This window comes from Castanea sativa, chromosome 6 (assembly GCF_040712315.1).
Source record: "Castanea sativa cultivar Marrone di Chiusa Pesio chromosome 6, ASM4071231v1".
NCBI lineage: Eukaryota > Viridiplantae > Streptophyta > Magnoliopsida > Fagales > Fagaceae > Castanea > Castanea sativa.
In genome coordinates, this window is record NC_134018.1 from 6,360,222 (window position 1) to 6,432,310 (window position 72,089).

Below are 72,089 nucleotides of genomic sequence, written 5' to 3' on the forward strand. Positions count from 1 at the left end.
TAATGCTGCAGTTAGAGTCAAGACCAACACTGAGTGGTAAGTAGGTAAAAAATTGGGGATTTGTGTTTTGTGATTTTAGATTAGTGGTTGTTTTGTGTCTTTTTTGTTTAGATTGGATTGTTGCTTAATTTGTTGATAATTTTGTTTGTTTAAAGGTTATTCTTGTTATTTTTTGGGACAATTGGGTTTGTTTAGATTGGAAATGTGATATGTTTTGTGGGTATTTTTGGTTAGGTCCAAAGGTTTTTCTTGTAATTATTGGGACAACAAGGGTTGGTCAATTTGTAAATTTCGATAGAGGAGGGGGGCCAATAATATATATTTAGGGAAAATTTTCAATTTTCTGTGTGTGTATATATATGATAAGAAATTTAAAAAAATAATAATAATAATTGGGGGAGGGGGGGCCATGGCCCCACTCAGTCCTAACTTAGTTCGTTATTGATCACCATCCAATGTAGACAGCAGACCCATCTCACTTGCAAATTTTAAAGCTTGATAAACAGCCCGAGCCACAATCTGCAGATATTGTTGCCACCTGAAGGGATTATAGTACAAAGTGCAGTGCTTCCCCTTACACGGTGATCGCATATGAAGGGGCCTAAGCCACCTCTGCTAGTTGCTGTGTGGTACTTCCCAGTCAGATCTATAGCAATCCCTTAGAATGTAGCCAGTTTTGCATGCCATGTTCCTGTACCGCCTCTTATAGTCTCTCATTTCTTGCATTCCATGATTCCCAGGCATTGGTGAACATGATTTCTGTATTTGGTGAATCTAGCTCTTGTATATGGTCCGCAACACGCCAACACCAGATCAGAAAAAAGGCAAAAGAGAAAGAAGAAAAGTAAAAGAAATTGAAATCTTGAATTTAAAATATTCATTATAAAGTTGCAGAGAACATTAGCAAAGAATAATAAATTAATATAAAAATGAAGCTAAAAATCTTCGTCAATGATTATTATTAATGTTATTAATATTGCAGCCAGTCATTGATTATTACTGTATATAAACTTAACTGAAATTTGATCCACTACAAAAGTATATATTAACGATTGAAGCAATTTTAAACATGTCAGTGTGCTTTTGTTGCTTAGTTCTAAGCTATTGTTATGCTACTTGTCGTGTAAATAATTTCACTGTAAGCTAAACTTGAGCGTCGTTTAGACTATTTATTAGTTAGTCTTTACCGCATGTTGTGTGGTGATAGGCTGTTAGAGTTGGCGGGATTTTCTGTTTTTCTTTATGTTGTAGCTGTTGTAGTGATAGCTAGTTCTTGTATATAAAAATAATAAAACAGAGATGTATTATTCACAGAATTAATAAGAATTACGACCACATTCTCTTAATTGTTCATTTATACACTAATTACAAATCCGAAAAATTATTCAAATTCCAAATATCATTACTATATTCAAGAAATTAAGCTCAAAAACCTTAAAATTCTTGTGCGTTAATACTTTTTTTTTTCTCTTAATTTCGGGAAAATTAAAATATGTCATTTGAACAAAAACTTTACTTAAAATTAAACACAAATCATGCTCACAGCACAAGAATTTCTATCAAAGCCTACAATTCCTTTAAAAATTGATATATATATATATATATATATATATATATATATATATATATATATATATATATATATATGTATGTGAAGTGGGGCTGGCTTAAAGGCCTTCATGATCAAATTTGTTTGGAAAGAATGGCTGGTGCCTGGCAGCCTCGTTGGCGGTGGCAAGGTCTTTCATTTTCCAAAAGAAAAAAAAAAAAAAAAAAAGGTTTGTAGAATTAAGCATCAAACTTTGTCAATGCTGATAGCATTCATAATGTACAAGTTGTGCTTACCAAAAAAAAAAAAAAAAAGCCTCGAAATAGGCCATAGATTTTAATGTTGGAGATATTACACAAAGTAATAATGGAAGAACAATGTTAACATAAAAGACAAACAGAAAATAAAAAACTTGGAGGTACTATATCATTTTCCATAAACAATTTTTGCCCCACACACTATTGTTGTTAAAGGGTTATCGCAAATTTGTCCCCAAGATACAACCAAGATATTGGATTCTACAGATAATAATTCTAGAGAATGACCACAGGATTTATTGTGTTTCTCTCAAACTTACTATTTTCTAGTTATAATAAATCTTTATTTATACCCATAGGGTTATATTTTATCAAAAAACACGTATGGAGAGTTAAAATGTTTTATAAAATCGTTAACAAGGCTTGAAACCTCTTCAACCTTTCTAAACAATCACCAAAACATTCTGCAGAAAATCCTATTTAACGATTTTCGATCAGTTGAAAATTACTTTCGATTCATCGAGTGCTCTTTTCGATCAGTCGAACAAGAATCGAACAGCGATCGAGATATCCAGAAACTCTAGGATTTTTCTTTACCATTTTCAATCAATCGAACCAAAGTTTCGACCAATCGAAAATACTGATTTTCGAATTTTCACTTTGAAAATTCCAAAATTTGAATTTTCACTTTATAAAACCATATTTTCCAAACTCAAACATCATTATTACAACTTATCATTGTATATACACCTATATACAACATTTAAGAAGTAGTGTCCTCTTGTCTTGAATTCATTGTGGAATAGGGCATTTTTGGTGGTTTAACCAATAGTCAAAATCAAAGTCATCTTTTAGTGGTCTTATTTACAATTGACTATATTGTTTTGTTCTTTTGCTTTTAAATTCAGGCCACCAATATGTATGATGAAACTTCTAGGTTGCATTTGGATTGAGGACACCCTCAATCTAAGCATTGATTTTAGGAGTTATTTCAAATCCAAACATTTTAAAGGTTTAAAATTCTTGGCAGATTTGTCAAATCCAAATCCTTAACATTTTTTTTAAACTTTCCAAACAAAGTATTTGGATTTTAATCACTTAAATCCAAATTCAAATTCCCAAATCATGCCATCCAAACACACCACTAGTTCCACTTATTTTAAAGTTCCTATTGCAAATATTAATAGCTTAATTAATTGGGTTGAATTTGTCAATTAGGAAAAATACTGAAAAATAAAATACCAATGGTGGCATGTATAGAAATGTGATCAAGAGTCTTTTACTTTAATGGCATTGTTGGCTCTTCTTTATGAATTACGAGGAATGAGGACACCCTCCCCCATGTTGTAACGATTGAATTATAAAAAACAAAAAAGTGCTTATGCGTGAAAGTTTTAATTAGAGACTTAGGATCAAACTCCATTTCTTTCATCACTTTCTTTAGATATATCATTTTTTTACTCTTATCAATATCATATGACTTATTTCTTGTTTAAGAAGACTTCATGTTGGAACAAGAAGAAGCTCGGGCTGTTGAAGTCTTGAAGATGATATTAATTTCTTAAGAAAGTTTGGTGCATATATAGGTAACTGATGTCTCAGTTTCCTGAATGGATTAAAGCTAATTGGGTTCTTGGCAGATAGGAGTTTTTTGTGTGTTTCATGAGAGGGAAGAAGAATTTTTTTTTTTTTTTTTTTTGAGAAAGGAAGAAGATGAAAAAAAAAAAATATCTATATTATATTTTACTTTTTTTTTTTTTTTTACAAGTCATTGTACTTATATTTTTTCCAGTCATTGAGCGGGCAAAATAATCAATATGATAATTTCACTTATCCTATGGTTTAAAAAATTAAATTGAAACAATCGGAGTATGTGTGAAAGTGACCCTAAGTTGGAGGGTCTTTTGATTTTGTCATATTTTTTGTTCTTTTTCAAGCTAGCAATTTTTTTTGGTAAACTCAAGCCAACAATTTGTACTATTGACTTGCTGGTAAATATTGGTAATTTTCCTACACCAAAAAAAAAAAAAAATGTATGAAAATGATTTAGATTAGTCAAGATGCACAAGGGAATACAGAAAAGTAAAAGAGATTGATATCTTGAATTTAAAATATTCATTATAAGTTGTAGAAAATATTGGAAAAGAAAAATAAATTAATATACCAATAAATCTAAAAATCATCGTCATTGATTATTACTACTACATATAAACTTAAATTTGATCCACAACAAAGTGTACAATAATTAAAAATCTGAAAATTTTATTTGAATTCCAAATAACATTTCTGAATTCAAGAAACGCTAAAAGCCTTTAGATTCTTGTGCGTGCATAATTAAACATAAACCATGCAAACAGCACGAGAAAATCAATCAAAGCCTACAATTTCTCAGAAAAAAAAAAAAGAAGGAAGGTTGAGAAATGAATAAAATTTTTCAAAAAATATTAGAGCAGGAGTGATTTTAATCTGTTGTGATAAGTGATAGCAGAAGTTGTTTTGTAGACATTGATTGAACATCTTCAATGTGAGATTTGAGTTGTATGATTTGAAGCAAAGTCAAGAAATAAGGCAAAACAAAAACTAAAAAAGTAAAGTTAAAGGGTTGAATGCATAATATTGTAGACGTGTTCTATATCATGATAAGCTTCATAAACTAACGGTCTTTGTAGATTTTGCAAAGCGACTATTGGTGTGGTGCAAAGGTTAATAATGAGTCACTCCCAAATTTGTTGGGAAAGAATGGCCCTGGTGCCTGGTATCCTCATTGGCGGAGGCAAGGTCCTCCATTTTCCAAAAGAAAAATAGCAGGGTTGCAGAATTGAGTAATAAACTATGTAAATGCTGATAGCATTTCTAATGCATAGGTTGTCTTTGACAAAAATAATTAGCATGCCATGAAATAGGCTATGCAATTAAGAAGTAGGAATCAATTTCATTTTGGCTAGACATCTCTCGGTTTTGGATACAATAATGGAATATGTCCTATAAAATAAGCTTTAGAAGTAAAAAGGTGAAGCGATTATTCAACCATAAGGGTGAACACTGAGAATGCCTTATGAATATGAAATAGACTTTCATGTAATTTCAAATGAAGCAGTGTCCATGTTTTGCTTGTTAGTAATTTTAGTAAGGTTATTAAAAAAATGTTAAAATCAGTTTACGCTAATTTTATATATATATATATATATATATTGGGTAAAATTCATCCCACCAATATGTAGTATTGATGAAATTTCCAATATCACTCATTTTGAAGTTCCAATTGGACATTATCAATAGTGTAATTAACTAAATTCAATTAGTCAAAATATCAAACAAGATACTAATTGATGTAGGACACAATTTACTATTTAATTATTGTAATTTATTGGTTTTGGTACTTAATTTGTAATTTTCGTTATTTTAGGTTTAGTATTATTATTTCCTTGTTTTTAGGTGTTTTTAATACATTTTAGGTCCAATTTGGTTCCTGTTATGGTTAGGTATTAATTAAGAGTTATTTTAGCATATATTTTCTTGCTTGTCAAGTTTTACAGAATCCTTAAATAGGCCCTTAAGTTTGTAAACGTTTGTTTTTTTAACAATTATTCAATCAATAAAATTCAGATTTTTATCTTTCTATTCTCTAATAGATTCCAGACCCTTTCTCCTTGTGGATTTGAGGTTCTTTTCAGAAGCAAACGTGTTTTGTTTCTTCTTGACGCTTCCGTATGCCACATCACTAATGGTATATGTAAAAATATGATCCAATTGCATGTATTTTTTACTTGGAAAAACTTAGGACTAATGGTTTACAGCCTTACCTAATACAATCAACTTCAATCAATGAAATTCAGATTTTTGTCTTTCTATTCTCTAATGGATGCCAAGCCCTTTCTCCTTGTGGATTCAAGAAATCCTTGTGGATTTGAAGTTATTTTCAGAAGTAAATGTGTTCTATTTCGTTTTCTCTAGGTAGAAGTATTCTGCTTCTTGACGCTTCTGTATGCCGCATTACTAATGGTATATGTAAAAATATGTAAACATATGATCCAATTGCATGTATTTTTTACTTGAAAAAACTTAGGACTAGTAGTTCACAACCTTACCTAATACAATCAATTTCAATCAATAAAATTTAGATTTTTGTCTTTCTATTCTCTAATGGATTTTAGACCCTTTCTCCTTGTAGATTCAAGAAACCCTTGTGAATTTGAGGTTATTTTCAGAAGCAAATGTGTTTTGTTTCTTGTTTTCTACAAGTAGAAGTGTTCCGCTTCTTGACGTTTCCGTATGCCGCATCACTAATGGTGGTATATGTAAAAATATGATCCAATTGCATGTATTTTTTACTTGGAAAAACTTAGGACTAATAGTTCACAACCTTACCTAACACAATCAATGATCTTGCTGGAAAACATTCATTCAAAAATTAATTGACTAATATTGTGATAACAATTTGTAGAACAAAATTGCGTAAAGATTATTGACTAGCAGGTCCTCTCTTGGGTATTCACTAGCTGTTTGTTATTAATTAAAGATTATTGACTTGTGATGCAAACAATGCAGAAATGCAAAATTATACCAAAAACATAATAAAACTTATAAAAATAAAAATAAAAAACAAAATGCAGCTCTATGAGGTTTCTTCTTCTTAACAACTAAGTTGTGTGGGAATACATTAACAACTATTATTTCTGCTCAATTAAACATCTCAACATATTGGTAACTGACTCAAAGCAAAGGACTGCAACAGATTGGTAATTAACTCTGCCACTGTCTTGACACATGAATGGGCGCAGCAGTGAGCATGAGTTTGTGCCTTTGTGGTTGAGATCAATGAAACATTAAAATGAGAGGCCTTTATAAAATATTTCAATGAGTTGACCATTGCTACAAACTAATTTAGACTCCAGATCTTTACTAACAACTCGTTCGCAAACAAAACAAATTTTTGTTGACAAGTCAAAAACTTAACAAGCAGACCTTGACCAGAAATGGAACAGATGGTGTAAGTGTCAAAATTCATAAACTATTGTGACAGTGAAATTCTATCACACATTCAAAATAAAGATGGATTAAAAAGACTTGCTTCTATGTTGGTTCTTTGCTAGCATGCATATAGGAATTCGAGAAAGATGAAATTAACAAGTCTTATTTATTAAAAAAAAAACACCTACAATAATTGTTAAGTTATTGTTGACAGGGAGTCCATTTTTTTTCCTTGTTTTCTTTTACAATTTATTTTGTGTTGGTCTTCATGTATTTTTTATTTTTGGTAATTTAGGTTTTGAAAGCAAGGCATTAGGATAAGATGTACCCTAGGTATCTTGTAGAAGAAAAAACAAAAAAGATGAACCATCGAGATTGCCTGATTGAAATCTGTAATTTGCATACTGCTGAATGCTAGTGAACACAGTCGGCTCCTTTGATGATGACCATAGAAGTGGTTGGCAAATAATACCAATTACATATGCTCATCATTCTACTCTACCAAATAATTCAAGTCAATTAAATCAGTCATAAAGTTCTCTTTAATTAAGAACTGCATATAAAGGTTATATTCCTATCTACATATGTTCATCCAACAAATCTTGCATCCTTAGTTTAAGATAAGAATCAAAATTTTAGATAGCAGTAAGCAAGCAAATTGTATCTCCTCAAATCCACACAATTTATCATCCAATTCGTACCTTAAGTTTTGATATATGTTGAAACTGTCTTAAAATAACTCTGCCTCTTCAAAAACGTCATAGAAAATCTCTTCAACAGCCAATATCACCTCCTTTCTGATTCAAGAGTTTCTTGATCTCTGCAATGTCCTGTGCAGAAGAGCTGAAGATGATTCTGCACACCAGAGCCCCCTAGACCAAATTTGACCAATATAATTACCATTCCACCTAATTATATTGCACAGGAATGCTTTAAAAAAATTAAGTAAAGCAAACTGAGTCCCATCCTTTGCCAATCGAATAAGACAGTCAAGTATATCTACATGATTGAAATAGCTTTCGTATGTGCTAAATCCATAGAACCAGGGTAATCTTCACTTGCTCCATATTTAGAGATAACCAAAGGATTCACTGGAGATAGAGGAAGGTGAAAGAAAAAGGTAGATAATAATATTCTAAAAAAGTAATATTTACATAAAAACATACAGTTAGACAACCTTATTGATCAGTTATGAGGAGAAAAGAATCAGCTTTTATTAGAGGCAATATGCAATAGTGATATACCTTGTGCTGAACCATTTTGGTCTAGATGAGCAAAGAAATCTGCAATGTGAGAAGAGCTATCAGCATCTTGAAGAAAATATTATTAAAATGAGCAAGCAATAATCTATCATAGAGAAAACTTAACTAATCATGTCAGAATTATCACACCATTAATGTTAAATAAAATGCAGCTATAAGAAATGATATTTTAATCCTTCAGTTCGTAGAGTGCAATTGTGGCATGCGATATACAAAATCATATGCAAGTGCTAATAGAACAAAATCCATTTTGGTTCTGTAGTAAACTGATCGAGGAGTTCTGCATTAAAGATAGTCCCAGGATTGAGAATGAAAATGAAACGTCTACAAAAAACAATGAGTTTGAGTTTTTTTTTTTGGTTCAAATTTATCAAACATTTAACTTCACATGAAGAGCACGATGAATCATGAACGCATCTATACGAAGTTAGAAATAGCACCAGTTAAGAACAAAATGCAGGAAAGTTGTTAAGGTTATCTGGAAATGCACACTGATATCCACATGATTCTACTGACAAAGAGTAAATCATATCACATTGAATGTGCTAAAAGGTCAAGAAATGGGTAAAGGAGAAATCTATCAAGGGACCTTTCAGCCAAATCCAGGAAATCGCAATTAAAAGCTTTTTTGATTTGATAGTTAGAAATCCAATACATCTGTCAGGGGATTTAGGTAGGCAGAACAATTTAAGTTTGTAATAGAATGTACACAAATCAAAACAGTTAGAAATTTAGAATGAACCGATACAATAAAGTTTTTAGGTATGAATAATTTTAGGTGAACACTTTACTTAACAGGGGAAAAAAAGGCAAATATTTACCTATAGCCTCTGATGGAGTATAAGTGGGACGTCGGCCAGCACACCATTAACAGAGAAGTTGCCATTGTCAATGTAATTCAAGAACTGAGTAACTGATGCTAAGTGGAACATCATTTGCAAAATCTGATGCAAAAACTTTTAGCCCTTCTTCATGGCCTAGTAAATATTCAGTTTCATCTACATGCCATAAGTAAGCCTTGAGAACAAGATTTACAGAGGCAAATGTCTTGACAAATTTAAGATTCTTTAAGAGTTGGTGACCATTAATATTGACCACTAACTCTAGGGTTGTAATTTGCACTTTCATCTTTATTTATAGGAGACATAAGGGCCTATTAGGATTGAGGGAAGAGGGAGGGGGAGTGGAGGGGAGTAGAGTAGAGTTGGCTGGAAAATAGGCTATTTTTCAGCCACTCTCTTCCATTTCCCCTCCCTCCCCTCCAATCCAAATGGTCCATAAGAGACAACCTTTTCTGGGGTAGACTAGGGTCCCAGGATTTCAATGCATAGCATGCCCAAATGAGCTATTCCATTTGCTCCAGATAGGCTACGGGGGAGAATATGAAAAAATCTAAAACATATACGTTTCATGCTATTTTATGGACAATGCAAAAAAACCTTTTTTTTTTCAATTGTCCATACGAGAACCTTGACTCATCTATGAAAGTCCTGAACGAAAAACTGCTAATAAAAACAAAATGATAATTTTCGCTTTCAAAATGCCACCTGTAAAGAATTCAAAATTGACTGAGAACCAAATAATTGACCTAAAGACCCTGTTAAAAAATAATTTAAGTAATTAAGAATGTAACACTATTAAATCTCACAATTCTTAGCTCTTCTTCATGACCTAGTAAATAATCAGTTTCATCTACATGCCATAAGTAAGCCTTGAGAACAAGATTTACAGAGGCAAATGTCTTGACAAATTTAAGATTCTTTAAGAGTTGGTGACCATTAATATTGACCACTAACTCTAGGGTTGTAATTTGCACTTTCATCATTATTTATAGGAGACATAAGGGCCTATTAGGATTGAGGGAAGAGGGAGGGGGAGTGGAGGGGAGTAGAGTAAAGTTAGCTGGAACATAGGCTATTTTTCAGCCACTCTCCTCTATTTCCCCTCCTTCCCCCTCAATCCAAATGGTCCATAAGAGACAACCTTTTCTGGGGCAAACTAGGGTCCCAGGATTTCAAGGCATAGCATACCCAAATGAGCTGTTCCATTCGCTCCAGATAGGCTAAGGTGGAGAACATGAAAAAATCTAAAACATATACGTTTTATGCTATTTTATGGACAATGCAAAAAAAAAACCTTTTTTTTTTCAAATGTCCATACGAGAACCTTGACTCATCTATGAAAGTCCTGAACGAAAAACTGCTAATAAAAACAAAATGATAATTCCCGCTTTCAAAATGCCACCTGTAAAGAATTCAAAATTGACTGAGAACCAAATAATTGACCTAAAGACCCTGTTAAAAAATAATTTAAGTAATTAAGAATGTGACACTATGAAAACTCACAATTCTTAATCACCGTATCTAGTTGCTGTACTACAATCAGGTGATCAAAAAAGCAAGCTATGCTTTCCGATAACCAGCACTGCAAGGCAAAAGCTACTATACCATCCAAAAGTATACTATCACAAAGACAGAGTGCATCAATTTACTTATGATAGTATGATGGATGGTATTGGGGTGGCACACCATATCCATCATAGGCAGTTGGCCTAACATAATAATCAGATGGCACATATGGTTCTGATGAGTATAGATGGGAACTAGAAGGGCTTGGGTCCCCAGAAAAACCCACAGGGGCTCCTGGATAACCATACAACCCAGCTGATGAGCCCATGTAAGGGGCAACAGTAGGACTCTGGCCCACCATGCCATAGGGCACAGCCGATAAGCTCCCATATGAAGCTGGATGCTCTGGTAACAAACCTGCTGACTGTAGATGAGATTGTTGATATTGGGGAATTGTTGAATTCATGCCACCAACATTTATTGGTGCTGCTGCAGGACTAACTGGATAATCCATTCGAGGACGCTTGTTTCCACACTGTTGCTGCTGCTGGTGCCGGTGCTGCTGTGGCTGATAAGATTTGGCAGGAGGAGCTGCTGCAGGTTTTTTGATGTTTTCTGCCCGCTTCTGTAGCTTCTCGATAAGCCCTTCAACGTCTGCCCGTGGATACTCAGAGTCAAGATTGTGGTCTTCAATAACTTTAATAACTGACTTCAATGCACCCACTTCTTTGGCTATGCCCTCATTCTGTAAGAAACTTACTAAGTATATCCGCAGGACATTTGATTTTGAATTACACATGGTATATTGGAAATCATGCAAGGCAATGGAAAATTACCAAGGACTTGCGAGAATGATTTCCGTCGTTGACAACTTTCCTAGCAGCCTTCTTGGCATCCTCTAAATGGGCTTTCAAGAGGGGGACTGGTGGAAACTTTTCAGTCAGCTCAAATTCAAAAATAAATTTGACAGCCTGAAGTTGCTTTCCCTTACTTACAAGTTTCTGAATGAGATCTGCAGAGCACCAAAAAATAAAATCATTTGAATTTTACTTCAGATTACCCAAGAGCAGGCACCAAAATTTTCCATATGACAGTTTACATCCAAGACAGTTATCCCCCTGTAAATCAAATATTGTAAAGGTTTGAAAAGCTTAACAGCAATTTGTATACCCTGCCTCAAAAGAAGTTCTCATATGCATAGCAATGCTGCCATGAATCAAGTATATGCTAAACAAGACAATATTACAATAATTCCAGAAACCTAATCTCTCCTTATATAATTCCTTTGAACCCAATAAAAAGGTCATATTCAGTGCAGAGCAGGTCTTAGGAGAGATGGTTGGTAAACATCCTTACTCCCAATTTTGGAGAGGCTAATTCCTAGACTCAAACCCACAACACATCACTTGGTTGGAGGACACCTGCCATCGCACCAAGGTCCAACTGCTTTCTTCTGAATCCATTAAGGGTGAGTTTGTTTCAGCTTTTTGAAACTGGACTTTTTGAAAAAGTGGAGTTTTCAAAAAGTGCAGTTTCAAGAAGGGCTTTTTCAAAAAGCTGAGTGTTTGGTAAAAGCTGTGAAAAAGTGCTTTTTGAAAAAACTGAGTGTTTGGCTAGCACTTATAAAAGTGGCAGTTTGAGGGGTAAATTACTAAAAAGGACAATGTCTATATAAAGAGAATTTTTTATTTTAATTACCTCTTTTAATGCAAGTTATGGATACAATATTTTTACAAAAATTTCACAATAAAGTCTATATAACAAGTTGTTAATAGTAGGAAAAAAAAATATCATTAGTAGGTCTAGATGAGAACTAATAACAACTTACTACTTACTATGTAAACTTTATAATAAAATTGTTATTAATATTCTGTCAATAGTACTATTTTTTTTTCTAAAGAAAAATAATACTAACTTAAAAACTTTATTCTTTTTTTTTATCATCATTTATTCTTCTTATATTCATTCTAAACAATTATATTTTTCAATGAATAATGTTATATTCACAACATTTTTCGCAATATTTTCACAACAAAATTTTTGTGAAAAATTGTTATTAGTTCTAATTTAAACCCACCGTTGAAATTATATTTTTACTCACCAATATTAACTAATAACAATATGAAACTTAAAATTTATTGTAAAAATATTGCGGTAACATTTCTAAATTGTATTTTTCCTTTCTTTCTTTCTTTCTATCATCCACACGTTTCCTTTTTTTCTTTTTCTTTTCTCTTGAATTTTCTCCACCACACACGTATCCCATTATCTCCATCCTCTCCTTTTTTTTTTTTTCCTCTACACATTCCAGAACTCTCTTGTCTCTCTTTCTCCAGCTCTGTTTCTCTACTTTTCTTTTTCTTTTCTTTTTTTTCCCTTCTTTTTCTCCTCCACACACGGTATCCTATCTCTACCCCCCTCTTTTGTTTTCTTTTTCTCTGAAAACATTCCAGCAGTCCAGATGGAAGAAGAAGAAGAAGAAGACGAAGAAGAAGAAGAAGAAGAAGACAGACTCTCCACCGATTCATCATCAAGCTCTCATCCTCCTCAAATTCTCACCGATTCATCCATCATCCTCACCGATTCATCATCGTCCTCACCGCCGCCGCCGAAGCTCACGCACCATCGCACCGAAGCTCACACATCGTCGCCGACCCACGCACCACCGCCAACCCTATTCATCATCTTCCTCACCCATCTTCAAAGCCCAGCTCCGTTCATCCGTCATCCTTCGACGATCTGCCGATTTTGCATTTGGGTGTGTGTGTTTGCATATGGGTCTCAATTTGCTTTGTTTACCGATGTGTGTATGTGTTTGCATATGGGTCGCGGAGCAGAGAGATGAGAGGCAAGGTAAAATCAAGAGTATTTGCTCTGTTTTGGGTAAAGCAAAGAAATGGTAAAGTAAGGTCAATTTGGTAAAATCATCTGTGGTCCAACGGCTATCTTCATAACGCCCACTGCGCTTTTCCAAAATGGTCCGAAGCTCCCCCATAAATTTTTTGCACGTTTAGTTCAGTGTAGAGAAACGCGCTTTTTCATTAAAGCCAACTTTTTCAAGTTGCCAAACACATAAACAATGTACACTTTTTACAAACGCGCATAAAGGGGCTTAAAAAGTGGAAACAAACACACTAAATCTTCTTGAGATGCTGTGTGATTAATAAGACAAAATGGGCTCTCTATATTCTCTTCATGCCTTTTTAATCTCCATTATTTTATTTATTTCTACAGCTTTGAGAGGGCTAGAGGCTACCATGCCCATGATTTTCAATTAGCCTTTCTAAACATAAACAACAACTTGCATTATTCCATTCTGTCACCAAGTTCCCAATTCAAATTTAATGTTAGAAATTCAAGTTTTAGACTTTCCTTTCTCTTAATTGTGATAATTAATTATTTATATTAGACAGATTATTCTAAGTGGAAATTTTGAAATATTCCACTACATTTAACTTCTTACTATAATATCAAGACTTGGCCTTGGCCCATCATGGCCTTCAGTACTTGGTACCCGGCAACAACTTACACTAAAGGGTCTGTTGCAGGGCCTATATTGGAAAATTTAAGACTGAAAAACCACCTGTATTTGACAGGCCTACGCTAACTAATAAAAGTCGATACAGAGCCGAAAATTCTTGTTTATGTTGACATTATGATCAATGTACCATAGACATACACACATTACAAGTATGATTCTAGAAAAATGAAACATCAAACACAATCAGCTAAGACATTCTACATAACAAGAAGCACACAACATAAAAGCAAAACCACAATTCAACCAGCTTACCAGCAGCTTTATCCCCCAAACCAAAAACTTTGCACAACACCGCAGACTGCCGATACTGCGCAATAATAACAAGATAATCCACAAGGTCATCCTCATTGAAGACGGACCGCAACCCATAGGCCACCACCAAATGCAGCAACCCCAGCACCTCAAACGTGTGCATCTCAATGTTTCTCTCCTTCCCTATCCACTTCAAAGCCAACTCCTTGGCTCTCTCCCTCACTTCCTCGCTCACATTGGCCTTAATCTTCATAAGTTCCTCCAACAAAAGCACACAACACCTCTTTGAGCCACCCAATTCCCAATCTTTATTATTCTTATTCTTCAAATTCACACTATTATCCTTATAAAACCAATCCATTGCATCCAAAACCAATGCAGCTGGGTCCGGAGCACATAGCAATGCACCAAGGAGTTCATCCCTGATTGTTTTCCTCTCATTTGGCCCATTTGGGTACTCAATTAAGAACTTCCTCAACCCCAACCCATCCATATTCTCACAAAAAGCCTTTAACTCGGGCCGAGGCTTAACTATTTGACCCGAACCCACGTCACCATCCGGGTCAACCGGGGTTTTGGTCATCTGGGTCGGAGTTTTTGATGAAAAAGGAGGGACCTTTGGGGTGGTTTGTGCGTTTGGCGCTTGTGAGCTTGATGGGTCGGTTGAAGGGTTTGGCTGAGTTGACTCGGCCTGTTTTTGCAACTCGAGCGATTCGAGGTGTTGGAATCGTTGATTGAGCGAGTTTTGGAGGGAGGTGAAGTGGGAATCAAGTTCTGACCATGTGAGAGAGAAAGAGGAGAGAAGGGACGAGTGGGATTGGAGGTCATCGAAGGCCTTTTTGAGGTTCTCTTTCTTTGAGTCTATGAGTTTCAGAGCTGCTGAGATTGTCTTCAGCGTTGCCATGATTAGAAAAAAAAAATTGGGATTTTTTTGGGAAGATTGGTATGATGGGACACAAGGTTTCTGATTGAAGACAAAGTTCTAAGACCCTGTTGATTTTGTATTTGTGTTACTGTTTAACGATGGGGGTGAAGTTTGCTCTGTTTCTGAGAACGCGTGTTTTAAGAGAGCGGTTTTACGGTACATAGAAGAATTGTGATTTTTAAAACGACGTTTTGTCTTTCGTAATGCACGGTTCGTTTAATTTAAGGAGTTTGTTTGTGAGAAATTGGGTTTTAAAACACCGATTTAAGGTGTGGGAGATTTGTTTGTGTTTGAAAAGGCTTGGGTTTATATGGCGTTTGTAGAAACTGAAATGGTTCCGTTTTTAAAATGTGTAAGCCCAGACCCCAGTCCAGATGTTCTAAACAGGCCAATATCATGTCCAATTATCAAGGCCTAAGAAGAAAGAAAGATGATTCTACGGCCACACTTGCCTTTTCCCAACAATAATTTCTGGACTACTTTTTTTTTTTTTTTTGAGAAATAATATATCCACTCAATTTTTACAACAAATTCTAAGTGGTAGGTTGTTGTTAGTTGTTATTGTTAGGGCAAAACTATAATCTTAGTGTTAGGTTCAAATTTGAATAAATAATAATTAACTGCGTATGATTTGTTGTAAAAATTTTGTGAACTTTTTTTTATTTTTTTTGGATGAACGAAAAAATGAATAGAGGGCAAGCTAAGTTCACGTTCAAGACTATTCAAAAAAAAAAAAAAAAACCTAATTATTTCGTATTTCTCCTTCCCAATATATATATTACTCAATATTTCATTCTTCCTCTTAGGTAATAGTGTATGCCATTATATTAAATGTTAGCTAGCCTAAGTAGTAATCATAAATTTAGGGATAATTTTTTTCTCAATTGTTGTTTTAGCTTATTATGATTAGAGTATATGTGATATTTCTCAATTTGGTTGGCAAGAATAGGAGACAAGATTTCAAAAATCATAGGTATTTTCAAAATTTTAGGTTTTCAGATGACTAATAAGAATTGTAGAGTCACAATTTGCGCCCGAACCCAACGGGTGTGTAGGGAACAGGCCCAAAAAGCCCAATACAATGAAATTTATAGAGAGTGGGCTTGAAACCTAGGTTCAATGGATATTGGATAACAAGAATGATGGACTAGATCTCCAATTCACATGCAACGAACTGTTTATGTAACAGAAATTATCCTCGGATGTATGTCGATGACGATTTGTATTGCTTTTCCTTGTTCTAGAGATCGATTACAATTGAGGGTAGTGTGTACAATGTTTTTCTCTTTCTTCCTCGATCCCCTGCTTAAATGCCTTTTTTTTTTTTTCCTTTTATAGCATCCTCCTTCTTCCCTCCATCTTCCACATATGGATCAGATCACTAATCTAGATACTTGTCTCATCCACCACCCTCTTGAAGTCTTCAAACAATAACTATAAGACTGATCACTACTGTTCAGAGGTCATTTCCTCATTAATGCGGCCAGAGAGGTAGGTGCAGAGTCTTTAATTCGGTGGTAGTAGCTTTCTCTAAGATATTTCTCATTCACTCTTTCTCTCTGTGTCATTGTGGAACACATTTTCATCCACCAGACCTCCTAGAATTTCTTTATAAACATCATGGCGTATAACATAGTCTTCACTTCATATAGCTGAGGAGATGCCCCTCCTCGGACTATTTCCACCAACCTCTTTCACAATAGTTTGCTTATAGGCCTTTAAGTACAGTATCGTTACTACTCTTAAACCTTCCTCGGACAAATTAATACCCTCGGATCAGGCCCAAGGCCCAAAAACATATCCTGACCCTTTCACCCTCACAATAGCCCCTCAAAAATTCATTTTTCTCCTATCTGAGGAGAAAAGTGAAGTTTTGACTCAACACCACAGCCTTCGCACTCCTCTCAAACTGTCACATGTGAGAATGTCATTTCATTCCTTTTAAAACTGCTCCTGATGCCTCAAATTCATAACGCCCCTATTAATTGCTCCAAGTAACGCCTTGTCCTCCACATCCAACGGTGAGATGCATATCCAACGGTCCAGGTTCTTCCTCAAAATTTGAGCGGGATAACTCCCATTTAATGCCGCCTCCCATATATCAAAACGCCTAGGAAATCGCGACTCAACCCATTACTCTATAAATCAATCAAATCCTAAGACTTCCTCATTTTCTCTCCTCTTAAAAAGCTCGCGAAGAATTATCTACTCATTTTCCCGTAAGTTTTCACTCTTTTAAGTTCTTTTTTTCCTCGACTGTAGTCCTTGGCCATTAATTGTACCCCTTCCCTTTCTATATCTCCATTTTCACTCCAACCAAATGGGTAGATTCAAATGTCTAGTAGATACTGACGCCGGTATAGAGGGTTTCCGAGCCAAATACCGCATCCCTTAGAAAGTGGGTTTGAGATATTGCCCCTCAGAAGCCATAGCTGATGATAGGAAAGAAGGGGAAGTTGTCATTCCCATAATCGCATTTTTGGAGGGTGGAATGACGCTTCCCATGAAGAACGTAACTAGTGAATACCTGTGTAATCATAGATTATGCCTAAAGCAATGTACATGTAACATGTTTAGAATTTTAGGTTGTGTTGACGTTCTCAATGAGCAAATGGGTTTAAGACTCGCATAGCATGACGTTGCCCATATGTATGAGTGTCACAAACTTAAAGACGTAGGGTATTACCTCAAGTCTAGGTCTAACATTGTTAGGCTCATATCGTGTCTTCCCAAATCTAACAAAGGCATGAAGGACGACTACTTAATCGCCTCTGGGAAATGGTAAAACAGTCCTCATTGTCCAGTCGAAGAAGGAAAACCAGGTATGATTTCATAGGATTTAGATACCCTGGCCTAGAGCTTAGTTCTCTTAACTTTACCATTTAGATTTATATTGTATTTTATTTTCCTCTTTGTTTGACATTTATTGTTAGTTTAACCATATTTGGTTCCTCGAACATTTTTGCAGATAAACAACACGTATTACCCTGTCTAATCCTCTCCAGCATCGCGGACCTCAATAGAGTTTTAAGATTTGAGGCATTTGTGAGTGAAGACCTGCAGGTGAGGGCAGCCCATCTCATCTTGGGATACAAACCGCTATAGGCTACCTTCCAAGATATCGGCAGCGCGATCATCATGGGTGACCGGAGATGTAAAAGGATAGACGTCTCAAAACCGGCGTTCCTTGCTCCACACGATTTACCAGACGACCCTTCTATCATCCTATATGTATGCCCAATAAAAGCAGTCCCCCCTTCGGTGCGACCTGAGACAACAGCCATCCGAGAAGAGCCCACATCTCCTTGCCTGTCCCTTGAGGTGGAAATAGACCAGTTCCAACTCGAGGAAGTAGAGAAACCTTCAGAGGGCCACGTTGTCAACATCTCGGACGAAGAAAATGAACCTGCCGAGAGCTCTAGTATCAGAGGCTTCATAGTTGCACGTGTAGATAACAGCTCCGAGGAAGAAGAAGAAGAAATGTCTCGACAACCAGGGACAAGTTTGAAGGATCTTCTTGCAAAAAGGGGCAAGCAAGCCACCGTGAAAGACACTTCGGGATCTCAATCCCCTGCCAATCTCCCACCCCCACCTCCTCCACCTGGCTCTTTCATTGCCATACCCAACCTCAAGAAAAAGAAAAGAGCGGGTGGGGTTAAGGAAGAAGAGTGGGCCCAGCTAAAAAAAAAAAAGCAACAAAAAATGTCAAAGGGACAAACAAGAGCTTCCTTAATGGAGAGTAAGGGGAGCCATGATTTGGCCGAGGTGCATCGCACTCAATCCCAGTGGTCACCTCCTTTAGAATTGGATGGGACTCCTATTTTCCACCATGCCTTCATAAGAGAATTCCAAAAAGGGCATGTCCATTACCTGGTCGAGGCCCTAGAACAACCCATCTTACTGCCTAAGGACATGGTGCCCTAAAGGTGATGAGGCAACTAGATCTCTTCTTGTCCTTGAAAAGGGATTTGGCTTTGGTATGTATCGTTTAATTCCCTTACCTTTGCAATTTACTTTCTGTTAACCCTCTTTAAACATATACATATGTTTAGGTTATTCTTCATAATGCACTTGTTCACTACCCCTGTGTAGGCTATCCAAGAGGATTTTTTTAGCGGAGAAACGGGTGGAGGACACTCGGAACGATGCCAAGGTTGAGGTCAACATCAGGATCGAGACTGAAAAAGCTCTTGGCCTAGTCGAGCAGGAGAAGAAGAAGCTTGCTGATAAAATGGTGGAAGAGGTGAAATTAAGGAGGAGTGCTAAGGCTGGACTTAATACAGCAGAAGCCCAAGCGAAGGAGCAACACAAGCAGCTTCAAAACAAAGGAAAGGAGCTAGTCGTTGCCTAGCAAGACATTTTGCGCTTGAAGGGAGAGTTAGCACAAGCCAAGGAAGCAGCTCGCACCATTAAAGAGACTGTGGATGCGGCATCGCTTGCCTCATTCAACAAGGGGGTTGAGGAAACAGAAATCCAATTGGCCGAAGAGCTAGCTGAAGTATGTAGGGATTACTACCAACAAGTATAGGTAGAGACCCTTAATATGGCAGGGGTTCCTGTTACCTCAGAGTGGAGGAAGGCCGAAAACATGTGGCTCCCCCCAGCCATACGTGCGATTGAAGCCCTTCCACCTCCTTCAACTGCCTCCGAGATAGTGCCCCTTATACAGCCATCCTCAGTTCAAGGACTTATCCCACCTCCTAAAGCATTTGTTGGCTCTGATCAGGCAATGGAGCAAGGTGAGAAGACTGAGAAGCGTCTGAGTGAGAGAGCTAATCAAAGAAGTGACTCCCAAATCCAAAGAGACTGGGCCCAAACAAAAAGGGGAGGAGCACAAAACAAAAGAGGCTGACGCAAAGTCCACAAAAGACCTTCCATTGAAAACCAAGACATAAGTAGCCTAGGATTCTTTCTCAAGATAGCTTTTTCTTATTATAATTTTACTACCATCATTTTGTCCTGTGTTTTTGTTTCCAATGTAATTACGTACAATGATAATGATAAATTCAAGATTTTGATCCTTAATTCCTTACAGATTTCACTTACTGAAATGTTTAGCTCTTTATCTTAATACAAGTTATATACATAACATGAATGACTTAATATTCAAATGAACAGGGCAGATCTCAGTAACGTATTAAGTATTATCAATAATCTGACATGGAAATAATTTCATGTCATTGACCTATGCTTTCGGTGGATAACATGTATGTTAAAGTTATATTATGTAACATGCAACGGCAAACAGTTAAATACATAAGAATATACATGAACCCAAAAGTGAGGGAATATGGTTAGAGATTAGACCTTCTATGAAACTCAGGCACAAAAGTAAATCATCAATCTCACCAAGGTATATGGTCCGAGAGCTAAGACACCCAAAGCTTTGTTTGATTCTTAGAAAGGTGAACGGAAGTGTTAATTTCCCCAAAGTAGATAGTCTGAGGACCAGACGTAACTAAGGTTCTGTTTAACACTTAATAAAAATATCAATTTCTACTAGGTATGCGGTCCGAGGAGCCAGACATGACTAAGTTTTTGTTTGATACTTAGAAAAATGAACTTAAGTGTTAATTTTTCCAAAGTAGATGATCCGAGGACTAGACGTAACTAAGGTTCTGTTGAACACTTAATAAAAATATCAATTTCTATTAGGTATGCGGTCCGAGGAGCCAGGTATGACCAAGTTTCTGTTTGATACTTAGAAAAATGAACTGAAGTGTTAATTTTCCCAAAGTAGATGATCCGAAGACCAGGCATAACTAAGGTTCTGTTTAACACTTAATAAAAATATTAATTTCTACAAGATATGGGGTCCAAAAAGTCAGGCATGACCAAGTTTCTGTTTGATACTTAGAAAAATGAACTGAAGTGTTAATTTTTCCAAAGTAGATGATCCGAGGACCAGACGTAACTAAGATTCTGTTTGACACTTAATAAAAATATCAATTTTTACAAGGTATGTAGTCCAAGGAGTCAGACATGACCAAGTTTCTAGTTGATACTTAGAAAATGAACTGATATTCAATGCAACATAATACCAACAGAAATAAGATGGCAGAAGTTCCTTTCATTAATAATAATACCTTCGTAGGTTATTTACATTCCAGGGACGTGGTACAACCTTTTCATCTAAGTCTGCAAGATAATACGCCCCTATGCCAGCTACCGAAGTAATACGATAAGGTCCTTCCTAGTTAGGTCCCAATTTTCCCCATGCTGGTTTTTTGGTAGTACCCAAGACCTTCCTTAACACCAAATCTCCAAGGGCAAGTGACCTTAACTTCATGTGGGAATCATATCCCTGTTTAAGTTTCTGCTAATAGTAAGCTAACTGAACCATGGCATTCTCTCGTCATTCCTCAACTAGGTCTAGGCTTTTCTCCAGTAATTGTCGTTATTACTTGGGATGAAAGAGCTCGTTCTCAGTGTCGGAAACTCAGTTTCTAAAGGGATTACAACCTCGGCTCTATAAGTCATAGAGAAGGGTGTCTCTTCAGTGGATCTTCGAGGTGTATTCCAATATGTCCACAAAACATATGGCAATTCTTCCACCCATCTCCCCTTGGCATCATCCAGCCTTTTCTTGAGTCCACTGACTATAACTTTATTAACTGCCTCGGCCTGCCCATTCCCTTGCGGATAAGATGGAGTAGAATACCTATTCATAATGCCTAGATCACAACAATACCTTCTGAAAGCCATACTGTCAAATTGCAAGCCGTTATCTGAAATAAGAGTATGAGGGATTCCAAACCTGGTGACAATGTTTTTCTAGACAAACCTCTTCGCATCCACATCCCTAATGTTTGACAATGGCTCAGCCTTAACCCATTTAGTAAAATAATCTGCTCCAACGAGCAACCATCTTTTATTCTCTGCTGCCTTTGGAAAATGTCCTACAATATCTAAGCCTCATTGAGCAAAAGGCCAAGGACTAGACAGAGGATTCAGGACACCCCCTAGTTGATGGATGTTGGGAGCAAATCTTTGGCGTTGGGAGTAAATCTTTGGCATTGGTCACACTTTTTTGCATAATCTTGGGCCTCTCTCTGCATATTGGACCACCAATACCCCTGGGTAAGAGCTTTGTGAGCTAAAGACCTTCCTCCTGTGTGACTTTCACAAATCCCTTCATGCAACTCCTCCAAAAGTAATTTCATTGCTTCAGGATGTATACATAGCAAATATGGTCCTGAAAAAAAGCGTTTGTACAACTTTTGATCCTCGGATAGCCAAAATCGAGGTGCTTTTTTTCATACTTTATCTGCTTCAGATTTCTCCTCGGGCAAGACATCATTTTTAAGGAAGGACACTATAGGATCCATCCAAGTAGGTCCCATTCTTATTTGATGAACTCGAATGGTGTCACTATTCATTCCAGAGAGCTTACACAAGTCTTCAATAAGGATAACCCGAGGTAGGCTTTGCGCCGAGGACGTTGCAAGAGTGGATAAGGAATCAGCATGGGTATTAATACTCCTAGAGACATGCAACAAGGTAAAAGATTCAAATTTTGATTCTAAATACCTAACCTGGGCTAAGTATTCTTGCATTCTTGGATCTCTAGCCTCTAACTTCCACTCTATTTGGCCCATGACTAACTGTGAATCTGAGAATATTTGCACTGCTTTTCCACCCATTTTTTGAACCATATCCATTCTCACCAGTAGAGCTTCATATTCTGCCCCATTATTAGTGGCTGAGAACAACAGTCTTAAGGATTTCTCAAAGATAAGTCCATCAAGGGACACTAAGACTAGCCTCACACCAGATTTTCTTTGATTTGCTGCTCCATCAACATACACTTTCCATGTCAAAGGTTCCTTGCACGAGATCATGCCAACTAATTTTTAATCCATATCCAACTTTTTGGCATTTTCTTCTAATGAGGGTTTAGCAAATTCCGCGACCAAATCAGCAAGGACTTGACCCTTCATTAAGGTGCGAAACATATACTTGATATCGAAAGCCCCCAAGATGGTGCCCCATTTAGCAATTCTTCCCGTGTAGTCAGCACTACGAAGTATAAACTTAAGAGGAAGTTGAGTTAAAACAACAATTGTATGAGATTGAAAATAATGGGGAAGCTTACACGTAGCGTGCACCACTGCTAGGATCGCTTTTTCCAACGATAAATAATGCACCTCGGTCTCATGTTAAGATTTGCTCACGTAATAAACTGGCATCTGTATATTATTATCAACCCGTATCAGAACCAAGCTAATAGCATGGTTAGCCACAACAATATATACGAACAGAACTTCATCAATTTCTGGCCGAGACATAATAGGTGGTTGCGAAAGATACTCCTTAAGCTGTTGGAAAGCTAAAGCACACTCCTCGGTCCATTCAAATCATTTCCACTTATTCAGCAACTGGAAGAAATGTCTACACCTGTCTGCGGACTGAGAAATAAATCGGTTGAGGGCAGCAATCATCCCTGTCAACCTTTGAACTTCTTTAGGATTCCGAGGTGGTTGTAAGCTATTAAGTGCCTTGATCTACACAGGATTGACTTCAATTCCCCGATGAGTTACCATATAACTTAGAAACTTACCAGATCCCACACGAAAAGAGCATTTGAAAGCATTAAGGCGCAATTTGTACCTCCATAGCGTTTGAAAAGTATCATTCAAGTTTTCTATGTGTACAGAAACCATTTTACTTTTCACCACCATATCATCCACATACATCTCAATATTCTTTTCCAACTGTGGCTCAAACATCCTGGTCATCATCCTTTGATATGTAGCCTCTGCATTTTTCAAACCAAATGGCATCACTTTGTAATGAAAATTCCCTGTAGGAGTGACAAAGGCTGTTTTCTCCCGATCATCCAAAGCTAAGGGTATCTGGTGATAACCTTAAAAAGCATAAAAAAAACTCATCTTAGGATGCCCAACAGTAGCATCCACCAACTGATCTATGCGAGACATTGGGAATGAATCTTTAGGACAAGCTTTATTCAAATCTGTGAAGTCTACGCATACTCTCCACTTTCCATTTTTCTTCTTCACTACCATTGTATGAGCCAACCATTCTAGATAAAACACTTCTTTGATAGTACCAGCTTTTTTGAGCTTGAGTACCTCTTCCTTGACAGCCTCGACATGCTCTTTAGATGAGTGCCGAGATGGTTGCTTCCTCGGCACCACAGCCGGATGGACATTCAAATGGTAGCAAATGAAATTCGAATCAACCCCCAGGGCTTCATAAGCATTCCACACAAATATATCCACATTCTTTTTCAAAAACATAACCAGCTTCGCTTTCTTTTGAGGTGGCAGTTGAATTCCCTCCTGAAAGAATTTTTCAGGATCATCATCGATAAGAACCTTCTCTAACTCCTCACACACAGGTTCTTCTACCTCTGCCACCTTGGGCGTGGCCGAAGACATTGATTGCTATGAGGCCCCCTCAGCTGAGGCCGATGACTCCTGCCTAGGTTGATGTAGAATTACAGCCGCCATGCATTTTCTAGCCATAGAATGACTCCCAATTAGTTCCTCGATTTGATCCCTAGATGGGAACTTCACTTTAACATGCAGAGTTGAGGACACAGCACCCAGAGCATGTAAGCACGGTCTTGCCACAATGGCCGTATAGGGAGAATAAGCATCTACCACAATGAAATCTACGTCTACCACTTTTAGACCTGCTTATACAGGCAACCTAATTTGCCCTTTTGGTATGACAGCTTTCCCTTCAAAGCTTATCAATGGAGAATCATAAGCTGTAAGGTCCTCAAGCTTTAAATTTAGCCCCTTGAACAAGTTAGGGTATATAATATCTGCACCACTACCCTGGTCAACCATCACCCTCTTCACGTCATAGCCTCCTATCCTTAGCGTAACAACCAATGCATCGTCATGTGGTTGGATAGTCCCAATCTTGTCCTCTTCCGAGAAACCTAAGATTGGGGGGACATTTCCCTTAGTCCTTTTCAGCTCAGAGCCAGAATCCTCGGTAAGGGCTTGTGCCACAGACATCACCCTGGAAGGACGAGAACCAATTCTACCCGGAGCAGCAAAGATAACATAAATCGTACCCAAAGGAGGACTTGAAGCATGGTTACCCTGATTCACCGAACCTGGATGATCTCCCTGCCCATTGGGTCGATACAAGAATTGTTTTAACCTTCCCTCTTTAACCAACTGCTCCAAATGATTCCACAGAATCCTACAATCCTCCGTAGTATGACCCCTCTCTTGATGATAATGGCGGTGGAGGTTCTGATTACGCTTCATGGGATCCCCTGCCATCTTGTTGGGCCATTTGAAGTATGATTCATGCCAGATTTTTTCCAACACCTGTGCACAGGTTCACGAAATACAGTATTAACTACCTGAGGAGGGGTTGGACCAGATTGCCTAACAAAATCTTTTTAGGGCCTGTTGTTATTATATTTGTCTGACCTGAAATCCCTCATCTCCTGAGGAATAACCTTCGCCTCCTTTCCTTTACCTTGCTGTTGATCTTCCTCAATCCGTTTGTACTCATCAAGGCGATCCATGAGCCGACGTACACTCCTTACAAGCTTTTTGGTTAGCGATTTCCTTAAGTCGTGCTCAGTTGGAAGACCAACCTTGAAAGTATTGATCGCCACATCGTCAAAATCACCATCGATCTCATTAAACATTTCACAGTATCTGTCAGAGTATGTTTTCAAGGTTTTCCTTTCCTTCATGGCCATGGACAATAATGAATCTAGAAGCTGAGGAACTCTACTGCAGGTGATGAAGCGAGATCTAAATGCCCTAGTGAGTTCCATGAAGGAATCGATAGAACTTACTTTTAGGCCATTAAACCACCTCATCGCAACAGGTCCCAAGCTAGAAGGGAAGACTTTGCACATTTAAGTTTCATTTTTAGAGTGCACTGCCATTCTCTGATTAAAATGACTCATATGCCCTATGGGGTCCGTTCGGCTGTTATATATAGTGAAATTTGGTTGGGTGAAGCTCCAAGGAAGCTTTCCTTTCTTCACCCTCCGTGTAAAGGGTGACTTAGAAATTTGGTGCAACGCCCTACTCATAGTATCATTTCCCAAGCCCTTGGAGGAAGACTACTTGTCCTTACGACCATGAAGATAATCCTCCTCATACGAGAAAGATTTACTAGGAAGAGTTCTTGACCTGGGCTTATAACTACTACCTTGGGGAGTCTTCAAAAGAAAGGTCAGAAAATGAGGGTGTTCGTCTCCGTCTCGCACGGCGCAGCTTCTTCTTTAGATGGTCAATCTCCTTCTGCATGGCCTTAGCATTTTCCTCGTGAGGGATTCTGCTTCCATCCCATGAACGACTCCTACTGGTGTGCCCTGTATGCACACTGCCCTCCCGATCTCTTTCTCACTCGAGATGTTGGAAGTGGTCTTCATGTTGGGACCCCTAAGACTCTACATAGTGTGGACCTGAGCTTGCCATAATGTTACAATCCCTCAAACACAAGATTTTCCACAAACGGCTCCAATTGTAGGGTCACAATTTGCGCTCGAACCCAATGGTGTGTAGGGAACAGGCCCAAAAAGCCTAATACAATGAAATTTATAGATAGTGGGCTTAAAACCTAGGCTCAATGGATATTGGATAACAAGAATGATGGGCTAGATACCCAATTCACATGCAATGAACTGTTTATGTGACAGAAATTATCCACAGGCGTATGCCGAGGACGATTTGTATCGCTTTTCCTTGTTCTAGAGATCGATTACAATTGAGGGTAGTGTGTACAATGTTTTTCTCTTTCTTCCCCAATCCCCCAGCTTGAATGCCTTTCTTTTCCTTTTATATCATTCTCCTTCTTCCCTCCATCTTCCACGTATGGATCAGATTACCAATCTAGATACTTGTCCCATCCACCACCCTCTTGGAAGTCTTCAAATAATAGCTGTAAGGCCGATCACTACTGTTCAGAGGTCATTTCCTCATTAATGCGGTCAGAGAAGTAGGTGCAGAGTCTTTAATGCGGTGGTAGCAGCTTTCTCTAAGATATTTCTCATTCACTCTTTCTCTTTGTGTCCTTGTGGAACACATCTTCATTCACCAGGCCTCTTAGAATTTCCTTATAAACATCATGACGTGTAGCATAGTCTTCACTTCATATAGCCGAGGAGATGCCCCTTCTCGAACTATTTCCACCAACCTCTTTCACAACGGTTTGCTTATGGGCCTTTAAGTACAGTATCATTACTACTCTCAAACCTTCCTTGGACAAATTAATACCCTTGGATCAGGCCCAAGGCCCAAGAACATATCTTGACCCTTTCACCCTCACAAGAATCACTTAAAATTTTTTTTTTCAAATCTTGCAATATATGGAATTTTAATGTCTCACCTACAATAAGAGAATTATGATATTTTCTCAAAAAAAGGAAAAAAGGAAGAAGAGAGAATTATGATCTCTTGTGGATTAGGGTTGGAATGAGAATTATGTCTCATCATTAACCTACTACTACGGCCGAAACTCACCTCACTCAATTTGTACCCATTTAAGGAAGAAAGATATTAAATATCCATCTATCTTATTTGGATGTTTGAAAGGAAATGAATAGAATGAAAAGTAATCTTTCTTTCGGGTTGAATGAAAATTAATAAATTATTTTATGACGGTATTATTATTATGTTCTTTCTTTAATAAAAAATAATGAAAACAAGGGCATAGGTATTTAAAAAAAAATAATGGTATTATTAGTACTTTAAAAATTCATTTATGCATTATTTTTTTTAATAAAAAAAATCTTATGTGAAAATAGTTTTTCGCATTTTCGGTATTTGGTAATATCAGAAAAATTATTGGTTAAAGAAAAATTATTTCTTAACTTCTCTTATTTAGCTTAGCATCATATATAGTTGTTTTTCGCTAAAATTTTATGGAAAGCAACTCTATCTTACGCAAAGCTAAATAATGAAAACAACCTTATCTCAATTCTCAAGTGAAGCTAAGTCACAGAAATTAAGAAAGTGTTTTCCAACTCAATTTAAGGTCACTATCAAATATAGGAAAATGTGATAATTTCTAGAAAATACTTTCTGGAAAATGATTTATTTTTCGGAAAATATGATGTTGAAATAAATAGAAAACACATTCAATTCCCTCTTATTCTTCCCAATTTTGAGAGATTGAAAACTGGGCATATAAGGTAAACCTTCTATTAATCTCCTAAACAAGGAAAATGGAAAATAATATTCTTAACTCAAATAAGAAAAAAAAAATTTCTTTACATTCCATTTCTTCCTATTTCTTTTTCCCAAACCAGTTGTCTCAATGGCTGCCCTCCGTGGCTACCGCTATCAAAAAACCAACTCACTTGTCACTAGCACTATTAGCCCTCCGTGGCTAAAACTCACCTTACCCATATTTGTATCCATTTCAAGAAAACCACACACACTGTTAGGAGCTTTACGAGTTGCTAATGATGGCATGAGGAATTGGAGTGCTTGGCAACATTAGGGCAGTCACTTGGCTCTATGTTTTCTCAACACACCAATGGCTCCTCATGCCTATCTAGTGAAACTGCTCTTTGAAGGGGACAAGTCCGGTCTCCCTGTGGATCTAGAATGGTGAGCATGATGAGGGCGACATGTGGATGCATCTTGCTCCACATGATGCCCCACGGCCATGGCAGGGGTGGGCCATGGTGGGTAGAGATGGTTGTGGGAATGATGGGCAGAGATGGTTGTGGGAATGATGGGCAGCAACAGGTGGTGCTGACCTTATGTGATGTCGCATGACATTGGTGGCTTGGCTGATGGTTGCTTTGTGTGTGGGCTTGGTGGCTTGTGTGCAAGGCAGTGCTGGGCTGCTGTAATGATTATATGTTGTGCAAGGCATTGGGCTGGTTGGTGCTGGCAAAATGCATAGACTTGTGTGAGTGGGCTGATGGCAGTTACTTGAAGTGCTGCATATGGGCATGTTGTGTGGGCTGTGATGCTAATGAGAAGGGCTTAGGCAGGGGGCCAAGCCTTCTAAAACGTGATGGAATAATTGTGTGTGGGCTGTTGGAACATGGGCAGAGGCCCCACGATGATGGGTTGACATGTGCTAGGTGTGCAACAGCAGTTACCGGCAATTACCAAGCAGTTCCTAACTTGCTGGATGTTTAGACCTGCTGTATAGGGGTTGAAAATGTGGAGAGTAAGCCAAGACAGCATCAGTTCAAAGTGTCCTAAGTCAGACTACATGTGGAAGCAAGTGGACAAGGGGCAGTTACTTGGCAGTAACTGTTGCGAGAATTATTTATGTGCATATATCCTAGGCTGTTGGGGTTGTCAACAGCAAAAGTATGTATTTTGGCTTAGAGAATTTCGTGTGTATTCTCCAGGCTTCCCTTGTACTTGAATATTGAGTAATAAAGGTTAGGGTTGGTGCCCTGTAAATATTGTGTGTGTTGTGTATGGGTAAATTCCCTTGATAATTTTGTTATGAGTATTGCTGCAATGTGTGTGCGTGTGTGTGGTGTATTGGTTAAGACTAAGTCAGGGACTTAGTGCTATCACAAACAAAAAATTTAAAAGAAAAAAATTGACCTTATGACACACATACACACACACACACACACACACACACACACACACCAATCTAATGTTTGCCGCCAGAAATAATACACCACACACACGCATGCACGCACACATACAGAGTAGGAAAGAGGAATGAAGTCACCATCTTATTTTTCCCTTTTCATTCCCTCCACGAATGAAAGGATTGGAAAGTGTGGACCCAGTGGAGAACTTCCCCCATTCCTTCACACTTCTTTCCTTCCAACATAGGAAAGTTTAGTCTTCCTTCTCTCTCCCATCTCTTTCTATTGTCCTTAAAATCCTCTCTTCCAAACAAGGGGATGAAATGATTATTCCTAATTTATAGCTTAATTATTAGATTGAAAAAAAGTAGATATGATAAAATCTGAGCTACAAAGTGTCTTGCATTATTGATGTTATGGACAACATAGAGCTGATATTATAATTCAAGTTCTATGCGTAGGATCATTGTTTTAAAAACTGGACCGGTCGGTCCGACTAGTTCAATGAGCATCAGAAGACAGTTCGGTTCAGTAAAAACCCCTAAAACCAAAAAATGTAGAATTTACACAATTTTACCTAAAAAATGGCTCACATTTGTGTATAATTATGTAAATTTATAAGTTTGCTAAAGTAACCGTATAAATTTACATTGACACTATTCATTTTGTATTTAGTTGTTTATTCTTTCTTTATGCATCTCAAAGAAGAAAGAAGAGAGTGGACGGTACTTGTCGTCTGTGAAGAAAGAGAAAAAATTTTAAAAATCAAGAAAAATGATATGTTGGTGAAATGTAGTATAAAATAGATAATGTGATGTGAAGTGTTTTGAAATATATGTAAAATAGAAAAAGTAGGTTTTTACTAAAAGTCTAAAATAGATATGAATTTTTGCACGAATTAATGTGAATGCTTTAAGACAATAAAAATAATTTTCTCAAGAATTTTGTACTTTAACTGTTGCCTTCAAATGAATCAAATCCTTCATCCATTTTTGTGACTAATGTATTTTCCAAAAGAAAAAGGAAAGTAAGATGCATATAACGTTAAATGAGATAGTTTATTTTAGGGGGAAAAAAAAAAACCAGAAATGACGATTCTTATATACTGTGGAATAATATGCAAATATGATGTAATCTTATCTTGGAAGCACAATAAATAATAGAAAATGACCTTGTATAGGTTTATCATGACCAGGTCGGCAGAATTAGAACTGGCTAATATTACGTTGACTCAGCCGGCTTATAAAGTTATACTTTGCTTTCTTTAAGCCAACAGGCATAAGTAAAGGAATTAAAAACGATAATATGTTTATATCAGCATGCTTTCCTCATTATAATATATACTAACAACTTCGTGTTCACCACTTCGCCCTCCATGCATTCAAAGACTTTTTCTTCACAAAAAATAAAAAGAAGTTTATTTTTATATATTCGACGGCATTATGATCACTTTATAAGTTTCATTATCGATCTACCTATATATATTTGTACTTCTAGGTAGTTTAATTTTAAACAAAAATCTCTCTCCACCACTCTTATATTTTCATATTTAAGATTTGTTAGTCTTTCTTACTTTGAAACTTTTAATGGTATCATATTGTATTTTAATCCTAATATATATATATATATATATATATATATATATATATTTTTTTTTTAACAAATTTAAAGATGCAACCAAATCCTTTTTTCTTCATGTCAATGTAGATAAATTTAAACTACATGCCTAAAACCTAGTCAAATTTTATTTTCCATTCAAATTGACCCAAAAGTATTGAAAGAAAAATCTTCTTGAATGTCTTTCATGAGATATTATAATGAAGAATTTGGTAGATAAACTTCATTCGCAGCCCTTCGACCAGGCTTACCTTTCTAAAGTCAAAAAAAAAAGAAAAAGAAAAAGAAAAAAAACTTTTACAGATTAATGTATTAGGTTTCAGTCTTCATCCAATGTTACCATGCACTTTCCAATATTATTGGCAATTAATTAATTAAAGATAAACGTGTACTAGTTCATTATTTGTGGTCAAAAAATTAGAATAACATTAAGATGGGTGAGTTGAAAGATGTGACTTACGCTACTCTTAAGTGATTATACTCATTTTGCTTCCCCATCTTCCCGGAAGATGTACAAGCCAATAATTTTTGGTTCCCCAAATCTTTTTTACTTATTTAAATTCGAGTCTAAATTCTTCTCATGAAAAGAATAAAAAAAATCATGGTTCAAGCAAATTCAATGGTACAAAATGTCTTATTAATTAGTAATAACCAATATATGTGTATATGGTTCTCTCATGGGCTAAATTGCTGCTTAATTTTGGCTCCCTAGCTATTGTTTTCTTTAATATTATTGAAGCGTAAAGGATGTAGAAAATGCATGGAACCAGTGATGATTTCACATGATTCACATGTCTTAACAAGAATTGAATGGTTATGAGGGGGCAATAGCCAACTTGGACCAATCACATGTTCCCTCATGTGTTCATAATTCCATGCAAATCCTAAGATCACAGGAGAATGCAAACCTACGGAGCTATAGGGTGGACTTGGGGGGGTTTTTTAGAGTCCGTTTGGATAGAACTTATTGCTGAAAATTGAAAACTGAAAACTGAAAACACTGTACAAAAATAATTTTTTAATGTGTAAAAATTACTGTTCATCCCAAAAGTACTGTTCATTGGCCTAAAATCACTGTTCATGGCCAATGAACAGTGACATATGCGCGTGGAAAAAAAAAAAAAAAAACGGGCTGGACGTGGACGTGCTGTGCTATCCAAACGCATTCTTAGTGTTAAAAGCTGTATGCTTGAATCTTAATGGGTTTTAGGATATCCATGTCATGTGAGCACAATTATTTTCAGCCAAATAAAAAATATTGATGATTTTTTTTTTTTTGGGATTAAAAAAGTCTATCTTACGATTTGATCTCAATGTGAAGGAAAGGAAAATAATGGGGAGACTTGCCTCTTAAGAATGGAATCAATAAGGAAAGAATTGATAAAATATAAAGAAAATGAAAATTTTCAATTATATTTATATATTTTTTATTTAGATAAATATGATAGAATTTGAACCCCACGTAAAATTAATTATTAATTTAATTAATTGGAATGAAGTTTTGTCTTTCTAAATAAATATTAATTTTATATAACTATATGAAAAGAGTAATGATATTTTGGTTTTGGTTTTGGTCATGGAGTAAGAGGTTGTGAGTTGTGATTCATGTGATATATTTCACAAAAGTTAAAAGTAATATGTGAATTGTTAGACTTGTAGGTCTTGTTATCATTGTTCCATAAAATTATACTTATTTATTTATTTATTATTATTGGTAAGGAATTATACTTTTTCCTTATTAAAAAAGTGAGAGCGAAAACTTAATCTTGTTTTTGGTAACACCAAACATTATCATCTCACATTCCTGAGAATCTCTCAATGAAACCAAACATAAGAATAACTACATTCCTAGGAATCTGGATGCTAGGAGTAATGTGGATTTCCCGTACCAAACACCACATAACTAATTGAGTTTTTCTAACTAGACCAAACAATTTGGAACGGAGGGAGTATATATCATTTCTAATAAAATGTTAAATGAGTAGAGTCAGTAGACCATTTGCATTCAAAAGTTGTCCTACGCTCCGTTTGTTTCAATAGAAAACCTTGTGTAAAGATAGTTTTTATTATTTTTCAATGTTTGGTAGCATAAAAAAATATGAGTCAAAGGAAAACTATCTTTAGTCAATATAAAAAGTATGGCTTATTTTTAGAGATTGTTTTCCATTAAATTTTTTTGGAAAACAACTCTATCTCTCAGCAAGCTAAATAAGGGAAGTTAAAGAGGTTGTTTTTCAACTTATTCAAAGTTACTACCAAACATTGGAAAATGAGATAGTTTTTTAGAAAATGACTCATTTTCTAGAAAACATCATTATTGAAACAAATAGAGCACTAATGTAGATCTCAAACCTTAAGGAATTTTTAAGAGGAAATCGCATGCCCTGTATGGGCCTTCTAGCAAAATTTTATAACTTTCCAAATATTTCAAGGTTATAAATTAATTAAGTTTCTGTCTGAAATATTTTCCTCTTTATAAAAATAGGGTTATTCAATAAAAAAAGAAAAAAGAAAAAAGAAAAAGAAAAGAGATAAAAAATGACTATTTGAAAAGGATATAAATATAAAATAAAAAAGAAAAGTTATGCTTTAAAAATTACCGTTTGAAACCGCTTTACAAATGTGCATTCAAAATTGTTGCCTCCGAAGTCCGAACATATTCTTGCTCCAATTTGTACATTTCGGAGCTAGGATCAAGGGTGTTACTAAAAGCTACGTGAAAACAATACTAGGTAGGGAGTATCTAAGAATTCAGTGTGATGCAATAAAACTTTATTGCATCTGATTAGTGTTATGAAAATTATATCTCAAAAGCCGAAATACTTATCGATATTGGTGTGTTGACACAAGGGAGTTGATGATGAATTTGATCTCGAAATTAAGGTGAGAGACTTTATTGTCGTATGAGAAAGGAAGAATTGAGAGAGGTGCATTGCATGATTCACCCAACTCAACTATGAAAAAAAATTATATGCCCTAACTCCTCATTCCTTTTTTGTTTTATTTTTGTAGATACTAAAAGTTTGTTTTTATCATAATTGCTCTTCATTATTAGGTTAAGAAATTAATGAGATTCTCTTTTGTGTAGGAGAAACTTAATTCCAAGTCCCTTACTTGTTGACAATAGATTTTGAGTTAACTAACATGAATAAACTCTTTATGTTTCCAAATTGACCAATGGTTCTTTTTCTATTTTGTGTCTACTAGAATCTAAAACTGTCATATAAGGGTAATTGAGTTTTATCTCTTGAAAATTTTTATTTTCAATTTTAATTAGTACAAAGATTGAACAACATTGATTCAAACAAATTTTCCTTTAAATTGCACTATATTTGTTTAATTTTAGTTTTAACAGTAGCAATTTCAAATCAGCCATATGGACATAATCCTTGCAGTTTTAGTCACAACAAGATTTAAAATATATAGAATCCATTTTATGATGATTAGTCTTAATACTCTTTAGTTTTTACCTTCACATAAAGACGTTACTAAATTTCTTTTTAATGTAGGCAAGATTCAAATCAAAATCCCTAGTTAAACAACTAAAAACTTCATCGATAAAGTTAACCAAAATCTACCCTTGCATTTGATGCAATCAATGGTGTGTTTACATGTAAAAAACAAATAAATTATACATAATTTTCAATTGTTCAAAAAAAGAAAAGAAAAAAAGAACAATGAGAGGTGTAGTTTAATTCTGTTCACTTAAAAGCATGACTAATGCATAGTTTTAGCCAATTTTCTTCTTGTCCAGTTGGGCTAAACTTTTGAAAGCCAAGCTGGCCCCAAGTGCTAAACCAAAAGCCTGTTCAAGAATGTAATACTTTTAACTGGAAAATCAATTTCTTAGAAGCCAAACACCCTCGACAATGGACCCAAGTAGACTTTTTACTCCCAATTTAGTGGAATGCTCTAGTGACATCTCCCCCGTCAAGGTTAATGGGACCCACAATCACTATGGCCCACAAAGAAACATGGACGGTTGAGATGCCAAATTCCAAAGGTACCAAAGTTGACTATACTATATGCTTTCCCAACACACAAGCATAGAATCCTCAAAATATTCATTCAATAATGAGCAATCACCATGAAATCCCTTTAAACAAGGCTGAAATATTGTACACGCTACACAATAGCAAATCATCAGATTAATTCGTGGCAAATTCCCAATTCAGGCAAAACATTATATTCAAAAAAATTTAAGATTCCTTCAACTAAATCTTTATCAGCTTTTTTACTGTTTATTACAAGAAAGAACAAAATTAAATTAAATACTTAAAACGGTTGGAAATTCAAATTTACCTAATCTAAAAATTAATTCCCCATTAACCTAAAATCAACCCTGGTTAAACTCACCAAACACATTCTCAATTTTAATTAACCTTGGTCTTTGAGTCCAGCCTAGCACCTATAAATACCATTCTCCAAAACACTTTTGCTTTTCCATGTTTCATGCTTTGTTGGACTACTTTTTCAAAGTTTCTTTTTAAGATACTTCTCTGCTTGAAATATTAGTAGTTTTTTTTGGCAGGGAGAGATTGAAACAAATCTCTTCAAGTCACAGTATCAGAAACTTTGGTTCTTTATGGTAAGAGTTCTGGCCTCTTCTATTATGTGCTTCATTTCCTTTTGTTATATTTTTCTGTCAAAGATTGAAGCTTTGTTTGACTTATAACACACTTTGTTATCAGGGTCTCATCTGGGTTTGTTTCAGATTTCCATTTTCTCATGAAAAATATTGACTTTTCATGTTGATGACATTGAATATTAAAAAACCTGAATTAAAGCTCTAAACAGACGTGTATTTGATCCTTTTGAATTCTCTGCATAGTTCTGAGTTTGTTGGGTCTAAAAATATGAGAATTGTATATGTTTCTTTTTCTTTTTTCTTTTTTGGTTTTGTTTTGGATCTCGGTTTATCAAATAAACTTTTCAATTACAGTTCATATATATTAATTCTATTGGGTTTCTTAGTCTTTAATGTAAAACTTTGTGTAAACTCTAAACTCATTCAAATAAATTCCACTTGCTTTCATAGTTTATGACGGACTTTTTTTGCATGTTTTACTTGTAGATGCCTAGTGTGAATCCTGATCCATCTGATAAAGATTCGGAGCCATTTGTTGAAATTGATCCAACAGGCCGGTACGGCCGCTACAACGAGCTACTTGGCAGCGGTGCAGTGAAAAAAGTGTACCGTGCATTTGATCAAGAAGAAGGAATAGAAGTAGCATGGAACCAGGTCAAACTACGAAACTTCACTAATGATCCCTACATGATTGATAGGCTTTACTCCGAGGTCAGGCTGCTGAGAACCTTAACAAACAATAACATCATTGCCTTGTACAATGTGTGGAGGGACGAGGAAAACAACACCTTGAATTTTATCACCGAGGTGTGTACTAGTGGGAACTTGAGAGAGTATAGGAAGAAACATAGGCATGTTTCAATGAAAGCTTTGAAGAAATGGTCAAAGCAGATTTTGAAAGGGTTGGACTACTTGCATACACATGAGCCTTGTGTCATTCATAGAGATCTCAATTGTAGCAATGTTTTTGTCAATGGGAACATTGGTCAGGTACCATTTTGTACCTTTACATATTTGGTTGCTTATAGGTCATGTAGTTTAATTTGCAATTTTGGATCTTATGTTTTGAAGTACATTTGCTTTACTTTGTAACCAGGCAATCAAATTTAGTCTCCTAATTTAAGAAAAAAGTTGGTTTTGAATTGACTAATGATGTTATATGGAAGTTTAACAATTTTTTTCTTGTCTTTTTTGTTAGGTAAAGATTGGTGATTTGGGTTTGGCGGCGATAGTGGGGAAGAGTCATTCAGCACACTCAGTGTTAGGGACACCGGAATTCATGGCACCGGAGCTTTACGAGGAGGATTACACGGAAATGGTGGATATATACTCGTTTGGGATGTGCATGATCGAGATGGTGACTTTGGAAATTCCCTATAGTGAATGTGACAATGTTGCCAAAATATACAAGAAGGTGTCAACTGGGCTGAGGCCTGAGGCCCTGAGCAAGGTTAAGGATTTGCAGGTGAGGGCGTTCATTGAGAAGTGCCTTGCTCAACCAAGGGCAAGACCCTCTGCGTCTGAGCTCCTCAACGACCCGTTCTTTGATGAAATTGATGATGACGAAAATGATGAATTTATTTTTTCATGACTAATGATGTTGTGAAGAGTGCCTAAATTTATCATTGTTGTTTATTTATTTTTATTTTTAAATGTATATGTTTTCAAATGTTTATAAGGAATTCGGAGTGACATGGGGGGTGGCTCTTTGTTTTGTTTATTTATTTATTTTTTCATTTCATTATCTTTTAGACGGAGGAATGGGATAATGACTGAAGTTAGGATAGAATATGGGGAGTGTTTGATTAGGGATGGTTTTGTCTTGTACATTGCCCGTTTGAAGTTTGAATACATTAAAAATAAGTAAGAAAGATATATTGAGTTTGCTTCTTGATTTGGCTTATTGTTTAATCAACTATATAATGACAACATATGATCTAATCATGTCTAAAGTAAAAAAGTGGATTCCAGTTAACTCAATTGGTAAAGTCTCTGATAAATTAATAAGAGATCTGAAATTTAATTCCCGTCTACACCCAAAACCTATTGGTGTTTTGGTTTGGTGATAAAAAACTATTATGAAGAGTGGACGTTCTAGGTTGAAACTCTTTAAAAAATATATATAAAGTAAAAAAGAATTGTTGTAATCTGTCATTTTTTTTTTCCAAATTGTAAAAATAAATAACACATGCCTTATTAAACTTTTCTACTCCATGTTTTCTTTGAAAAATCATTTAACAAACAGTTTTAAAATTGGATTTCAGATTTTTTGTCCCCTTACAAGAAGTGGAAAAGAGGATTTTAATCCAGGTAAGTGGATAGTGAAACTAACATATAAGACTCTAGATGACTTTCAATTTTTAACCTTGTTTTCCCTACTATGTTTGTGACCTTGTGACAAGTGATAGAACAATCTGTTTTATAGATTCTGGATTGGATTGTATAATTTTGAAGTAAAGTCAAAGGAAACAAGGGAACAAGATTAAAAAGAAAAAACTAAAAAAGAGAAGTCAAAGGGTTGAATATATATTATAGACGTGTTCTGGTTTAAAGTGCAAACGAAGAGATAGTGATGGATGACCTTCACAAGCAAACGGTAATGGTGCAAAGATTGATGATGAGGGTGAAGTGGGATTGGCCCAAAGGGCTGTCACACCCAAATTTGTTGGGAAGGAACTGCTGGCAGAGTTAAGGTCCTCCATTTCCAAAATGTAAAAAAAAAGAAAAAAAAAAAGAAAAAAAAGAAGAAGAAGGGTGATAGCATTAAGCATCAAACTGTGTCAATTCTGAACGCTTTTATAATGTACAACTGGTGAAAGAAAATGCCATGAAATAGGCAATGCATTATGCATTTAAAGAAGTATGAATCAAATTCATTTTGACTGGACAAACATCTCAATTTTGGAAAAAATAATGGAATAAGATTCATCTGCAAGTACAACTTTATCGTACATACATACAAATAAACATGGATTTAAAAGACTTGAATTAGGTTGGAAAATTTCTATAACATGTAATCTTGTTTGAGTTTGTAACCTTCAATATCATAAGATCAACATCAAGTGTCCAAAGATGCAACTCAAAAGAAAGAAGTATATGTAGTTTCGACTGTCCTTCAATTGAGTGTTGATCAATCAAGGTAGGCCTCTTGACAAATCTAGGTAGTGGCTTGCTCGACTAAGATATAGGAAACCTGAAATCTGACATATTTTAAATAAGTCTGTGTTGCCTTGTTTTTTGTGGCAAACATGCAAACATATAAAAGGAACTTTATAGCACCACTACAATAAAGGTGGTCAGTAGAGTAATAGACACAGTTTGTGGAAAGTTTTCAAGATAGAGGAGTTTAAGTAATTTAGAGCTGACTGTGGGTTAACTTTAGTAATTTTTCTATTGGATAGAACAGTATCATATAAAGTTAGATTTTGTGACAAACATGGGTATGCTCGTATTGTAAAGTTAGATTTTATATAGTGAATTCCTTTTTTTGTTAGGACTTAGGAAACACCTATTGTGGATTTTCCTTTGGATACATTGATCGGTTTTCCACTTCGTCCCCAATATCAATATCCTATGTTATTTGCTTTATTGCTTGTTATTTTATATTTGGTGACTTGCATGCTCTTAGTATTTAATAAATAACTGAATTACATAATTGGCTAATTTAACAAATTGATTAATTCCGCTATATAGTCAACAAATGGGTCTAAATTACTTTTCAACTTGCTTTTGTGTAAAAACCCTATGCTAGCTCGCTTATAAGAACTTGAGAAAGATGAAATTAACAAGTCCGATCTTAATAAAAATCACTTCCAACTGACTTTCTAAGTTATTCTTGTCGAGAGTATCTTTTTTTAATATTTTCTTTACAATTTCTCATTTTGTGTTGGTACGCTAGCATGCTTATAAGAACTAGAGAAAGATGAAATTAACAATTCCAATCTTATTAGAAAACACTTCAAAATAACTTTTTAAGTTATTCTTGACAAGAGTCTCTTCTTTTAATATTTTCTTTAAAATTTCTCATTTTGTGTTGGCCTTTATGGTATCTTTTGGTTTTACAGGTTTTTAGAGTAAGGAAATAGGATAAGATATTCCTATATATTCATAAGATGTGTGATTTTAAGTATATCCCTCGCTTTTATTGCTAGTGGCTTGCGAATGAGATATTATTCACCTCCCTCTCATATAAATGTGGGTTCCACGTGCAAGATCCATATGGGAGACCCATCTTTATGTAAGAAGATTGTGCAGTTCATTGGCTATATTGAATAATTTCACATCATGAACTGAGGCATCTTTATTGATGATGACTATAGTGGAGGGTGGCAAGTGGCAACTAGTACCTATTACACGTTCCACATTTTATGTCCGATATAAGGTTCTCTTTAATCAAGAACTGCATATACAGGTTATAATAATTTTTACCATTTCAAATATCAGTTGTAAGCAAATTGAATCTCCCTAAATTCAAACAATTTATCAATCCAATTTGTACCTCAAGCTGCGATATATAATTAAAATTGTTGTAATAATTCCTTGGCCTGTGCAAAGGAGTTGAAGATAGTAATTCATACCAGAGCCCCCTAGACAGAATTCAGCTCTATATAATTATCATTCCACCTAAATATTACACATTTGCTTGAAAAAATTAAGGGTAGAGTAACAGAGAACACACTAAAGTAAAGGGGGAAAAAAAGATATATCTTGCCGCGGAGTGAAAATGCTAAGTTGTACGTGTTGGATGGTGATAAGAACTCCTAGCCACAAATTCTTGTGACTTTCAAAAATTACGATTATTAGAGCATTTCTATGGACCAAAAATCTAAGACTACACTAAACATTTAAACCCATCACCAAAAACACATACTATTAGAGATACATTACTGATCACTATGTTTATCAAATTGTGATTTGAACAAAACATTTGGATTAAAATCTCTTTAGTAACACTTTGATTACCAATACTAAGGTCAACACTTTAGATTGGGAACGATATAAAGTTACCAAAACCTACCACAGCATAGTAAGAGCAGCAGTTGCTAAAAATTACACCAAGAATGGATGCGGTAGTCAGAAATAACAAAATGTTCAATGATTAGCAAAAGAAATGTGGCAATTGATGCCATAGATAATGTTAGCAACCCCTGCATAGCTTCGTATGCATGCCTTTGGATGCAGACTGACTTGCCTTGTAGTTTGTCTTGAGTGAGGGTGTGAGACAGCATGTGAAAGCAGGTAGCTGTTGTGCACATATACAGGGGGTTAGTGTCATCCTTGTAAGCATGTGGTTAAGTATTAGGCTCTTTGTAACTGATTGTAATAGAAAATTAGGGTAGTTTAGGCAATTAGGGGCTGTTTTTGTAGATTGAGTTAGGATAGGTCTCGGCCTTATGGCTTTGTTATGCTTTGTATAAAAGGGACTGTTGCTCTTGTACTCGAACTATGTTAAATAATCCTCAGGTTTCTTGTTAATCCCCTAATTCATTCTCAAACTCCCTCTCTATTCTCTAAGGAGTAAGAAGACCTGGTTCGCTCGAAGAAACATTATCCCATATTCCCTATTTCCCCTAGAAACTACGACTAGAGTCCTGACATATAAGATGTAATGTTTAAAATACAATATGCATGCTTTATGTAACCAAGGCTTACTGTTATGATAAAAGCATTGTTGAGTTTCATTGGAACAACTACAGGCAGCAACATTTTCCAGAATAGATGGCAAAGCAAAAATATTACTTAGGATGTAGATATTTATGAATTTTACATAAGAAACCTGATGATGCCGAAAATATCACCAGTGAGTTGCAAGCACTCCTCGAACTAAAGCAACACCTGCAAAAAGAAAATAAAGGACCCAAAAGAGAGCACCGGTGTGGTGCCGGCCAAAAACCCTCCGAAGGTCAAGTTAGAATCTTGTTTCTTTAACCCTAGAATGCCAGAGTTAAGAATATTGTGCGTACCTTCATATCTAGGGTTTCTGGGGTATTTATATTGGGTAGAATTGCATTTCTTTTAGGATACAACTTCCCCCTCAAGATCCTTTTCATATAGGAGTTTTTTCAAACGTGTGTCGCAAGAAGTCCAAATATGCACGCTTGTGTGGGGATAAAGCAAAGGTTGACTTAAAACATATCAAATGACACACAACCTAGAATCTTCAATAAATTCGCACATGACGGATACTAAGTTAAACTTAACCGTCATAGTGGCGTCACCCACGGTGTCTATCCGTCTACATGCTTTCCGTCCCTTCGAATTCTATGGGAATACCCGTCTCTTATTTTTATCCCCTTCAAAACCAAAGACAACTGTATTGAAGCAAGTACACTGCGCTTTTGACCAAAAAGAGAGCTGCAAATGATAGACATATTACAGGTTGTCTAAAAGGTTATTGACACTGTCCTACTGCATAAAGTGCAACAATGTGTTGCCTACTATCCTACTGCAAACTCACAACTCAAATCAGTTTTGTCTTGTCAACTCAAATCACTTGGAACTTGGGAAGCATGGGTGCGGCGTTTGGGCCGCCGCACCCGCGTCCGACGCGGCGCGACACGGGGACGCACAGGCGACGCAGCTGCCTGCGCGTCCGTGCCACGTCGGACATTAAAAAAATATTTTTTTCGGCGAGATACGCGCCGATACGGTGCCGATTCGGGCCAACGCGCGCAAAATTGGGCCGATTCGGCCCGAATTGGTCCATATCGGACGCAACACTGATACTGGCGAAATCGGCTGATACCGCCGAAATTCAAAAAAAAAAAAAAGAACAACAGGTGCATAACGCACAATTTAACTTGGCCGAAAAAAAAAAGAAAAAAAAAAGGTGCAAACGCACTGTTTGGAAAAAAACCAAGACCCAGCCCTCTCCCTCTTCATTTTTCTTGCGCCTCTCTCCCACTCTCTGCCTTCACTCTTCAGCTAGGCTCTCTCCCATTCTCTGTATTCTAGTTATTATTTACTATTGCTCTTAAATTTGGTATATGTTTATATAATGTGAAAAAAGTATGTTTAGCAATATATTAAAAATATAAATAAAAATATTTTTAATAATTTTTTAATCGCCACACCCCGCCGCACCCGCACCCGCACCCGCTCCCGCTCCCGCACCCGCACCCGCACCCGAATCCCGAAACGCACCCGTGCTTCATAGCTTGGGACCAACAAAAGTGTGCATTGCACAAGGCAAACCCATAAAGCATTAAAAGCCCACACAAATGATCTTGGAAAAAGACACAACAAAGTATTGCAAATGGTGCCAAATCAAAAAAAAAAAATGTTGCCTAAAGTGTTGACACATGTTCCCCATGGAAGGTGTATGAGAGGCCTATGGATGACGTGTTGATGAAGGAAAAAACCCATAGGCAAGAGGGAATTAGTAGGATATGTTTATGGCCCACTGAGAGACAATGACTCACATGTGAGGGGAGAGTGTTGTGTACACATGTGTGAGTAAAGTCCCACATTAAAAAATAATGGTAGGAGTAAGTGGTAAATATAACATTATTGGGGCCAAACTCATTGGCTTAAACTTTTCCGTTAAGTGGTTTCCATGGTACTCTAGTGCAAAGAGAAGTCAGATAGGCTAATTAGTAATTACATACTTATTTCAAAGTCACCAACAAGTTATCGATGATTCGTCACTTTCATTTTCAATCTACCATGTGTTGAGGACATTATAGTTATATATATGAAGAAAAGTTTAATTAAAAATTAATATGAAAATTTTAAAAATGGTCTTCCAAGAAGCATCCCATCAATATATATATAAAAGCAGAAATCTCATGTGGAAGAGCACGAAGTTTTGCCAAGTGGCACTCTATTTGAAAAGATAATTAAAATTTTTTTTTGAAATAAAATACATTATTTTTAATTTATTACACTTATTAGATGCCACATCAGTTATTTAATAACTCAACAGATTTTAATTAGTAATAAATAAGACTAATGGATAAGATAGAGGGGTGTTAATCATCAAAAACTCTTTGTTTTCCTTATTTCTCCATCCTAAGGTTTTCTTATGTTTATGCCTACTCCTCTTCCCTTATAACTAAATGCCTACTCTTCCTAAACCACTACATGCCTTCTCCTATACCTATGTTGCTAAATTACCAATTCTATGTTCTATAATTTGCACAAACTGAAATAGCATTTAGATTATTTAAAAACACATGAAATCATATAAAAATCACCAAATTAGAGTTTAAAATTATAACTAAATTTTTAAAAGAAATTTAGGCACATTTGCACAAAAATTCCATGTAACTAAGTCACACTTAGGAATATTGGACCATTTTTCCTATGTATAAATAGAAGGGTCCCAATGGGATGAGGGGGCTAACAATTTTCTCTCCAAAACATTTGTTATAGGAATACAAAAGTTTTCCATTGTAGATTTTTCACGATTAAAGAACATGAATTGCCAATTAATCAAACTAGAGTTTTTAGTACCTACAATAATTTCACAACATCAAGAACAAATCCCAGTGTATACAATGTCAAATTTCATAGTCTCCTGTTACATCAAATGAGTGTTTAATTTTTCTCGCAAAGTATTGAATAGTAAAGCTTCTGGGTCTTAGTCTCAATTACAACTCTCAATCATGTTGGACTTGGATGATACCTATCAACAACGTATTATTATGAGATGAAGAAAAAATTTGGAGTGTACACAACATTTTGTGTGAATGGGAAGAAATTCCATCCAATTCCAATTGGTTAGGTTAGTAAGGGACCTATTCCAATTTAATGTTTCTGGAATTTTGTATACAAGTAATAATCAAGGAAACTTCCACCTAAAATAAGTCGGACTTTTGGCAAGAGAGAAAATTGATGTCTAGACAAATCAAGCTAAGGCCGACCAAAAAGGACCATATTCTTAATTTATTATCTCTATTTGTTCCATGTACAAGACTTATAGTCAATGCTTGGCGTATAAAAGTTGAACATCTTATCTAAAGTCCATCATCTGAAAGCTTGAGAAAAAATTCATTTAAACTAACACAATATATCAATTATAAAGGAATCAAAGAAAAATTGTCAAAAATAATGAAAATTTAATCTATGCTTAAATTCTTATAAGGATGAACACAATAGCAATATCTTTTTTTTTTAAAAATAAAGATAAAAAAAAAATCTATACTTATTTTGTACATATGATAAAGTCCTATCACAAAATTTTTTGAGACTCATGTTGATTAGTGATTAGAAATTATAAAGGAATAATCATGAATATATATATATATATATATATATATATATATATATATATATATATATATATATATAAGTAGAGATCTCATGTGGGAGTGCGTGAGGTCTTGCCAAGTAACGCTCTTATTTTGCATTTAGTATTTTTTTTTTACCTCTTTCATTAAGTGTTTTTTACTATTACCCAAAAGTTTACATTAACTTATTTTACTGTTATCTCATTAGTCCCTCATTAATTGTCTAAGCTTACATCATACATTTCTCTCTTTCTCATGTCTTTTAGCATCCCTACCGTTTTAATATTTTTAAAAAAAGTAAAAAAATAATAGTTAAGGACTAATGGTAATAACTTACCAGATAAGGCCTGGGAGAGAGATAGAGAGACATAAAAATATTGTGGATTGTTAAATAAAACGCATTGTTTCACTATAAAATCAAAACACATTGTTTCACTACAAAAGACCTGAGACTGACAAAACATTTGAAAGAGAGAGAAAGACAAATCTGAGGGGACGTCGCCTCCGTCATATTGGCCTCCCACCACCATCAAGACCTTAAACCTGTACGGGTATTTTTTTTTCTTTTTAAATTAGGAGATTAAATATGATTTAAGTTTGGATAATTTGGTTGGATAGTTTTTGTTTTGGGTATATAAGTAGAGAGAATATTTGGTACGCAATGTGAAACCATATTCTACCATGGTTTGAAATTATCTATAAGACACGTGCATACACACTTGCCCACACCATGTTTTAATGTTTCACTATCAATGAGTGGAAAATAGTGAGAGAGTTGGACATACTTTTATTTCATAGTATTAAATATGTGAACACAACACAAATTATTTGATTTTCACGGTCCTGTAACTCTTTTGCATTTATTTTTTGTTTCATGATTTTAAAAAAACTTAATCTTACCTTTTTTTAGGGTGAAAAATTAATCTTATCTTGAGATGGCTATAAATATGTAGTGAAATAACAGTTATAAATTGCACACACACATAACCATTATAATTATTCAATTTAAGGAAAGAGTAAATATATATAAAAGCAGAGACCTCATGTAGGAGAACACGAAGTTTTGCCAAGTGACACTCTATTTGAAAAGATAATTAAATTTTTTTTTGAAATAAAATACATCATTTTTAATTTATTACATTTATTAGATGCCACATCAGTTATTTAATAACTCAACAGATTTTAATTAGTAATAAATAAGACTAATGGATAAGATAGTGGGGTGTTAATCATCAAAAACTCTTTGTTTTCCTTATTCCTCCATCCTAAGGTTTTCTTATGTTTATGCCTACTCCTCTTCCCTTAAAACTAAATGCCTACTCTTCCTAAACCACTACATGCCTTTTCCTATGCCTATGTTTCTAAATTACCAATTCTATGTTCTATAATTTGCACAAACTGAAATAGCATTTAGATTATTTAAAAACATATGAAATCATATAAAAATCACCAAATTAGAGTTTAAAATTATAACTAAATTTTTAAAAGAAATTTAGGTACATTTGCACAAAAATTCCATGTAACTAAGTCACACTTAGGAATATTGGATCATTTTTCCTTTGTATAAATAGAAGGGTCCCAATGAGATGAGGGGTTAACAATTTTCTTTCCAAAACATTTGTTGTAGGAACACAAAAATTTTCCATTGTAGACTTTTCACGATTAAAGAACATGAATTGCCAACTAATCAAACTAGAGTTTTTAGTACCTACAATAATTTCACAACATCAAGAACAAATCACAGTATATACAATGTCAAATTTCATAGTTTCCTGTTACATCAAATGAGTGTTTAATTTTTCTCGCAAAGTATTGAATCGTAAAGCTTCTGGGCCTTAGTCTCAATTACAACTCTCAATCATGTTGGACTTGGATGATACCTATCAACAACGTATCATTATGAGATGCAGAAAAAATTTGGAGTGTACACAATGTTTAGTGTGAATGGGAAGAAATTTCATCCAATTCCAATTGGTTAGGTTAGTAAGGGACCTATTCCAATTTAATGTTTCTGGAATTTTGTATACAAGTAATAATCAAGGAAAATTGATGTCTAGACAAATCAAGCTAAGGCCAACCAAAATGGATTATATTCTTAATTTCTTATCTCTATTTGTTCCATGTACAAGACTTATAATCAATGCTTGGCATATAAAAGTTGAACATCTTATCTAAAGTCCATCCTCTGAAAGCTTGAGAAAAAATTCATTAAAACTAACACAATATATAAATTATAAAGAAATCAAAGAAAAATTGTAAAAAATAATGAAAATTCTATCTATGCTTAAATTCTTATAAGGATGAACACAATAGCAATATCTTTTTTTTAAAAAAATAAAGATAAAAAAAAAATATTATTGTTTTGTACGTATGATAAAGTCCTATCACAAAGTTTTTTGAGACTCACGTTGATTAGTGATTAGAAATTATAAAGGAATAATCATGAATATATATATATATATATATAAAAGAGATCTCATGTGGGAGTGCATGAGGTCTTACCAAGTAACGCTCTAATTTTGCATTTAGCATTTTTTTTACCTCTTTCATTAAGTTTTTTTTTTTTTTTACTATTACCCAAAAGTTTACATTAATTTATTTTACTGTTATCTCATTAGTCTCATTAATTGCCTACGCTTACATCACACATTTCTCTCTTTCTCATGTCTTTTAGGATCCCACCATTTTAATATTTTAAAAAAAGTAAAAATAATAATAATTAAGGACTAATAGTAATAACTAACCAGATAAGGCCTTAGAGAGAGATAGAGAGACATAAAAATGTTGTAGATTGTTAAATAAAATGCATTGTTTCTCTATAAAATCAAAATGCATTGTTTCATTATAAAAGACCTGAAACTGACAAAACATTTGAAAGAGAGAGAAAGAAAAATCTGAGGGGACGTCGCCTCCATCATATTGGCCTCCCACCACCATCGAGACCTTAAACCTGTACGGGTATTTTTTTTTTCTTTTTAAATTAGGAGATTAAATGTGATTTAGGTTTAGGTAATTTGGTTGGATAGTTTTTGTTTTGGGTATATAAGTAGAGAGAATATTTGGTATGCAATGTAAAGCTATATTCTACCATGGTTTAAAATCATCTATAAGACACGTGCATACACACTTGCCCACACCATGTTTTAATGTTTCACTATCAATGAGTGGAAGACAGTGAGAGAGTTAGACATACTTTTATTTCATAGTATTAAATATTTGAACACAACACAAATTATTTGATTTTCACGGTCTTGTTAGTCTTTTGCATTTATTTTTTGTTTCATGATTTTAAAAAAACTTAATCTTACCCTTTTTTTTTTTTAGGGTGAAAAATTAATCTCACCTTGAGAAGGCTATAAATATGTAGTGAAATAACAGTTATAAATTGCGCACATATAACCATTATAAATATTTGATTCAAGGAATGAGTAAAAAAAAAATTTTTGGAGGAATATTGTAGAATAAATGTTGTTACAAAATGTATTTCTCTCAGAGACCTCATGCAAGAGTGCATGAGGTCCTGCCAAGTGGCACTCTAATTTTGCATTTAGCCTTTTTTTTTTACCTCTTTCATTAATTTTTTTTATTGTTACTCAAAAGTTCACATTATTTAATTTTATTGTTATCTCATTAATTGCCTAAGCTTATACCACACCTTTCACTATTCTTCATGTCTTTTAGCATACCCACTGTTTTAGTGTTTCAAAAACAATAAATAAATAAATAAGGATGGGCTAATAGTAATAGCTAATGAGATAAGACTTTAAAGAGAGACAAAGAGACACAAAAATGTTGTGAATTGTTAAATAAAATGCACTATTTCACTATATATTACCAAATTAAAAGACCTGAGACTAACAAAACATTTGAAAGAGAGAGAAAGAGAAATCTGAGGGGTCACTACCTCCGTTATACTGACCTCCCACCACCATCAAGACACCGAAACCCCTGCGAGTAATCTTTTTTTCTTTTTAAATTAGGGGCTTAAATATGATTTAGGTTAGGTAATTTGGTTAGTTAGTTTTTGTTTTGGGTATATAAGTAGAGAGAATATTAGGTGCGCAATGTAAAGTCATATTCTACCATGATTTGATTTTAAATCATCTATAAAACACATGTATACACACTTGCTCACACCATGTCTTAATGTTGCACTATCGATGAGTGAAAGATAGTCAGAGAGTTGAGTATACTTTTATTTCATAGTATGAAATATGTAAATACAACACAAATTAGTTTATTTCATGGTCCCATTACTCTTTTGCATTTTTTCTTTTGGTTTCATGATTTTTTTTTAAAAATAATCTTACCTTAAGAAGGCTACAAATATGCAATGAAACTACTAAACCAATTTTTAATATCTCAAAATGTATATGTTTTTTTACTCTAATTTAGTTTACTTTTTCTTTATAATTTATGTACAACATTATTCAAAAGTGTTTTACATAAAATATCATAAAATTATCTGTGCATCGCACGGGCAACTTACTAGTTACATATAACAGAAGCACACAGCTATGAAATGATGATAGAATGCTTAGTTTAAACAAAAACTATGTAGCAAAATTTGACAAGATTCAAGAACATAATTACCTCAACATGGTTGGATATTCTTTCCAAGCTAGAGGTCTTCATGCTAAACTTTAACCCCTGTAGTTCAGCGTCAGGATCTATCTAATTTTTTATTTTATTTTAATATACATAACAACAATTTTATTAAGCCAAAAAAATAGCTGTACAAAGCTTTGCCTTAATTTTAATTATTGCCTCAAGAGTTGTCTGCCTTCTAATCATCAGGCTCATTCTCATTATACTTTTTAGATTCATCAAATTCTCATTCACTAAAAGTTGCATTTAAGGTATGATTGAGGAAGGAAAATTCATTTGTCTCACATGATTCAAAACCCTCATTCAAATTCTTGGGTGCTAATGGCCACTTTGAATTTCAAACTTATGAAAGTACACACACGACTGACCCTAATGCTAACAAAAAAAAGGTTATCTATAATCTGACAATTTTTTTTCCCAGTTGACTACTTTCTATTATGCCAAACAGAGGTGAAACAGAAGTGTTGATAAATCATTGCAAACAACATTAGAACCTCAACAAAACACCAGAAAAAATTAACTTCACCCCCCAACTTCTCTCTCAATTTATGATCTTCATTCATCGATACTTATAACTCATAAAACATCCATACTGCAATTCAGCAAATCGCCAATTTAACAACACCCCATTCACCTAGACACAGATCCCTTTTCACCAAAACCTAATTTTATCAACAGAAACACACCAAGCTACCTACCCAAACATATACATACGCACATATACACTATTATAATTCAGATTCTTCTAATGTATAATGAAGGAGCTTCATGAAAAGGAAAATGGATCTCGAAGCAAAAAGTAGGAAGAGTTGGGAATGCTAACTTCAAAATATCACAAATTATAAACTTTGGCAGTCACTAAATCCAGTTTATTAAAAGCTATCTTTTACATCAAAAAGAAACTCACACTAAAGAGTTAGGATTCATACAAAAATGACTTCAACAAATTAAATACAAGCTCCTAATCAAGCATGTTACTTGCAGAGTTGCAGTACAATGTGTCACCAATATGTTGCAAAGTAACCAATATGTTGCTAAGTAACATATATGCAGCATAATTGAGGAGACAGACAGTTCAATTTTTATACCTTTCAACTAAACCACTAGTTTAAATGTTCAGAGAGAATATAAGAAAGACTTGGGCATCATCAGAAATAAATCTCCTCTTGCAACCTCAGTAATACCACGAAGCCCAAACACACTCAGTGGATAAGCCATGTAATCATGCATATCCACCCATGTAGACACACAATTCATAATCAACAACGAAGAACATGTATATTTTATGAATTCACTTTTTAGAATTGAGGTAGATTCTGAGTGGCAGTACCTGATTAGCCTAGCAAGACATGAGATGATTGAGGTTGTTCTTGTTACTTGGTCCCTCATCCTTGATAGTGGGAAACGCAGCTTTGGTCATATTAAGCGTCCCCACAAGATTTACGTCGACCATGATCCTCACATCATCTAATTCCTGTCTCTCCAAGTTTCTTCGATTGTAAATGTCTCTCTTTGATCAAACTCTTTACTTTCCATGATTCTGATCTAAAAAATGCAGTCACAAAAGATGGAACTACATAGAAAAATTACTGAAACTTATTTTGAAGCAAAACTATAGCTTGCCTGCACACCAAGTTATTTCCCAATAAACATCAAAGGCTGGGGCTTTCCCCAAGTAATCTGCCAAATAGCCTTTGAATTTGTTACTATGAGCCCATTTACTTTGCTGAGATATGCATAACTTTGTTGTAACTTTGTTGTCCTTCATTGAGACTCTACAAAGTGATCACTAAGAGATTGAGAAAACGGGCATCATTTCAAGGTATTGTATATTGCTTTTTAACTAATGAATTGCTTGTATTTACTGAAAAGTGATTTTACTTTGTATTATATATGAAAAAACAATAACTCAGATTGCATTCGATGTTCATAAAAGGAAACATCATATTCATATTTGTCAATGGATTGAATATAGCTAATACTAGAAGTATTCAACATCTTGAACATTATAAATAAATCATCAAAATATTGATAAATATGATTACATGATATTTGCTAAATATTAAGAATCTTACAACATTTACTTACAATGCTACCAAGTTTGTGCCACAACACCACAAAGCTTGTAACCTAGGCGATCTATGAATTGAAAGTACACTATTCTCCATTGCTTTTTCAGTAATAAAGGACCCAATACAACCCAGAACCCAACAATAAATCCAAGTGCCATGCTCACGTAAAACCAATCTACTTCAAGTGCTCTAAAATCCTCGCTCCTTTTGTTTCCAGTGTTGGGTTTTACATCTATTATAGTATAGTTATCAGTAAATGGAGGTCCACAATGTCCGTTTCCAAAAAAAATTGGACGCATTGAGGCTCTGTAGCTAAGTGCTTGAGGGGATTTTCCCAGTTAAATTGTTGTTTGACAAGTTCAAGTTGCTCAAAAATGTCAAACATGACATACTTTGAGGAATTTGACCTGAAAGTTGGTTTACAGATAAATCAATAAATTCCAATGATCTCATATCACCTATATTCTCTGGAATCCTTCCGGTCAAGATATTAAATGACAAATTCAATGATTGTAGCCCTTGGAGGCTAGTCACTTCTTTAGGAATTTCTCCTGACAAATTGTTGTTGGAAATGTCTATAATATTTACCAGTCGAAGAGTGGTGGAATACTCAAGAGCTTTTCCCTTAATCAAAAGCAATTCACTTTCAAAAGGAATAAAACTAGATCCTATTGACCACTGGAATGCACGGCGCCGGAGGTGCCGCACCCGCATCCGACGTGGTGCGACGCGACGACGCGCGAGGGACGCCGCTGCTCGCGCGAGGGACGCCGCTGCTCGCACGTCGGTGCCGCGTCTGCCACGTGGTTTCTTCATTTTTTCAGCCGACTCGCGCCGATGCGGCCTGAATCACGCTGACTCAGCACCGATTCGCGCCGATTCGGCCTGAATCGAGCCGTATCGAGTCGTATCGGCCGGCGACGGAAACGGCCGAAACAGCCGAAACAAGTCCGAAACAGGCCGAAATCTGCCTCGAATCATGCCGGAACAGCCGAAATCAGCTCTGAATGAGACCCAAAAACCCTAAATCTGTCCTTCCTCAATTTTATTTTGAATATTTGTTGCTTCTTTTGTGTTTTCTTTTTGGTTTTGTGTTTTGTTTTGTATTTCTTGCTTTCTTCTTTCTTTGTTTTGTGAATCAAGGCATAGTAATATGTTTTTTAAGAATATTCTAATATTAAAAATATATAGAAAATATAAATAAAAATATTTTTAATAATTTTTTAATTGCCGAGTCCCGCCGCACCCGCACCCACCTTTTTTAAAAATTGCCGAGTTTCGCACCCGAACCCGCACCCGTACCCGCACCCGCACCCACACCCATGCTTCATAGATTGACCAACCAAGCAAAAGGAGGGGAGAATTCGAATTGTTATTTCTAGCCATGATACTAAAATTGTTAACACATTTAGGTATTCTTCCAAATAGCTTATTATGTGAAAGGTCTAGGATTTGGAGTGAAGTTAGAGCACAAAGTTCTTTTGGTATTTGACCTTGGAAATTATTGAAGCGAAGGTTGAGAATCATCAAGCTTGAAAGTCTGTGTCCAATCCACAAAGGTATCCTCCCAACAAACTCATTTTTGCCAATATCAATAGTAAACAAGTATTTACAATTTTTCAACAAGGATGGAAATTTTCCAGAGAAATTGTTGTTGTATAGGTGCAAAGACCTATGATTAATAAGAGATCCAATGGATACTAGAATAGAACTAGAGAAATTGTTGTTTCCCAAATTTAAGGCAACCAAACTTTGCCACTTCATCCAACAATTACTTATGTTCCCTGATAAAAGATTTTTTCCAAGATTGAGAAATTCCATATATTTGGGCTCCTTCATCTTGTAACACAAAAAGTGAGAAATAGATCCGGATAGTAAATTATTAGAAAGATCAAGGAAGCTCAGATTAGAGGATATACAAGCTCATATCAATTATTGAAGCCGTGGAGAAAATCAATGGGATATGTGGAATCTCTCCATAGATCTGATTATGAGAGATGTTTAGATAATTAAGCTGAGAAGTCAAGTTCCAAAAGGAAGCAGGACCTGCATCTATAATCCCTGTGGTGGATATGCCCAAGGTCGAAAGTTGCTTTTGTGAACAGAGCCACAAAGGAAATGTTGGCCCTAAATTCCATGATCCCAAATCTAAATGGTTGAGTTGAAAAGGAGGGGTCCAATTGTCACTTACTTCTAAAGTCAATTGGTTTTGAGACGCAACAAGTGTTTTTAATCTCATAAAATTGGCAAAATGAACTTCTAACACCACACCCTCTAGCATATTTAAACAAATATTCAGATACCGTAATTTTGACAGTTGTCCAAAATTTTGAGTGGCAGTTCCATTAATTTGATTACTCTCAAGGTTCAAGGATCTCAAAGAGGAAAGATTCCCTATAGACAATGGAATTGGGCCTGAAATTGAATTATACCCCAAAGAAAGGATGTCCAGATTTTTAAATTGACCAAGTTCAGCAGTTAACTGCCCAGACAGTTGAGCATTAGACAAATCTAAGATCTCTAGACTATTTGAAACACATCCTGATAGACTTTCAAGGATTTCAGATATCTCTGGACTCCATTTGTTGTATGACAATCTAATTTCCCTTAAGTTGCAGAGATTACCCAAAGATCTTGGTACCTTTCCTTCAAGTTCATTGTGTGACAAGTCTATGCTAATGGCAGATGTTAGGTTTCCAATGGAACTAGAGATTGTAGCATGTAAACTATTGTAGCCGAGGTTTAGGAACTCAAGATGACTAAAACTGTAGAGCCAATTAGGGATTGAAGAGTTGAAATTGTTGGCAGATAGACCGAGGTGCCTAAGTGAAGTCAAGTTCTGGAGATGAACAGGGTTTGGACCGTGAAACTGATTCCAAGATAGATCAAGAGAAACTAGATTACAAAGACCAAAGACCCAAAACAAAATTGAACTGTTTTGAAAATAGTTGATTGAAAGATGAAGGGTGGTGAGAGATGAGAAGTTAATACTACTGGGTATCGGTGGTGGGATGGAAGCAAAAAGGTGGCAAAATGACAATCGCAACTCTGACAAGGAAGGGAGTTTGTTTATCTCCTGTAGCCAATCAGAGGCTTGGCTAAGGTTTGCAAAACTCAAATCAAGGTGTTGTAGTAAAGGAAGACCAGAGAGCCACTGAAGGTTCATGACATATAAATTATAATAAGAATAACCTCCAAGATTGAGATAGTGCAAATTAGAGAGATTCCCAAGTTGATGAGGAATCAATCCCCCAAATCTCGCATATGAGAGATTAAGATATCTTAAGCTCCCCATAAAACCGAGGAATTTGGGAATTGGAGTAGAATTGGAAGCTGAGGTCCAAGTAAATCAAATGCTTCAAATCAAGCAGAGAATGATTTATCTTACCACCGAACCTTGACCTCTCATAAGCTTGCAATTGAGCATCCCATTGGACATCATCGGTAGTAAGCTCGTCATACACAGGTTCAAAGCTTCTGAGATGGAGTTGGAGGACATGACCAGTAACGTTGTGGCAGACAACACCGACCCAGTGACAACAATCCTGGTCAGGTGCAGCAGCCTAAGAGGAAAGTCGGTTAGAAGTATCTTGAAGATCATTCTTGAAGCTGAGAAGGGCATGTCGCTCGCTTTGGATGCAGCGAACGTTAGACTCCGCAGTGCACAAGCTAAGATGAATGGTGAGGAACAAAAGGAAAAGGATTAAAGTAACAGCTATTATTCTCAAGCAAACCTCCATCATCATTATGCTTTTATAAAAAAATAATAAAACTGATATATGATTTTGTTCATGGGATAAACGGTAACAATGGCACGCTTATTTATAGGTAACTGTCCATCTTATCGTATGGTGCTGAGTCTTTTTTTTTTTTTCTTTAAATTATGGGTATTATCTATCATTCCGAGGAATCTGTTTCAGTTTAAGCGGTTTTTGATTTCTCCAAAAAAAGAAAAAAAAAAGAAGCTCAATGACTCTTTTTTATGCATTAAATTTCTACTTATTTTACATACTCAAACATTATTTTATTTATTTTACCGACTCATTTTTTTGAAAAAAATTTTATCAACTTATTTAACAATACATTCAATATCTCAATTTTTATTTTTATATACAACCCAATAAAATATTATAAACTATACAATCAAATAATATATATATATATATATATTTCTCTCTCTTCTCTACTGTTTCTCTTCCTTTTTTTCTTCTCTCTCCAATAATATATAATTTTTATGCTTACAACCCATGAATAATAGGTCATATATTTGAGAACTCACTATTCATACCTGAATTGGTAAACTAGTAACTGAGGGTTTTTACATCTCCAATGCTAATGCTCTTAATTGTTGTATATATACAACCCTACTGTTCATAGGTTATAAAAATAAAAACACATATTTTGATTGAGTGAGAGAAAAAGAGAGGAAAAGAGGGAAGAGAGATAGAAAATTGATTTTTTTTAATTATTTATTGGCATAATTTATATTATTTTAATGAGTTGTATGTAAAAATAAAAATTAGGATGTTGGGTAAGTTTTAAAACGAGTTTATATTATTTTTTGGTATAATTTATAATAGATACTATTTTGTATTTCCTAAATGCCAATGCTCTCTTAAGTCTTGTAGATAAGGACCCTCACTTTGCGGGCATTAGGTTCATTTGAATACATGTCAATTTTCTATCTTTATGAAGAGTGTGTATTTTAGATGGGAATTTGATTGGCCAATGGTCATTCATTACTTGTATCAAAATTTAACAATCTTTAAACCAAAATAACTTTGACTTTTGTCTCTGGGTATAATAGAAGTGGATTTGTGATTGTTTTGCAAGAAAGTTTAAGGTGATATCACTACCTGGAAGTTGGAACTTATGCGCGAAATGAGCTTTGAAATTGCAGAGCACGAGGTTTATTTTATCATCAAAAATCAAAAGTTCATGAATGTGCAAGCGTAAAACCTAGTCAAGAAACTTATTGCTCAACTAACAAATTTTTCTCCATCTAATAAGATACTATGGAAATTGCTATCCAAGTTAATTGAAAATATGTGATGTCCTAACCCATAACATTTTCTAATCAATACTAGTGTGAACAATTGAACATTCCTTTGATGGAATAGGTGATATTGGAATTCGCTATCATATACATTGGGTTTGTTTGATGTTGTGAAATTGCATTAACTAGCTATTGAAAAGTCTAGTATGATTGGTTCCAAAAGTCATGTGCTTTATAAGTGAAGAAGTGAAATGATTAGTAATAAAAATGTGATTATTAAAAATGCATTTTATGAATGTGTCATGGATGTGAGCAAATTTTTTGATGTCAAATAGTAGTGTCCTCTTGTCCTGAATTCATTGTGGAACAGGACACTGTTGGTGGTTTGACCAAATTTCGACTTTCTAAAAAAAAAAGGAATAATATTTTTTTTTTTGCTGGGAGTGCGTAATGTATTTGATGTTAGACCAAATGAAGTTGTTATGTTTTATTTGCTATTTTAGCGGTCTTTTTCACAATTGACTATATTGTTTTGTTCTTTTATTTTTAAATTCACGGCACCAATATGTATGATGAAACTTCTAATTCCACCGATTTTAAAGTTCTTATTGCATTGTTCATATATTAATAGCTTAATTAATTGGATTGAATTGCCAGTTAGGCAAAAATAATGAAAATAAATTACTATTGGGAATGGAAATGGAAATATGATTAAGAGTCTTAAAGTTTAATGACATTGTTTGGTATTTTTTATGAATTATGAGGATTGAAGACACATTTCCCATCTTGTAACGATGAATTATCAAAAACAAAAAAGTCGTTATGCATGAATCTTTTAGATAAGATTTAAGAGCAATTGGAAAATATCTTACCTAAAACAATCCCGCTGGATGTCAAACACTTTACTAGTAATTCCTCTCATGGCAGTTTGTTATCAAATTTGCTTATTTTTATGATCCATACCAAAAGATAAGAGTAACATGTGTTCTAATTTGTTCCTTTTGTGACTCTACCAACAATAATAATATAAGTAAAAATGGAACATGCAACTTTATCATACAAACAAAATACTCATAACTTTAAATTTTTTACTTTTCGTTCATTTGGTCCATTTGGATACACATCAACTTTGAATTTTTTAACTTGACACATTTATTTATATATTTTTTGTGTGGATAAACTTGACTGAAAGTGCAACGTATTTTAGACTAAACTTTCATTGGTCGTCGTCATTCATTACGTGTATCAATTTTTAAAAACTCAAAAATCTTTAATATGGAATAGGTCCAACTCTGCTTTTGGTATAATTTATGTCACTGGATGCTTGCTTGAACTTGAGAAGTTATTCAAATTCTAAATAACATTTTTGTATTCAAGAAATTAAGTACAAAAACCTTAAATTTTTTGGGCGTTGATACTTTTTTTTTTTTTTTTTTAAATTTAGAAGGGAAAAATTAAAATTTTTTTCATTTGAACAAAAACTTTACTAAGATTAAACACAAACTATACTCACAGCACAAGAATTTCAATTAGTATTGTCCTCCGGTCCTAAATTCATTGTAGAATAAAGCACTATTGGTGGTTTAACCAATTTTGACTTTCCCTCAAAATCAAAGTCATCTTTCTCAACAAAAAAAGAAAAAGAAAAAAGGAGAGATTTTACTGGGATTGCATAATGTATTGATGTTTTAGCTTGGCTTGTTTAATAATTGAGTCTAAACTTAAGGCTTGAGCTTGACTTGTGAAAGCTCAGATTTGTGTTAAAACACAAGAGCTTGTTTAGACCCCCAAATTAAAATTACGACTAGATTGCTTTTACTCTAACTTATCTAAGTGCGGAACAAGAGTAAATGAGGCGCAATAAACCGATACTACTCTAGTGCATAAACATGAATAACAAACAATAAAAGCAAAGCACAAGAGTAAGGAAAGAGAGATACAAACAAAAGATAACACGTCGATGTGTTATCAAAGAGGAAACCGAAGAACTCGGCGAAAAATCTCTCCGCTGCCCTCCAAGTGGTAATCGATTCACTAGAGAATAAATTTGGAGTACACGAATAATAAAAGACCCTTCAAGCCTAGTCTACCCAATGTACTTGAGCCCTCCAAGCTCTTGTTACCAATGGACTTTACGGAGTCATGTCTTCTCTAGTTTTCCGGATCCCACAATATACCCGATTGCATCTGCCAAGCCTCACTGGCTTCTTTTGAAAAATCCCCAAAACTTCCCAAGTTCCAAAACACTCTCTACACTCTGAAAAGGTGTGGGTTGTGTTTGGGTACAAATCTCCTCTCAAGGTATGACAATGGGAGAGGGGAGGAGAAGAGGCTAGGATGATTTCTCACTAAGGATTAGTAGCTTTCTCTCTAAAAGATGGGTGTGTGTGTTGTTGTAAACCTATTTAGGGTTTTTCTCTCTAAATGGCCTCCTTACACATTTGTGAGTAATGAGGGTATATATAGTATGGGTGAAGGGTAAGAAAGTTACACTTAAAAAACCTCCAGGTAGAGAGTTTCACGGTTGTCTAGCGGGAAGGCCTTAATTGCGAGACAGTTGTAAAAACCTCCAGACTGGCACGACTTTTTAGCTTCCAGCATGTGCTTCTCACGTGGCTCTTTCGTGGGTTAGCTACTAGCGAGACAGTCGTGAAATCCAATGATTCTTCATTTTATGCTTGATTCTTCACCAACTTAATACTAAACCCAATACAATAAAATCCCACAAAGTACAAGGAACAAAATTGAAGCAAATACAACACTTTTTGTCATGGAATAAAGCCAACATAAAACATAGTTATAAATCATAACTTTACAACTTGTTTTCTAAACAAACGAATATAAACAAACTTTTTCTCGAATTGAACTCGAGCTGTTCATAAACCGCTTGATTCATTTACGGCCCTAATTGTATTGTGCAGAGGTGTTTGTTTGATCCGTTAACTTTTCCTTACTAAAATTAGAGCTCCCAATTTCAAATATTTATATTTATTTTTTTATTTTTGGTGGAGTTGCAAAAACAATTTGTTACATTGGATGGATTCTATCTTATATAATGGTGTATTGATAAAGGTGTCAATATTTATTGTGCATGAGCCAAGCATATTGCGTTAAGCTTTGGTGTTTGTTTGGACAATGTTTATTTGTAGTAGCTTATTTTTATAGTGTTTATCAAAAGATATATTTTTTTTGGTAATTTTTATATTAAATGTGTGACAAAAAATTAAAAAACTAAAAAGTAGTTTATTTGAGAAAAAAAAATTAAGTTAGATTATTTGAAAAAAAAATTGAGGCAAAAAGCATAAAGCATAAAAAATTTGCATTTTTACCCAAACAAACTCTTGAAATGCAAGAGCAGTGGAGCAAAGTGTTAATTTTATTATTAAGAAAATCTATAGTTTATAAATTTGAATGTCTTCCTATGCACATTAAACATTACATTGATGCAATAGGAGATTGGAATTTGATATCATATAGATGATGTGGGTTTGTTTGTTGATGTAATTACCACACATTTTGGCAACAAGCATTGACTGTAATAAGTCTTGTAGATGAGGACTTGCCATATTTTTTGGGCCCATATTTAGGTTCATTTGAATTCATATCAATTTTCTAAACTCAACACAAAAATTGCACTATATTTTAGATAGGATTTTGATTCATCATTTTAATGGTGTATTTAAAACATTTTGTTTTTATTTTTATTTTTATTGTCTTCTCTAATAATCGCAAAAATAATAGGTGAATCCCTTCATGACTACTTCTGATAATTCAAACATGAGATGAAACAAAAAATCAATCCAATGTTCAATTTAAGTTGATATCATTGGATACTTTGCAGGTAGGGAAGGGGATCTCAAAGTGCCACACATTAAACTGATGGATGAATTAACACAACAGATGCCTATTATTATTCACCAACTACTAATCAAAATAAGCTAGACCCATAAATTATACATTAAAACTTAGTTTTTTTTTTTGGGAAAAAGTTTCAACCTATGACGTCCACTTCTAATGATAGCTTTTTTATTATTAGACCAAAATACCGGTTGGTTTTTTGTGTAGGCGGAGATTGAACCCTAAATATCTTATTCAACCATTAGAAACTTTACCAGTTGAGCTAATTTGTTGAATGGAACTATAGCATTTTAAGACTTCCCAAAATAATAATAAAATTTTGTTATATAAACTTATCAAGAAATTGCCACAGAAAAACTCTAGGATATCGTGTAGACTTTACCTAGATCTTACATTTAAATGTTGCAAAGAAAAAGGGGACAAAAGTTTTATGTTATCATAGGCAAATACTCCTCATTGGAATTACAAAAACTAGGCCAAATTGAAATATTCTAAGGCTTAAAAGGTGAATTATCATAAATTGATTAATGGGTTGAGTTTGTCAATTCCACCCTCAAATCGCAAAACAAATTTATTGCATTGGACAGTATAATGATACAGTGCTCAAAATTTATAATGTACTAGCTTGTAATTTGTGCTTACGCACGAAAATATTTAATAATAATGATAATAAGATAGTTTTACTTACTTAATTGAGTCATGAGTGAAATGGTCATCTTGGATTTATGCCAATTTTCTAAACTTAACACAAAAAGTATAATGTATTTTAGACGGGATTTTGATTTGTCATTTGTGATAAATCCTTAATGTTTATTTGTTTAGATAGGATTTTGATTCGTCATTTTTGTTAAATCCCACTAGATTACCTGTTTACATAATTTCTAATAGCTATTTCCATTTTAAAATTTTTATCTTTTTTATCTTTTTTTTTTATATAAGAAAAACGGTTATCTTTTATTTTTATTATTTTCTCTAAAAATGAAAAAATCAAAGGTGAATCCCCTCATGATTACCTCTGATATTTTAAACATGAGATGTGAAAGCTCACTTAGTGTGTAAAACACTTATGAATATTTAGACCCCCAAATACAAATTATCCAAAGCAAGCTTATATTGAAACAATATATGTGCGGAATATGAATATGCAAACTACTCTAAGCCATATTTTAATCAGAACTCAGCAGTAATTAAAAGTAAAGAGTAAGGGATAGAGAGAAGCAAACACAAGATAACACCGGCACGTGTTATTGAAGAGGAAACCGAAGAACTCTGCAAAAATCCTCTCTGCTACCCTCTAAGTAGTAAAATGATCCACTAGAAAATCGATTGGGATACATGAATAGTAATAGACCCTCCAAGCCTAATCTACCCGATGCGCCTAAGCCCTCCAAGCTTCTTGCTCCAACAAGGTTATGCCTAACCGTGTCTTCTCTAACTTACCAAATCTCGCAATTAGCCCATTGCATCAACCAATATGAATTGGTTCTCTCTTGAACTGCTTCCCAAAACACCTAGAACCTTCTCACTACTTTGAATGTGGTGGGGTAAGGATTTGGCTTAAGAGCCTCTCATGGGTATGACAATGGAGAGGGTGAGAGTAGAGGAATCTGGAGAATCAAATGTATAAGATTGCGAATGAATCAATCTTGTTGTTCTCTAGGGTTTTTCTCTCAAAATTCTCTCTAAAAACTCTCTACATTTTGTGGGTATAAGGATATTTATAGTAGGGTATGAGAAGGAATATGAAAAGTCACTTTTCAGCAAAACATGGTACATTAGCGAGTCACTTGCGACTGGGATGAGTCGTGAGTTCCAATCGCCAGTTAACATAATGGCCAGACTGTATTTTTTGTCTTGTAGTGATCTAGCTGTCCTAACCCTTCAACTTCCTGCATGCTTCACATGTGTGCTACATTCTGGCGAGTCACCACTCGCGAGTTAGTCGCGAGATCCAGCTGCGAGTCACTTCTTGATGCACACTCTTGATCAATTTTTCACACTCTCTCACACACAATCCTTAAATTATTTTCACCTAAATACAGGGTTTCTAAATGCTAAATTACAAGCAATTTTGACACGGAATAAAGCCAACACATAATTGAATAAATTCAATTTTACAATCTCCACTTTTGGCTATTTCGTGACAAAATTCTAAAACAAACTCTAGACTTAAAAATGTGAGTTGGGAACAGTTGCCAAAACTCATTCACACCTAATTTTAGATCTATGAAGCTCTTAAACCATATGAACAAGTCTCTTGAAAATGATATCATAAAATGCACTCATTAAGTTCATTGTAAATGGAAAAACTTAGAATGCATATGAAGCAAGCACAATATGATCAAGCAAGTATGAATATGATAATGAAGCATAACTTGACCATACAAGAATAATCACTATAAATAGTGACTACAATGAACATTCACTCGGTGAATGAACATCCGGAGATGTAAGTAAATAAGTTTAATGCAAAGTAGTATTTGAATGTCCAACACTCAACCGATGCAAGAACACTAAAGAAATTGCATCAAGGATACAAGATCCAACAAGGGCACAAGAGTACTAAAGAAAATGAAAAATATTAACTAAAAGTACTAAGCTACATAAGCAAAGGTACATAAAAATATAGTCAAGAACACAACATAAGCTTAAACTATGAAATATGAACATAGACTAGTAATAGCAACAAAGAGAAACTAGAAAAGCTTGTTGTTCGATTTGCTTGCTCTTGCATTGCTTGCTCCCCCGTTGATTTAGATCTCTCCCCCTATCATGATCACCATCTCCCCCTTTTTGTCATGGAATAGCTGGTCACCATCTTCTTCTAGCTTCCTTTGGATTTGATCGAATTGAGTTTGGAGAGGAGTAAACTTTGTTTCAAATCGAGTGTGCTAAGAGTGCATAATAGTTGCGAGGTCGAACAATTTTGTGCTGATGTCTTGCATGGAAGCCATGATGTTGTCCAACTTCTCATCATAGGAGTGTGAGCTAGAGCTTGTATCACCTTGAGTAGCATTACTCACTTACTTGACATTCTTTCGGCTATGGCCAATTATAGCATTGAGAGTGCTAATGTTGATTGGTCTTTGCTTAGGTTGAGGACACTCATCTTCCAATGTGGGTACTCCTTTTATTTTCAATATCTTTGTGATGAGGCAACAAGATGGAAGACAATTCCTAGAGGCCGTCCTCTACGCAATTTTGACCAAAATGTGAAAGATATGAGAGCATACATCAATTTCTTCATCGGTAATCAAGTCATAAAGAAATAGAACCCGACCAAGATTCATGTGTCCAATGCTCAAGAGAGGATAGAGATTATGAAATATTATTGTTGTGAGCAGCCTCAACTTCAGAGATAAAGATGATAGACCAATTGATTTCCCATTTGAAGACACATCCAAATTTTCTCTGAAAACGTCGCGAAAAATTTCAGGGTCCGGGTCCATATCATCATACATCGGTGGTTTTGCAAACATTGGTAGGTTGATGTTTAGAATGAGAACAAGATATGAAGGTGTTATAGTGAAGTCCTTTCCTCTTACCCAACATCGTAGCTCTTCCCCATCAAAGATAGCATTCACATAAAACTCTTTTACAAGCTCCTCATAAGGATCTTCAAGATTCGATAGAAGGTAGTTCTAATCCTTAGAAGCGAACCATTTAGGAACGTTCGTATCAAGAAGCGTAGCTTGCTCAACAACCAGTTCAATCACCATGGGGGCATTTTTGAAGTAGCTCAAATAAGCTTTATATGTGGTATAGGATCTGAATTGGGTGTCATTGAAAATTCCAATTGAAGATCTAATTTTCTTTGACTTAGAGGAGAAACTACTGAGGTCAATGCTTGGTTCCTTCCCTTTGCTACTGCTTCCTTTCACTACTGACTTTTTGAAAGGAGACATCTTCAAGCAAAGATCATGAAATAGCAAAGAGCAAGATGAAAATAAACGGCAACAAACTTGATTAGCAACAAGTTAGTACCAAAATATAAACATCAAAGCATGATATAATCATGGCATTAGTCACTCAACATGTCAAAGATTGTGTGCATGTGCATCATTTGAAAAAGTGTGCATATACAAGGCATGAAATCATGCAAGGGGCAAAGTGTGAAACACATAATCATTGTTCCAAACATGGAAACATGATTATCCCCAAATTTTGTACTCAATAAAGTCCAAAAAATACACACAAAAACATCTAAATAGACATTTTATCAACAAAATGGTATGCACACCACAACACAAAACATAGTATAATGCATGTGCATGCAATAAAAATATGTAAAACAAGCATTATACCATCATTCTTAACAAAACCCATACATCAATTTCATCAAAAACAACAAAAACTCATGTTCACTAACCATATCTCAATATCTCAACACAAACAACAAATCCATGAAATTCAATGCTTTAAACTTGAAATAAATTAAAAAGGAGTGAAAACCCATACCTTTTCTTGGATTTGGAGTGAAGATTGAAGATAAAAATGGAGATTTTTGGAGTGAAAATGGCAATTTTGAGAGAGGGAGAGGCGGAGAAGACAAAGAGACACGCACGTGATGTGAGGGAAACTAAAAAGTTTTGAAAAACTATCTGATTTTTAATCCTCCATTTGCAAAACATGCGTTTTTTCACAACTCAACTGACTTGCGAGTGAGTCGCTAAAACCCCTTAAACCCAAATTTTGAAAATTTTTTTTAATTCTTTTTCGCAACTGGGACTCTCACTAGCTAGTAAGTCGTGAACGCCTCTGGATGAACTCGCTACTCATGATTAAGTTGCCAAAAAGTCTAAAACCCAGATTTAAAAAAAAATTCTAAAGTCTTTTTCGCGACTTGAGCTCTTACTCGCCAATGAGTCGTGAAGCATTTTGGGTAAACTTGCTACTAGAGCTTTGAAAATTCATGACTCGTAAGTGAGTCGCCAAAAGGCAAAGTTGAATTCTTTTTTTTTTTTTTTTGGATTTTATGAAATTTTTCAAAACAAAATACTTTCCAAAAACAACTAAAATACTCAAAAATCTTTCTGGGTTTGATCAACAAATGCTTGAGTATATACATCACATTTAATCAAGTACAATCACACAAATGAATAAGACATTCATTGAACATAGACATATGTGATGTGGGTGGGAATCAAATATGAGATTGTCCTTAGTCTAACATGAAACTTCAATGATCAATTCAACCAAGTCATACACAATTAGCACTAAGTAAAGTAACCTATCTCAATTGTAGAAATGAACATATATGACCTCCCACATAAACTTGATTACATTAAGTACGAAGTGTTTCATTTGACTTCTTTTCTTGTTTGTTCTTTTTGAGATTGATGCCTGAAATTTTTTATACCTTTGGCTTTTGGGACCATACATTTCAATACATGTCGCTTTCCTTTTCTTTTTCTTTTTTTTATAGTAAAATACTAGTTTGTGCGACGACTTTTTCAGCTCAGTATCTCTTTTCGAGATTTGATATTAGTTGAGCTCTTAAAGCAAAAAATTAAATGAGTGGGAAGAGATATAGGCACAAGTCTACGCAAGTCTCAAGATCAACAAAACTATTGATTAATCATTCATAACAAGTTTGAAGATCTATTTACAACATTCACATAGATGTCAAGATGTTTCCCACAAAGATACAAGTGCACATAAAACAAGCTAAGCTCATTAATGCATAAAGTCATTCGTACGGAGATCAAACTTTTTGGTTTTTTACTTTTTGTGTTTTTGAATTTTTGACACAAAACAAGTAAAGAATGATCAAAAAGAACAAACAACCAAAGCTTTTAAACAACAAAAACAATAAAAACATGCTACAATGTAAAAAAGCAAACAACAATGTCACATTATATAGAAAGAGTTAATGTATGAACATGTTATAATGCTTATGCATGAGTATCCTTCTTCACCCACATGACACATGCATTTGGGGTGATATCCTTTGAGTATTGGGTATTTGAGCCATGATTCTCAAACCTTAAGGTGAAGTTGGCCAAACATGAGGTGATGGTGTCAATCATCTTCATCACATCACTTATAACGAGTTCTTCTTCTCACCCTTTTTGTTGCTTGGGTTTCCCATTGCCTTTTCCTTGTCTTCTTAGCTTTTGAAGATCTGCATTCTTCAATACTTGGAGCTTGTAGCAATTTGGTCTAGTGTGTCCTCAGATTCCACAATGATGGCAATAGTGTTGTGTTTGAGGACCTCTTTGTGCCTTAGGAAGATACTTTCCTCTTGCCTTAGGTTTAGTCACAATTGGCTTGAGAGACTTCATCAAAACCATTTGATTCACAACATTTGGTTTCTTTTCAGATTTTATATTGTCAACAAGAGGAATTGATAGTTCTTTAGCCTTGACAAACTTCATTTCCTTAGACACTTTAGAGCTTGAGCTACTTTCTCCGATATACCCTAATCCACTTCTATTCAAAGAGGGCTTTTGATAGGCAAGCACTTCATCAAGTTTCTTGGAAGCAACACACTCCACTTTGGCATTCGCTTGAACAACTTCAAGCTCAAGGAACTTTATCCTAGAATAGGCATTGGTTAGTTCTTCATTTGACCTTTCAACTTCACACTTGGTATCTTTGTATCGCACGAGGATACTTTTATAATCTTGTCCGGCTTTCTTCATCTTTCTAATGGCTGCCTTAGCCACTCTTGCATATTCTCCGCGCTTTTCAAGAAGTGTATTGTAGGATTCTTGTAATCTATTTGTTCCTTCATAAATGCATTCTTCATCATCATCATTGGATTCATCTCCAACACCCATAGATTCCACTTTGGTATGCTCACCAAGCTCTTCCACTAGATTGCTTAAATCTTCCGAAGAGTCTACAAGTGTAATGGTCATGAAAGAGGAGTAGTTTCCTTCCCCATCATAGCTTTCTTCAGAATCGGAGTTTGAGCTATCCGAATCAGTAAAGGTTGTAGCAAGAGCTCTACCCTTTTCCTTTAAATAGGTGGGACATTTTTTCTTCACATGACCATGCCCATTGCACTCATAACAAGCGACTGCTTGAAAAAGAGAAGAGTCTTTGGAATCCTTCCTTTTAAAGTCCTTGTCTTTCTTGAATTTTCCTTTCTCAAAGGATTTCCCATCCTTTTTGAATTTCAAGAACTTGCGAAAGTTCTTTGCAAGGAATGCCACCACTTTTTCAACCACGTCCTCATCCGAGGAATCTTGAGCTTCAATTCTCTCATTGATCGTCTTAAGAGCAAGGGATTTGCTCTTCCTTTGAGATGGTAGAGAGAGCTCATCTTCAATTCTTTAAACTGAGTGGTAAGCATTTGAAGCTTGGTATCCTTCACCTTCTTGGTGCTTTCGTAGGTAGTCTCTAAAATTTACTATGCCTCCTTGGCAATTGACAAATGAGAAATTTTGTGAAATTCATTCGGTGAGACAGCACAAAATAAAGCATTAAGTGCTTTGCTATTAGCATTAGCCGTTGTGAGAGCTACCTTATCCCAAGTAGTTTTGGCAGCCTCTGGCCTTGTCCAACCATTTTCTACAGCATCCCCCACACTCTCATCAATGAAGCAAAAAAATGCATGTATACACACTTTCCAAAATGTGTAATTACTCCCATCAAAGAAGGAAGTGCATTGAGGGATCGAGACCTATCCATCCTAGGGGTCAAGGATCACACTAAGGATATAGAAATCCGTCAAAGTGTACCCGCTCTGATACCAATTGAAAGCTCACTTAGTATGTAAAACACTTGTGAATGTTTAGACCTCCAAATACAAATTATCCAAAGCAAGCTTATATTCAAACAATATATGTGTGAAATATGAAATATAAGCAATACCCAAATATGCAAACTACTCTAAGCCATATTTTAATCACAACTCAAAAGTAATTAAAAGCAAAGAGTAAGGGATAGAGAGAAGCAAACACAAGATAACACCGGCACGTGTTATCGAAGAGGAAACCAAAGAACTCGGCTAAAAAGCTCTCTGCCGCCCTCCAAGCGGTAAAATGATCTACTAGAAAATCAGTTGGGATACATGAATAGTAATAGACCCTCCAAGCCTAATCTACTCGATGCACCTAAGCCCTCCAAGCTTCTTGCTCCAATAGGGCTATGCCTAACTGTGTTTTCTGTAGCTTACTGGATCCCACAATTAGCCCATTGCATCAACCAATATGAATTGGTTTTCTCTAGAACTGCTTCCCAAACACCAAGAATCTTCTCACTACTCTAAACGTGGTGGGGTAAAGATTTGGCTTAAGATCCTCTCATGGGTATGACAATGGAGAGGGTGAGAGTAGAGGAATTTGGAAAATCAAATGTATAAGATTGTGGATGAATCAATCTTGTTGTTCTCTAGGGTTTTTCTTTCAAAATTCTCTTTGAAAGCTCTCTACATTTCGTGGGTATAAGAGTATTTATAGTAGGGTATGAGAAGGAATGTGAAAAATCACTTTTCAGCAAAACAAGGTGCACTGGCGAGTCACTCGTGACTAGGATGAGTCGCAAGTTCCAGTCGCCAGTTAACAAAATGGTCAAACTATACTTTTTGTCCTGTAGTGATCTAGTTGTCCTGACCCTTCAACTTCCTACATGCTTCATATGTGTGCTACATTCTGGCGAGTCACCACTCGCAAGTCAGTCACGAGTCAATTCTTGATGCACACTCTTGATCAATTCTTCACACTTTCTCACATACAACCCTTACATTATTTCCACCTAAATATAGAGTTTCTAAATGCTGAATTACAAGCAAATTTGGCATGGACTAAAACCAACACATAGTTGAATAAATTCAACTTTACAAGATGAAACAAACAATCAAGCCAATATTCATTTTTAAGCTGATATTGTGAGATACTTTGTAGATTGTAGGCAGGGAATGGATCTTAAAGTGCCACACATTAAACTGCTCGATGAATTAACACAACAAATCCCTATTATTATTGATCAACTACAAATCTATATAAGCTAGACACATAAGTTATACGATACAAATTAATTAGTTATTTATTTATTTATTTTTATATATAACAGCAACTTAATTAGTTGATTTGTTGGCTTGTTACTAATTTTAGTGAGGTTTCTAAAAAAATGAAGTATTATCCTAATCAACCAATCGAATTTAGTTGATTACGCTGTTGTTATATCCAAATGGAACTTTAAAATGGTAGCATTGGAAATTTCATCAATATTGCATATAGGTAGAATAAATTATACCATATATAAATAAATAAATATATATATATATATATATATATATATATATATATTCGTACAAAATAGGTAACAAACTAGTGTCATGGGTAGAATGTATTAAAAGTTAAAAAGAAAGTCTTGTTAGTGTTGTATCTTGGAAGTCCTCACTTGTGCTCGATGCATTAGGAATTGATTGACTGAGTATGTCTTGTAGATGGGACCGTCTATTTGTAGGCCCTTAGGTTCACTAGATACATATCAATTTTCTATCTTTATGAAAAGTGCAACGCATTTTAGATGACAATTTGATTGGTCAATAGTCAGTCATTCATTATTTGTATCAACATTCAACAATCTTTAAAATAGAATATGTCCACCGTGACTTTTTATGTCAGATGATAATAATATCACTTTATGCTAAAATTAGATAATCATGTAGGAAAAGGAACGTCTTAGTGTATTGTGCTGACTGCTGAGAAGGGAAGAGTTTGTTTGAGCTTAATCAGTTTTCTTATGCTTTCAATTTCTACCGTGCATTAAGAATTTGGCACCAAGCATTGACACTAAGCATTCACAGTAAATATGCTAAAATAACTCAAAATTTATTTTAGCATCTCAACCACACAAAAAACCCCTACAACAAAGTTGCTATAGCTAAATTTTTTTGCTATATTTTAGCTTCATAAAAATCACTTTTTGATTCTCTCCCAATGGCTCTTTTATCCTCAAGTTTGTTCTATCTTCTCTCTCCTCTCTCACTTCTCTATTCTTTGTTCTCTCTCTCTCTCTCTCTCTCCCATGCCCTGTGGTTGTCTCTCTCCCGTGCCTTGTAGTTGTGCTCCGGTGGTTTCGTGGGTCTCATGTGGGTCTGATTTTGTTTTGTCTTGGTGGCTTGATTTGGTGGGTCTTGTTGATGAAGGGTTCAAACTCGGTGAGGCAGTGGGGCTCAAGGTTCTAGTTTTGAGGTTTGAGTTTTCAAGTTTGAGTTTTTAGATATAAGTTTTCAGGTTTGAGTTTTTAGATTTTCAGATTTAAGTTTTCAGATTTGAGTTTTCAGGTTCGATGCAACGAACCTCAGAGTCCGTAGTGAGGAACCAAAGGAAAATGGTTAAAGTAACGACTTTTAATCTATGAGAACAGTACATTATCATGCTTTTAAAGAAAAATTTTGATTGTGATTTGACTGTGATATAAATGCTACTAATCACTCGGTTATTTATAGCAAATTAGCAATATGAGGGGTTGAGATTAGGTAGGTATTGCACCGATGCAATGAAGGGTTGAGATTGGGAGTTTAAAAAAAAAAAAAAATTTCAATCTCAACTGTTAAATAAAAATATATATATATATATATATATATATATATATATATATATATATATATATTAAAAAGAAGAAAAAAGTTAAAGTTAAAAAAAAGTTGAAAATGTAAAAATTTTTTATTTAGGATCGAGGTTAATTGCATGATGCAATTGCAATAAGAGTTTCTTTCAGCTTTCGGGTTAATGCTTAAAATTGTAAAGTACATTATTATATGAAGACTCGGGGTCAAGCATTGACTGAAGTGAAGTGGTTATCAGAAAACAAGCATTGACTGAAGTCATCTGAGAAGAGACCCTCCATTTCGTGGGCCCATAAGCTTTTTTTTTTTTTTTTTAATACAAGGTAAAAATATTATTTTAACTTAATTTAAGTATATAGATGTGAAACTCTCTCTTAAATACTTAAACTCCGACTCTTACTTTCTACATTCCACACACACTTATACTTATAGAGTGACAATCATACCAAATTTTATTATTATTATTATTATTATTATTAAACAGACGGCTAATTTGGATGGAAATCAATTTTCTAATTTTTTTTATTCGTTATTATTTGTATCGAAATTTAAAAGTTGAAGGATCATTAAAATGGAAATGGAGTTTAGTTAGTTTTACTATTAAATGATACAATTCTACAAAAAACTGTATGCTAAAGCTGAACAATCAAATAGTCAGGTGTACTGGAAAAAATCCTTCCAAAAGTGTAGGTGCATTTCTACGAGGTGTCAATTTTATCGTGCATGGGTGAAGCGCAATGAACTGAGCTTTGGAATGCAAAAGCCGAATAATATGAATTTTATCATCTGACTATATCAAAACTTTATGAATGTGTGAGTAATAAAATCTTAAAAGAAGAAGAAGAAGAAGTTTAGCAAAAAAAAAAAAAAAAAAGAAGAAATATTGCTTTTCTTCTCTGTGTTTGCTTTATTGGGCTGGGCACAAATTTCTTCGAAAAAATGTTTCTCTACTTCAACGAAATTTCCTCC

The 72,089-nt window shown here is 34.9% G+C and overlaps 3 protein-coding genes and 1 pseudogene across 11 annotated transcripts; 1 reads left to right on the forward strand and 3 right to left on the reverse strand.

Annotated features, from left to right (window-relative positions):
* Window positions 1–7,012: 7,012 nt before the first annotated feature.
* On the reverse strand, window positions 7,013–15,282 carry LOC142640817 (truncated FRIGIDA-like protein 1). Of its 9 annotated transcripts, none has more exons than XM_075815097.1 (6): window positions 14,181–15,282; window positions 11,224–11,399; window positions 10,805–11,132; window positions 8,022–8,060; window positions 7,781–7,868; window positions 7,013–7,649 (listed from the first exon to the last, which is right to left on the reverse strand). In XM_075815097.1, the coding sequence occupies exons 1-6, from the start codon at window positions 15,082–15,084 to the stop codon at window positions 7,580–7,582; spliced, it is 1,605 nt and encodes a 534-aa protein (XP_075671212.1). In that variant the 5' UTR covers window positions 15,085–15,282; the 3' UTR covers window positions 7,013–7,579. The 9 variants fall into 9 exon arrangements, with proteins under 9 accessions (XP_075671212.1, XP_075671213.1, XP_075671214.1 ...); XM_075815102.1 differs by lacking the exon at window positions 7,781–7,868 and adding an exon at window positions 8,861–8,983 and having other exon boundaries at window positions 7,598–7,649; window positions 14,181–15,280; XM_075815101.1 differs by lacking the exon at window positions 7,013–7,649 and adding an exon at window positions 8,861–8,983 and having other exon boundaries at window positions 7,769–7,868; window positions 14,181–15,280.
* A 9,485-nt stretch (window positions 15,283–24,767) lies between these two features.
* LOC142639348 (uncharacterized) lies at window positions 24,768–25,621 on the reverse strand. Its single transcript, XM_075813542.1, has 2 exons — window positions 25,553–25,621; window positions 24,768–25,418 (listed from the first exon to the last, which is right to left on the reverse strand). Exons 1-2 carry the CDS (start codon window positions 25,619–25,621, stop codon window positions 24,768–24,770), a joined length of 720 nt encoding a protein of 239 aa, XP_075669657.1.
* Window positions 25,622–35,696: 10,075 nt separating this feature from the next.
* LOC142641044 (putative serine/threonine-protein kinase WNK11) lies at window positions 35,697–37,722 on the forward strand. The gene is made up of 3 exons (XM_075815401.1): window positions 35,697–35,831; window positions 36,318–36,821; window positions 37,030–37,722. Exons 1-3 carry the CDS (start codon window positions 35,829–35,831, stop codon window positions 37,420–37,422), a joined length of 900 nt encoding a protein of 299 aa, XP_075671516.1. The 5' UTR covers window positions 35,697–35,828; the 3' UTR covers window positions 37,423–37,722.
* Window positions 37,723–51,749: 14,027 nt separating this feature from the next.
* On the reverse strand, window positions 51,750–55,487 carry LOC142641773 (receptor-like protein EIX2; annotated as a pseudogene).
* Window positions 55,488–72,089: the final 16,602 nt, after the last annotated feature.

Coding starts and splice junctions, on each gene's coding strand:
- LOC142640817 (XM_075815095.1), bottom strand. CDS start 15,084: ATGGCAACGCTGAAGACAATCTCAGCAGCTCTGAAACTCATAGACTCA. Junction 11,400..14,180: donor TTTGGGGGATAAAGCTGCTG/GTAAGCTGGTTG, acceptor GGTGCTCTGCAG/ATCTCATTCAGAAACTTGTA. Junction 11,133..11,223: donor ATCATTCTCGCAAGTCCTTG/GTAATTTTCCAT, acceptor AGTTTCTTACAG/AATGAGGGCATAGCCAAAGA.
- LOC142639348 (XM_075813542.1), bottom strand. CDS start 25,621: ATGGATCGCCTTGATGAGTACAAACGGATTGAGGAAGATCAACAGCAA. Junction 25,419..25,552: donor GTAAAGGAAAGGAGGCGAAG/GTTATTCCTCAG, acceptor ACCTGTGCACAG/GTGTTGGAAAAAATCTGGCA.
- LOC142641044 (XM_075815401.1), top strand. Junction 36,822..37,029: donor TCAATGGGAACATTGGTCAG/GTACCATTTTGT, acceptor CTTTTTTGTTAG/GTAAAGATTGGTGATTTGGG.